This window comes from Chrysemys picta, chromosome 4 (genome assembly GCF_011386835.1).
Source record: "Chrysemys picta bellii isolate R12L10 chromosome 4, ASM1138683v2, whole genome shotgun sequence".
NCBI lineage: Eukaryota > Metazoa > Chordata > Testudines > Emydidae > Chrysemys > Chrysemys picta.
This window is the reverse complement of record NC_088794.1, coordinates 21,464,736-21,535,234: the sequence shown is the minus strand read 5'-3', so window position 1 is coordinate 21,535,234 and position 70,499 is coordinate 21,464,736. Positions and strand designations below refer to the sequence as shown.

Here is a 70,499-nt window from a genome sequence, read left to right as displayed (position 1 = left end):
AATGAATGGTGCTGTACTGTGTCAAACAGGTGAGAGAGGAGAATGAGATCCAGCCATGTACAAAGGACACCTCTCCTTTCCAAATGTGCCTGACACCTGGGTCATTTGAGAAACAGACATCTTTTTGAACATGCATCCCTTTCCCTTTGAAAAGGGACTGGGACCGATTCTTCACTGCCCTGCATTTGAGTCGTCACTTTCACCTGTACAAGAGGGTGCACTGTTGGTTTCCAAGTTACAATTCATTCCCAGCTCCCATTTCACCCTTAGCAACATCACCAGCATGGAATCCCTCTATAACATCTGACTTATCTAAATATCCTGTATGTCAAGAACTCTCCAGTAAAACCCACAACAGTTCCAAACCCTAGTTCACCCTCACCAGACTTACCAGTCCAAACGAAGGTGTGACCCATGCTGGTTGCAATTGTTCTGCTTGTGGTGGCCCAGAGAATGGATCTGGGTTCTTCGACGTTCCTTTTATGGATCTGGCTGTTACACCCACCCCAATTTACAGGAACTCAGCAGCCATGAAATAAAATAGGAGAGACAAGTTCTTCCTCTTTGCCGTGAAGGGATTTTCCGATCTGGGAATGACAGCGCAATCTCCTTTCAGGATGGGCGGAGGTGTTGCCATCCTGTTTTGTTTCCATTCTCCACGTGCCTTTTGGGAAGTCACTCCCATAGGGAAAACCTGAAACAGAACATTGGTTACCTTGCAGATCAGCACCTTGCCTTGAGGTCACATTGTTAATCAGTAGCAGAGCTACAAACAGAAGCCAGGAGTGCTGATTCCACAGTCCCTTGCTGTAACCACTACACAATATTCCCTGCACAGGATGCATTTGTTCACTGTTATCGTCAACACTTTTCACTGTATATAATATTACACGCAAAAAAATACATCAAAAGAATCCGAAGGTTGCAAAGGCAAGCACTCAAAAGTTAGGAAATGTCAGAATTAAGGTGGACCTGGCAACCTTAACTCTGCCCTCTTGTGTGTATGCATTACATATAGTCCTCAATGACACGCTCACATACTGTTTTTCCCCGTGCCTCATTGACTGCACAGGATGAATGGTGCTCACTGAATGCCCAGCTATTCAATATTTTGTTTTCTCCTCCTTACTCAGCGTGCGGCCTGAAGCCTTATTTACTTACCTTGCTCTGAATAGAGAATTATTAATTTCCTCACGGCCTTTTCTATGGTGTTCATCACGATAATAGCTGAGAATGTCACAAACATTAACTGATTGATTTTCACAATACCCTGTGCAATGAGGTGATACTATTATCCCTGTTTTATAGGTCTGGAAATGAGGCACAGAGAAATTAAGGTCAAAAGTGGCCACTAATTTTGGATGACCTACTTGAGGCATGTCACATCTCATACGTCAGAGTACTTAGCATTAAAAAGCACGGTGCATGCTCAAAGCACAGCTCCCAGTGACTTCAGTGGCAGCTGGGAATGCTCGCTCCCAGGGTCTCGAGTTGGGCATCTAGAACACATCGTTAACGGAGGTGTGAAAAGTTCAGTTTAAGGGAGTTGCCCAGCAACATATGGGAACTCTGTGGCAGAAGCAGGGATAGAGCCCAATTCTGCAGGGCAGCATACAGTTGCCTTCCTCAAGAGACTGTCTTTTTCTCATCCTGCAGTCCCCTGCCTCATTCACACACACCTTCCGACTTCTACAACAAATGAGGCAGGGTTTCTCCAGGCATCAGCCCCCTTCACGACACCCCCCAGAGCAGATCCATCCTGTGCACTGAATGAGGCAGAGGTCCTGTGGAAAATATAGTAGGTGATCATCAGGGCCGGCTCTAGGATTTTTGCCGCCCCAAGCAAAAACAATGTTGGCCGCCCTCCCCCCCTTTTTTTCTTACTCCACCCCCGGCCCCACCTCAACTCCGCCCCTTCCCCAAATTCCCAGCCCTGCCTCCTCCTCCAGGCTCTCAAACCTGGGAGGGAGGGGGAGAAGCGGCGCGTGCGCCGCGGCCACTCAGAGTCTCCCCCTCCCTCCCAGGCTCTCAAACCTGGGAGGGAGGGTGAGCAGCGGTGCGCGAATCAGCTGTTTCACGCGCCGTGGCTGCTCGGGATCTCCCCCTCCCTTCCAGGTTTGAGAACCTGGGAGGGAGGGGGAGCAGCGGCGCGCGAGCAGCAGCAGTAGTGGAGGTGAGCTAGGGCGGCCGGGGCAGCATTCTGGCGCCAGCCATGCCGCCCCTAAAAATGTGCCGCCCCAAGCACCAGCTTGTTTTGCTGGTGCCTAGAGCCGGCCCTGGTGATCATGTCATTAAAGACTTATCATACATACAAGGGGGCCAAATTAAGGTCGCAATGGCTGCCTCTGACCATGAAGAAGTAGAACGGAGCCTTGAAAATCCCAGGGGTCCTCACTGTTAAGTAATTTAGACTGTAACATCTTTGGAGTAGGAACTAGAGCTGAGCAGGAACCAGAATTTCTGTACCATGGACGAATCAAAGAAGGTTTGCCCAGAACTGTAACAAAATATCAGATATGCAAAAATTTTCACTGAAAGGATATTTAAAAAAAAATTCTGTCTGGCCAGCCAGCTTCCGGACTCTCCTTGTGACCAGCTGCTGGGGAGCCAGTGCTCAGTAGACCCCAGATGTCCTACATCCCTGGGCCAGCTGTAGTAGGGACCATGTCTATGTCTCCTGTAGTACAGCTCCTAGCACAATACCATAACATAGATATTTATTAATGTCACCCTAAAAGAGTCCCCTGTTAGGACCTTTGCAAATCCAGACTGCTGTCAGCGAATGCCAAAAGCACTGATGGTCTTCACATGGTATTTCCTTTACCCCAAACCATATGGGGCATATTAGTAAAATCCCTTGGGAAAATGAAGTTAGAGCCTGTTTCCATGTTAAATCTGTTGTGGATTATTTACCAAGGGGAATCTTTACTGCGGAGATCTTAGGGTACGATCCTGAACTCAGGAGCTGCTGCCCTCTCAAGTCACAGTGCCAGCTGGCAGATGTTAAAACACTGCAATCATTCCAGTTCTCCTGGAATAATGAAACAACAAAACTAGATTTTGTTCAGATCATTTCCTCTGCTGGTGTAAATGGACACAGCTACATTGAAGTCAATGGAGCACCGCCGCTGTTTGCCAGCTGAGAATCTGGCCCTTCTCATCTAACTGGCTATTTGTACGCATAAATAACCACGCTGGGAGTGTAGTCATGGCAATGACATATGCAAATTAGGTGTACACACTCACACACACTTCAGCTAGTGCAATTATGCACCAACTTTTCTGGAAATCTGGCCCAGAATTTCATATGTCTATGCAACGTGACTAGACTGCAGAGCACGCAATCTAAAATATCAGACAATAATCATCACTGAGTGGTTTGGTTCATTTGAAGACGCAGCTTGTTTCTTGAGAGAAAGGATTGGAAATTTCTTCTCACCATCCTACACTGCCAACCCGTGGAACCAGGAATTTTGTCTGCAAGTCCTTTAGGGGATCCAATATTAGACAGAAAGTCACAGCTCCAAGGGGTGGGTGCTTAGAAAGAGAAATCTTTTATCTGCAGCTTTTAGGATGAGACTGAGAATGCTGGTTTTGTTACCTTCTCAAAGAACAGCTTCAGCTTGCAGATTTCAACAAGTTACAGTAATTCTAGTTCTCTTGTATTCAGGAGTCCATGGAGACCTTCAGCAGCTAAATCAAATCTATTGTTCTCAGACCTTTAATTACTAACTAAAGAGCTGTGCTTGTTTACTTAGCTTGCAAACTCATCTGGAGAGGAAACTGAACAGAGCACTATACTAGATTTCATACAGGGTCCTGCAAATGACAGGGCAAGACACCCGTAAGAAATTACAGAGGAAAGTAGGCCTGGAATCCCATATCTGTCCACCCCGTCACACCCTACTGATAGCAGTTATAATTTCTCTGCGAGTATCTGCTTGTTGACTGTTGATCCCCTGACCTGATCTTGGAGGATTTATAGTTTTGGGTAACATATAATTTCTTTGCTAAGCTAGGGTTACCATATTCAAACATTTAAAAAAGAGGACACTCCACGGGGTCCCAGTCCTGCCCCAACTCTGCCCCTTCCGCGCCCCTGGCCCTGCCCCCGGCCCCGCCCCAACCCCATCCTTTCCCTGCCCCCATTCCAACCCCTTCCCCAAAGTCCCTGCCCCAACTCTGACCCCTCCTCTGAGCACCCTGCATTCCCCCTCCTCCCTCCCGCTCTGATCTTGGTTGGGGGTTGCTAAGTGCTTCCCTGCTCCCCACTCGCCTTGCAGCCTCTGTGCCCCCTGCTCCCCACTGGCCCTGCAGCCCCTGCACCCCCCCACCCCTGCAGCCTCTGCGCCCCCTGCCTGCCCTGCCCCTGCACCCTCTTGCCCCTGCACCCTCTATGCCCCTGCCTGCCCTGCTCCTCCTCGCCCTGCAGCCTCTGCACCCCACCACCTGCCCTGCCCCTGCGCCCCCCTGCTCCTCCTCGCCCTGCAGCCCCTGCACCCCCCCACCCCTGCAGCCTCTGCGCCCCCCGCCTGCCCTGCCCCTGCACCCCCCTGCCCCTGCCTGCCCTGCTCCTCCTCGCCCTGCAGCCTCTGCACCCCCCCGCCTGCCCTGCTCCCCCGCTCCCCTGGCAGCCTCTGCCTGGCGGGGGCTTCGGATGCTCAGCGGCGACCAGGGCAGCGCGGGTCCCTGCAGCCCCGGCACACGCCGCACTCCCTGCCCCGCTCTGCAGCCTCCTTCCTGCCGTGCGGGGTGACGGGGCCGCAGGAAGGGTCCCCCAGTGGCCGGGGAGTCCCTGCCCGCAAGGGAAGCCTGAGCTGCTGGCTGGGCCCGGCTTCCCCATGGTCCTGCGGGCTTGGCTGGGGTGTGCAGTCCGCCCGGCCTCCAGGGGCAGCAGCGGCCCCTTCACCGCCTTCTGCGGCTGCGCCCCTTCCCCCGCCCGAGCTCGCTACAATGTAGCCGGGTGGCTGGGCTGCACTGCGGACCCGACAGGTTGTGCTGGGGCCGGGCGGACCCTGGCTTATGCTGCCTCCCTATTTCCCCGGACATGTCCGGCTTTTTGGCAATTCCCCCCGGACGGGGATTTGAGCACCAAAAAACCGGACATGTCCGGGGAAATCCGGACGTATGGTAACCCTAGCTAAGCATGCTTAGCATGTTATGAAGTCTGTGACAGCAAGTAGGAGAACACACATAATTGGGTTTTTAGGCTTTTCTATGGTTAAAGGCTTGGTTTTTTTAGTGGGAGGACTTGTGGGAGTAGTCATACCAAAGGCTGAATCTTAGCTAAAAGCTGGTAGGCCCAAGAAGATAAACCGAGATCACCAATTCTGAACTTTCATTACGAGACACAAACAAGTAACCACGAAAAATACAGTACACCACAGAATTCTGCAAGAAAGGAGTATTGGGGGAGGCCTTTAGCAATCTGGTAACAAGGCAGTAACTAGGTAGTTAGACCACAATAACATATAGGAGTTATTAAGAAATGTGTGATGTAGTTTATCAATATTCACAATTAAAGGCATAGCTATGGAAAGCCAGAATGCCACATGTGAATAATGGACAGGTATTAATCTTGTTATGGTCATGGAAATTGATCAGCTGTGGTTGTGTATCTGATAATGTACATAAAGGAGTATGGTATTTTCTGTATTATTAGAGCTAGTGGCTTGAGTCTATAGCAGGGGTCAGCAACTTTTCAGAAGTGGTGTGCCAAGTCTTCATTTATTCACTCTGATTTAAGGTTTCGCGTGCCAGTAATACATTTTAACGTTTTTAGAAGATCTCTTTCTATAAGTCTATAATATATAACTAAACTATTGTTGTATGTAAAGTAAATAAGGTTTTTTAAATGTTTAAGAAGCTTCATTTAAAATTAAATTAAAATGCAGAGCCCCCCGGACCGGTGGCCAGGACCCGGGCAGTGTGAGTGCCACTGAAAACCAGCTCGCGTGCCGCCTTTGGCACACGTGCCATACGTTGCCTACCCCTGGTCTATAGAATAGTTATCAAAAAGTGAAAGGCCACCAAGGCTATGTCTACACTGCAGTTAGACACCCGTGACTGGCTCATGCCAGCTGACTTGGGTTCACGGGGCTCAGGCTAAGGGGCTGTTCAATTGCCGTGTAGACTTCCGGGCTCGGGCTGGAGCTTTGGCTGCTGGACCCTGTGAGGTGGGAGGGTCCCAGAGTTTAGGCTGCAGCCCAAACACTGCGAACCAGAGTCAGCTGGTGTGGGCCAATGGCAGGTTTCTAATTGCAATGTAGATATACCCTAAGTGTTCTAACTCCCATAAATCAGGAACAGGTTGCTTGTCTGATTAACCTCATGCATTCCCAAAGAGATTCTCTTCTGTCCTAAGACAATCAAAGTGTGAAAAATGTCAAGGCAAAATTTTTTTGTTTGGGGTGTGTGTGTGTGTGTGTGTGTGGGTGGGTGAAATATAAAAGAGGCAGGATGCTCTATGTAGCTGAAATGAATGTTTCCTTTACTTAATGGAAATGAGTTTAAGGTTCATTGGTACTCCAGTATTTTATGAGCAGCATAGATGTTTTGACCCCATCTATCGCAGCCAAAATCCCACATGTCCCACATCCTGCTCAGGTCTCACAGCACCTTACAAAGGAAGTCATTAGCATCAGTACCCCAATTTTCAGATGGGGAAACTGAGGCACAGACCAGCTAAGTGACTTGCCCAGCCTCACCCAGCAGCCCAGTGGCAGGGCAGGGAATAGAACCAAGCCACTGTCTGTGCTTCATTGGGGCATTACGGGGATTAAACTCGGTGATGTAGATTGAGGTCTGCTGATATACAGGAGAATGGGCATCAGCTTGCTGATACAATCCTGTGCGGGAATCTGCCCTCTGAATGGGAGACAGATCTGAACCAGATCATTTGATCCAATACTCTCCCCTCGGAAATTCACATCTGACCCCACATTGTGGCTCTGGCCCAAATCTACTCTCATCGGTCACTTAGAACAGTGGTTCTCAACCAGGGATACATGTACCCCTGGGGGTACGCAGAGGTCTTCCAGGGGGTACATCAACTCATCTAGATATTTGCTTAGTTTTACAACAGGCTACATAAAAAGCACAAGTGAAGTCAGCCAAGCTAAAATTTCATACAGATAATGACTTATTTATTCTGCTCTATATACTATACACTGAAATGTAAGTACAATATTTATATTCCAAATTATTTATTTTTTAATTATATGGTAAAAATCCAAAAGTCAGCAATTTTTCAGTACTAGTGGCTGTGGCACTTTTGTATCTTTATGTCTGATTTTGTAAGCAAGTAGGTTTTAATTGAGGTGAAACTTGGAGGTATACAAGACAAATCAGACTCCTGAAGGCGGTACAGAAGTCTGGAAAAGTTGAGAGCCACTGACTTAGAAAATACTATTTCTCTAATTTACTTTTCACTTGTGTGTGTGCACCCAGGCTTGAAGTGAGTGCCAGAGACCCTAATGGAAGTCACCTGGGGTAAGTCTCATGACCTTCCCCAGCTGCAAAGGGATGGGTGAGGAAGCAGCTTGCAAGCAGTGATTGGTGGAGAAGGTGGGTGTGTGAAATCATGGGCCCTTAATCACTGCATGTGGGGTGGGTGTGTCTTTTCTTCCTCCTTCCTGCACATAGGTAGCCTGTTAGGGAAGCTTAGGGCAAGAGGTTGAAGCTGTGTTGCCCACAGCAAAATGGAATGTAGTTTAATGTTGGAGAAAACAGGCTGAGTTTTATTCTCTGCATTGCCAACAGGCATTTTCTTTCTAAATGTTATGGACTGATTTGTAAGTCTAGATGCTTACTCAGTATTTGGTTGGCTAGAAGCCTTTTTCCTCTTATTTCTTAAGTCAGGAGGTGGGGAACTATAGGCAAAACTCAGAATCCTATAAAATCACTGGAACCAATACACATAAAGCTTCTAAGAATGAGAACAAGGATGGCGGGGGGCTAATACTCAGGGCAGAGAGACAGAATCTAGGTCTATTTAGGGTCATTGAAAAAATAAGGGGATAACAGAGAGTAGCTGTGAGGCTTGATTCATCTGTGGATAGTACTTTGATTTCATCAAATAGAGGAGTCCACTCAGATGGCAAAATATGACCCTCTTTCTCTTTAAATTATTGTTCTGTACTCTGTCACGGGGGGATGTTTCAGATGCTGGAGGCAACTTGACAGTTACTTATTGATTCAAAGATTTTCCTATCTCCATTCACAGGGGAAGTTTGTGAGGGAAAACCAGCTATACAAAACTAATCTCATTTGTAGCCAGAGGTGTATTGAGTGTTCTGAAAACCCAGCATGATCCATCATCTGATCTAAAACCCAGGTTTGTCTGGGTTGGTGGTCTACACAAACAAAACAAGTATCCAGCTTTACTCTATTTTATCAGTCCGCTTGCAAGATAGGCTCAGCATTACTGCAAATAACAATCTCAGGGTCCACCCAACCTAATTCTAAGGGGGAAAGGGAAAGTTCCTTTGGCTGTGTGCTTCCTGGGTTTGCATTTGAAATGCTTGCTGATCTATCACCACAGGAGACAAAATGAAAGCACAAATGCAGTTTGAATCTGGAGGGGGTGGTGGTATGTGTGGGGGAGGAGGATGGCGGCTTTGAAGTTGTTGAGTATGGAGATGAACAATCTGACTCTCAAAATATGAGCAATCCATAAAACACTCTTGCAGAATGTGATTCTACTCTTGAGGGACATCCCCAGAATCTGGGACAAGGGACCCCACATTTTCCTAAATTACACAGGTTTCAGAGTAGCAGCCGTGTTAGTCTGTATCCTCAAAAAGAACAGGAGTACTTGTGGCACCTTAGAGACTAACAAATTTATTAGAGCATAAGCTTTCGTGGGCTACAACCCACTTCTTCAGATGAATCCGAAGAAGTGGGTTGTAGCCCACGAAAGCGTATGCTCTAATAAATTTGTTAGTCTCTAAGGTGCCACAAGTACTCCTGTTCTAAATTACACAAACACTTTTAAATTGACTTTAAAAAAAAATTGGGTCTCTTTTAAAAGCTAGGGAAGGGGGGGGGAAATAACTGGATAAAACAGGGAGGACTCACTGCCAGGAGGAGGATTTAAGACTCCTGTGAACACTTGGAGAAAGAAGCAAGGAAAAGGAATGTTTCTATGTGCATAGGGGAAGTAAACTATCTACCAACAAGCCGGTGAAAAGGTTGATGTTGCCACAATGATGAAGAATCATAAAGCCACTTTTTTATAACCCTAAACAGACACACTTACTGGGATAAGGAAAACAGTATTATTCCTAGAGACTTATTTTTCTTTTTCTCTCACTTAACTGTAAAGTTTCTGCCTTCAACCCTCCCCAGTCCCCCGCCTGCCTGGCTTTTGCTACAGATCGAAAGAAATGGGAAACAGATGGGTCTATCCATGCAATTCAAGTCACCAACCAGTAGGTGTCAGTGTTGCTTGCTCTTCTATATTAATGTGGCAAAGAGGTGCTTCCCTAGCAGGTAGAAGAAATGTTCTGTAATATACTAGAAACAGTGGTTCAAGTCCCAGGTTTGGCTCCCTGGAAGCTGCACCTCTAGAGGTTGCTAACTATTCATTGTTCCAAAGCAAATCAAGATCCTGAAGTTGTCCAGGGCCCTCTGTAGATTTACAAATGCCAAGTTGTGTATATTAGTCTTTATAAAAGATCAGTGGGACAAGACAAATGCAAGTCACATCTAGGCAATGACTAGAATGCAGTGTCAGTAGACAGCTATAGTACCATGTGATCTTTATCCATAGTTGATATAAGGAAAACGAAGAGCTACCAAATGGACCTTATCTCCCAGCCAGATCCTGAGTTTTGGCTCCTTCAGAAATACAGTCATGATATGAGGCCCCTAATGTTTATACTTGACTTAATTTCTCTCATAAAATGGCCTGCAGAATGAAAACTCTGGAAAATAGCTATGCTAAGCCATTGACTAGAGATGAGACATAAATCTTGAAATATTAAGCTGTTAGTTTTAGCAGTCATGATAAGGGCCGGACTTCTTTGTAATCCGGGAAAGTTTCTCTTTCTAGGCTAGATCCTCAAAATGTGTTTGAGGAAATGCAGGTACAGACAGGAAACCTACATGGCCTAATAAACTTATCATTGGCACAACCGACTGTATTCACGGCCAATTGCACCAGTTAGGAATGAAAAGGTTTTCCTTTGGACAATCACTCCTTTGATATACTGGACAAAGTTTGTGATGGGGAGAGTGTCAATTGCAATAGCATCAGATTATTACAAACACTGACATCTGTGTCATGTTTCCTGTGAGCCATAAAAAAAAGTGTCTTTTGTGGCATATCTCTGTACGTCCCGCCTCTTAATCTACCAATGTTTGTAAAGTACCTATCATCCTATCTGTGCAATACGAAGGAGCAGTGAAAGTCAGTCAGAAGGGACAGTCAGTTTTCTCTTTATCCTGCTTTGTGACATAGTCACTGGCTTCTACCTAGAGTGCATTGCAAGATATTCTGTTTCATGGAAGAATGGTTTGATGAAGAGAGGTGTGTGTGTGTGTGTGTGTGTGTGTGTGTGTGTCTCATTCTTGTAACCTTCAGTTCAAAGTGCAAGGGTCACCTTGCAAGTGTGCAAGGATCATCCTATTTCCTATTAGTGAGTTCAGCGCCTAGGGCTTGCTACTGAGAAGGCTCCTCTGGCTTGGTTAAATCTTTGACAGCTGCATCCATCATGAGTTAGATTTTTAATCCCCCAAAGGAAATTTTGTCCTATGGGAAATTGTGCTCAGTTGATCAGATCGGATAAGAGGCAAAGTCTCTGTCTCTGATCCCATTTTGTGGGTGTGGCCTTCAGATGCTGATTTTTACTCAAGTGGTTCTGTGTTAAGCAAGTATAGATCTTTGGGCTTCTTAGCATATAGTTTATTAATCTATATAAGTAGGAAAATTTAAACCCAGATTCAGTGTTTGTGGTCCCCACCTTTCTCTTTATGGTGGACAGTTTTAGCTGTAAAGCAACCCCTTAACACTTAAAAATATGAAAATAAGCAGCCACTCGTACACATATTTAATAACAAATGTTACTGTCTCTGGTTAACAGGGTTTTTTTCTCATGTCCCGAGGAGACTGCTGCTGCCATTCGAGTTTTATACAATTGTTATCTTAAAGACACCCAAGCAAAGTTAACTCAGATCTACTGTCAAAGTAAATCAATATGCTTCCAAAACTACAGTGATCACTTCCCTTGTATATATTGGAAACTTTTGCCCTTCAATGCAATAACTCATTGTCTACCAGCGTTCAGCTCAGTCTTCAGTGTCTGTGTGAGAGGGTAAGCTCCTTGATGGCAGAAAGAGCCGCTGAAATCATCCAGATCGAGGGACCAAACCATGGCCCCTCCCAAAGCACCACGCTTCAAATATTTAACCTAAACGAGGGAAAGGGAAAAAACAGATGGCGTGAAATGAGGCACAGACATTTAAATGCCCCTGTGCTATTTGAGCTCCGTCAGTGGGCATCTCCTTTCAACATGTTACTAAAGTGAGAAATAGCCCCGAAGAGGCAAGAGGGGTGAACGGGACAGCTTCTCTCCAAACTTTTTCTAAGATCTTGAACTCTCTTTCTATTTGGGCAACAGGCTTTCTTGTGAATCGTATTTAACACTTGTTCCCTGCTTGACCTTCCTCTGGGACCTAAGGGAGGGATTTCATTGTGTTAGGGCAGGGAGTCTCAAACTTGACTGCACCCCTTCTGACAAAAATTACCACATGACCCCAGGATGGGGGACCTAAGCCCAAGCCCCACCGCCCCAAGTGTGTGTATGTGCGGGGGGGAGGGGGAGGCAAGCCCAAGGGCCTCAGCCCCAGCCAGGGGGCCTGTAACCTGAGCCCCGCCACCTAGGGCTGAAACCCAAGGGTTTCAGCTTCGGCCCCCGGGGAATGGGGCTCAGGCTTTGGCTTCAGCTCTGGGCCGCAGCAAATCTAAGCCTTGGCAACCCCATTAAAACAGGGTCATGACCCACTTTGGGGTCCCGACCCACAGTTTGAGAACCCCTGTGTTAGTGAGTACTCAGCATAAGAACGGCCATACTGGGTCAGACCAATGGTCCATCCAGCCCGGTATCCTGTCTTCTGAGAGCAGCCAGTGGCAGATGCTTCCGAGAGAATGAACAGAACAGGGAAATTATCGAGTGATCCCCCTGTTGTTCAGTCCCAGCCTCTGGCAGTCAGAGACTTAGGGACACCCAGAGCATGGGGTTGCATCCCCGACCATCTTGGCTGGGTCCTGTCTGGTACCCACATGTTGCGGGGGGTATTGGGAGCTCTCTCCAGCACCTGCTTTTTACGCTTAAACACCGGCTCTGAGAGCTGCATTATTTCCCTGGGCAATTTATCTTGTAAAATAGGGCTTCCGATCCCAGATGCCAGTGTGGTGGTGGGGCCTGGCTACAGCACAACGTCCCTTGGCAAAACACAATGGAGAGCTCCAAAGTGCAGTCTGGAGTGTGATCCCGGTTTAATTGACTGGGAAAAAGAATATTCCCCCTAAACGTAATGGGTGGAAATACATAGCTCAGTCTGACACTGATCCTAAGCAGTCACTGCTGCACTGTGTGTGTGTGTGTGTGTGTGTGTGTGTGGTGGGAGACTAACTCCTCATTCAGTGGAGAGTTGCCTTCTCTCAAGACAGCAAGAAAAGCATGACCCTTCCTCCCCGCATGGCTCTCAGCTGACCTATCTGTGATAGGTGTATCCTACTTTTCATCAAGCTAGGCTGTTTTTTGTTGCCTGTCCTTAGGGAGCCGTGTGGCCATATACTTGATACTGACAGTCCTCCTCATGTTGCACTGAGTGTGTCATGCACACAGCCACCCCCGCCGTTCCCCTGCCCCAGATGCTTAGAACTTGTTTCCTCAGTTCTGATTTGAATACTCGATCCAAAGCAAGTTGGAAGATTTAGAAGTATTCATGCCTGCGAGCACCTGCACAATTTTTTACGATATGTTTTGCGGAGGAGGGTGCTGACAATTCTTTCTCCCCCCTGCAGAATTCAAACAGGTAAACTCTTGATTTCTGTTCGTTTTTATGCTGCCTTTTGGGCTGAGAACACAAGAAGCTGTAGCCCAGAAGAACAATATTTTCCCTGAAATGCGTTGTAAGCACATGAAAGCTTAGAATGGAAAAGTGGGAATGGGCAGCTTCCACCACCCCAATGGTGTTTGCTTGTCGTAGCAATAGAGCTATGATAATACAGCTGTTCAAATAGTCACATTCCTCCAGCTACTGTTGTTTAATATTCCCATATGGAATTGGCTGGGAGAACCTCAGCCTGAGTGGTGATGGGAGCCAGATACGGTGGATGAAACCCCATGCATGTTTCCCAAAATGAAGCTGTTACTCTTGCCATATGACTTGGGCGAGTGGCCATACCTCTCAGCGGAAAGTAGGTGTCATGCTTATTGGCGCCAGACGTTGGGTCGTTCTCGGCCCAAAGCAAATGGTTGAGACCCTTCTTACCTTGGCTTTAATGCTCTCCGTGTCATCGTACCCTACCCACTGGTTCCCTTTATAGGAGTAAGGAACCTTCTGCTCCTCGATCAGCTCCGTGGTGGCACCTTGTTTAAAGGTGCAGATCTAAAACAAAACACATTGGAGGTAGGATGAGGCTATGGGTATTGGTCGGAGCCAGTGTGATCGGGATGAAATGAAAAGTAGCCTTTTTCTCCTTGGCATGCAGACTGAAACCATTTTCATGTTAGAAAACTGAGCACGGCTTCCCTTTGATTATGCAAAATCACAGATTATTCTTACGGCTGCTTCCCCCAGAGTAAGCCCAGATGGAACAAATATGCTCCTTACCTCATAATAGGCTAAAAATCCTGCTTCTGAAGTGAAAGGGCCTGGCAGTCCTGCCTTGGAAGCCTGGGCCCCGACGCCTGTATCCAGCGTGTCAAGGGTGAAGCTCCGCCCATAGGTTGGGATTCCCATGATGATCTTCTCCCCTGGGGCGCCCTTTCGCTTCCAGTGTCTCACGGCGTTGTCCTGTTCGAAGGAAATATTAAATGTGTGTTTGGCAGCTTAAACGGAGACCTGGTTTTTATACCGCCCTGCAGTGCTTTGGTACAAATTCTAAGGCTTCCCAAGATATGGCTGCCTACATGTCTCCATTTTTCCAGCAACCTGCTTCTGGACATTGAACATCTCTATGCAAAGGATCCGGGTCAGTTCCAGCCTGCTCCATGGCTACAGGGGACTCCGTTCCTGGGGCCAGGAAACCATCCTGCAGATAGTATGATAGCCAGTGAGAGGGCACAAGGAACCCCAATTTTCCAAGTGATCGGACACTTCACGAGCTATTGGGCTGGCCCTAGAGTGGGCCAGAAATGGGTGACAGCTGTTGAAGTGTGTAGGAAATATGGGGCTCTTCACCATCAGGCTAAGACGCATCCGTTTCCCCCGTTATTTCTGTCGTTAGGGTGACAAACCTAAGCCTGAACTTCTGAAAGGGGAGACAAAGACATGGGCTCAGTTCTATTGGTTAGTGTCTTCGTGCTCAGGGCACTGATAAAAACTAACCAGAGCCCCCCAAAAGATGCAAGCCGGAGCTGTGTCAGCTGGAGTGACACCGCTCTGCTGAAAGCAACAGAGGGTCCTGTGGCACCTTTAAGACTAACAGAATCTGCTGAAGAATCAGCCATTGGGGTCCTAGATCTTGCCTAAGAGAGTTCTACATTAGTTTACATTCAGTAATGGAGTTACTCCTGGATCTTATTAATGGGAGATGAGAATGTTCTTTCTTGCCACCCTGTCATCTCCTCTTTCTGGCCTCACCATTTGGACTGCTACATTGTGTATTAGAACAGTGGTTCTCAAACTTTAGCAACCTGAGGATCCCCATTTTGATTTAAAAATTTTCTTGGACCTAGAGTTACCAACCATCCCGGTTTTGCCGGAAGTCTCCTGGAATCAGGCCCTATCTCCTGGAGGCTACTGAAGCCAAAGTGGGAGATTTTAGGCACTGAAACTCTGGCAGCACAGTGGGGCTAAGGCAGGCTCCCTGCCTGCCCTGACCCCGTGCTGCTCCTGGAAGCAGCTGGCACATTCCTGTGGCCCCTAGGGGAGGGCCGGGGGCGCCGTGTGCTGCCCCCGTCCCCAGCGCTGACGCCGCATCTCCCATTGGCCAGGAACTGCAGCCAATGGGAACTCTGGGGGCGGTGTTTGCGGGCGCGGGCAGTGCACAGAGCCCCCTAACCCTTCCCTCAGGGGCTGCAGGAATGTGCCAGCTGCTTCCAGGAGTGGCGCGGGCCAGGGCAGGCAGGGAGCCTGCCTTAGCCCCACTCCGCCACCGCCTGGGAGCTGCCCAAGGTAAGTGCCTCCTGGCCATAACCTGCACCCCCCCAACCTCCTTCCCCAGCCATGAGCCCTCTTCTGCACCCAAACTTCCTCCCAGAGCCTGCACCTCACCCCCTCCCGCACCCAATCCCCTTCCCCAGCCCTGAGCCTCCTCCCGCACCCAAACTCCTTCCCAGAGCCTGCACCCCTCACCTCTCCAACACCCCAGCTCTCTGCCCCAGCCCTGAGCCCCCTCCCGCACCCAAACTCCTTCCCAAAGCCTGCCCCCCTCACCTCCTCCAGTACCCCAACCCCCTGTCCCAGCCCGGTGAAAGTGAGTGAGGGTGGGGGAAAGCGAGCGATGGAGGGAGGGGGGATGGAGTGAGGGGGGGGGGCTTGGAGAAGGGGCAGGGCAGGGGGAGCCTTGGGGGAAGGGGCGGGGCAGGGGCCGGGCAAGGGTATTTGGGTTTGTGTGATTAGACAGTTGGCAACCCTACTTGGTTCCCCAAGCTTCCTGCTCAGCCCCAGGCCCTGCCCCCACTCCACCTCTTCCCATCCCTGCTCCACCCCTGCCCCTCCTCTTCCCCGCCTCTTTCCACTCCCTCCCCTGAGCGCACCCAGTCCCCGCTCCTCTCCCTCCTTCCCTCCCAGTGCCTCTTGGACGCTGTGGAACAGCTGTTCCCCGGCGTGCAGGAGGCGCTGGGAGGGAGGGGGAAGAGTTGATCAGCGGGGCCTGGGGACCCCCTGGAATACCCTCATGGACCCCAGTTTGAGAAACACTGTATTAGAACAAAGGGGCCAGATTTCTTCTCTTGCTTAAAGCTGTTTTGACACAACTGCAACTCTGGGGCTTCAACGGAGTTACTCGTGACTTTCAGCTCGCATCTATGCTGGGACTGCCAAACTCCTCTCTGGTGTGATCCAAGCCAGACTTAAATCCCAGACCACACCGGACTTACCTGGAGATACTAAATACAGTTTTTAAAAAAGACACATTGCTGTCCTACACTATCTGCCATCACGTAACTTTGGGCAGCAGGTTTTAGCCCAACACCAGCATCTGAATGTCTTCAGGAGAGCTGGAAGGATATGGTCGTACTGTTGATGAACCTCATCCCATGTGCCCCGTCATCTGTCAGCACTGAAAATACCCCTTGACCTGCCTTACTGTGTTGTAGGAATGTTGGCAAAGTACAAGGCTGTTTGTACTGAGGCATGTGGAGGAGTCGGGGGGGGGTGTCTGTCAAGCATCGCTCACAATCATGAGTTTCTCTAACTGCTTGGTAGCTAGCTCAGTTACTGTGGAAACAGTTCCAAAGCAAGTCACTTCCTCACTTTCAGAACTTGTGTTGCTTGTAAAACTTTAGGTGGCTGAGGGGAGGAGAGACACAAGGATCTTTGTCACTTACAACATTGTTGTATGCAGCAGTTCTAAGGTCTTTCTTTCCCTTGTGAAGAGGACTGACGTGTCCTGTAGTCTTCTCCCAGGAGGCCCCATGGAAGTCATAGGACATGAGGTTAATAAAATCCACAATCCTGCAGGAAAAGAAAAAGAGAATGAGATAAATTACATAACCCAAAATAAACATCCCAAAAATGGCACACAGGAATAATATGTGGAGAGGGATCGACAACCTAATATTTACATTTGGATCTGGATTAGGTTTAATAGTCATAGTCATAGAATATCAGGGTTGGAAGGGACCTCAGGAGGTCATCTAGTCCAACCCCCTACTTAAAGCAGGTGTAATCTCTTGCAAACTGTCCTCATAAGATATCAGCCCAACATGTCTCATCTAACAAGATCTGCTGACTTTCTCTGTTGGTGAGACTTCTGCTATCTTGAGAGGTAGAAATAGTGTGAGGTCATTCTGCCACGAACTCAGCTGTACCCAAAAGAAAAAAAGAACATGGACCATTTTTGGTTCTGGCTTGAAACATAAGAACATAAGAACGGCCGTACTGGGTCAGACCAAAGGTCCATCCAGCCCAGTATCCTGTCTACTGACAGTGGCCAATGCCAGGTGCCCCGGAGGGAGTGAACCTAACAGGTAATGATCAAGCGATCTCTCTCCTGCCATCCATCTCCACCCTCTGATGAACAGAGGCTAGGGACACCATTCCTTAGCCATCCTGGCTAATAGCCATTAATGGACTTCACCACCATGAATTTATCCAGTTCTCTTTTAAACCCTGTTATAGTCCTAGCCTTCACAACCTCCTCAGGCCAGGAGTTCCAAAGGTTGACTGTGCGCTGTGTGAAGAAGAACTTCCTTTTATTTGTTTTAAACCTGCTGCCCATTAATTTCATTTGGTGGCCCCTAGTTCTTATATTATGGGAACAAGTAAATAACTTTTCCTTATTCACTTTCTCCACACTACTCATGATTTTATATAACTCTATCATATTCCCTCTTAGTTTCCTCTTTTTCAAGCTGAAAAGTCCTAGCCTCTTTAATCTCTCCTCATATGGGACCCATTCCAAACCCCTAATCATTTTAGTTGCCCTTTTCTGAACTTTTTCTAATGCCAGTATATCTTTTTTGAGATGAGGAGACCACATCTGTACACAGTATTCAAGATGTGGGCATATCATGGATTTACATAAGGGCAATAAGATATTCTCTATCCCTTTTTTAATGATTCCTAACATCCTGTTCGCTTTTTTGACTGCTGCTGCACACTGTGTGGACGTCTTCAGAGAACTATCCACGATGACTCCAAGATCTCTTTCCTGATTCGTTGTAGCTAAATTAGCCCCCATCATATTGTATGTATAGTTGGGGTTATTTTTTCCAATGTGCATTACTTTACATTTATCCACATTAAATTTCATTTGCCATTTTGTTGCCCAATCACTTAGTTTTGTGAGATCTTTTTGAAGTTCTTCACAGTCTGCTTTGGTCTTAACTATCTTGAGCAGTTTAGTATCATCTGCAAACTTTGTCACCTAGCTGTTTACCCCATTCTCCAGATCATTTATGAGTAAGTTGAATAGGATCAGTCCGAGGACTGACCCTTGGGGGTCCGTTCCATGTTCCATTGAACATGGAAACAAAACTCTTGTGGCAGGAGCATTCCTAATATGTGATTGAGTTTCAGAATCCAGGTTCTAGTTTTAGCGCCTCTAACAGCAGACAATGATATGAAACATTCTGGGTAACTGTACATGGCCAAGTATGTTGATTATGTACCTTAAGAACTGTCATATTGAATCAGACTCAGGATCCATCTAGTCACTATCCTGTCTGATAGCGGTCAGCACCAGATATTTTAAGGAAAATCCATTGGGGACATTTGTGGAATGAATCTGCTCTAAGGGAAGTTTCTGTCTAACCTTGTCAACTGATGACTGGCTGATGGCCTGAGCTATGAAGATTTATAGCTCTTAAAATAAAAAGCTAAACTAATGTAGTCTAATCCTTGTCCTTTATCTTGTGGCAATGAGTTCCACCGGCTAATCTCTATTGTAAAATTTCCAGCGGCATTCATGTGATTTCATGTTCCCCTCCTGTTGCATGATGAGATGGTAAATAGGAGCTGGCAATTTCACCTTTTCTATACCATTCACTATTTTATTTCTCTTTCATAACCCATTACTCATCTCTCTAAGCCAGTCTCCAATGTCTCTTTATGGAACTCTCCAGGTGTCTAGTTTTTTGTTGCCTATCTCTTTATATATAAATATTTGTATGCGTATGTATCCATAGATCTCAAAGCACTTTCCAAAGCAGGTCAATATTGTTATATGCCCATTTTACCCATTGGGAAACTGAGGCATAAGAAGGAAGTGACTTGCCCAAGGTCACCCAGCAAACCAGTGGCAGTGCTGGGAATTGACCCAAGCTCTCCTGAGTCCCCGTCCAGTGCCCTACCCTCTAGGCAATACTACCTGCCAGAACCCCTGCTGTTTCTGCTGTATCCTTTTTTGAAAGAAGGTGACCTGCATTGAACACAGTAGTGTGGATGAGGATGTACCACTGAATTGTATAACATCACTGGAGCAGTTTCAGGATGATTCTCTTCCTCATTCGTCCTAACTTTGTTTTCCTTTTTTTGACAGCTGCTACCCGAGCAGATATTTTCATTGAGCTGTTCACAATGATGCTCAGGTATTTTTCCTGATTGGTTACAGCTTCTCTAGAAGCCTTTGTAAAATAGTGTCTCTGGATACACTTACTTGGAGATTTTGTCGACTTCATAGCCTGTGTCAATATTTATCCTTCCAGAGGACACTGCAGTACTAAGTAGAAGTTTCTCTTTTCCGGTTTTCTGAGCTTCCTTCTCAAATGCCGTTGCTAGATCCTAGAGGGTATAAGAAAGCAGTTCACCTGAATATCTGAATTAACATAGGAACTTCCCACGTTGGATTACACCGGGGGAACATCTAGCCCAGCATCCTGTCTGACACTGGTCAGTACCAGCTGCTGCAGAGGAAGGTGCAAGGAACCCTGCAGTGACAGTTCCATGGGTGTTCCTATCTAGCCTCTCTGAGGTTAGCTTCTGATTTGAAGTTAGGAGTGTTTAGATCCTTTCTGAAACTCCTGGTGGGTTCTTTTAAAGCTGATTAGTTTACTTCTGGATGTTCTTAGGATCAGGATCAGCGTGCCAACACTTTTGTACTAAGCCCATGTTTTTCCATCTCCCCAGGCTGAAGCACATGGGTTGTAGTGAAAATGAGACACGGGAGGATCCCCGCACCAGTGTGCCTGGAGGAAAAGGAACTGAGCTATGTTCCTCATGGGGATTGACCTTCCAAAGTCTGACACAGCATGACTGTGTTGTTGTTCTTCCTAAATGTTCATGTGCCTCTGAATTCCCCTTATGTCCAAACTCTTTCTGAAAGTGGTTCCATCTCTATGAAAGACGGACAAAATTCACCTCCCCAGAGATCTAGCTCCACTGGGTGTGTGATGTGCTGTGCTGGGTGCAGTAGGCTGTGAGCTTGACATGTATGTTCTGCCATTGTTGGGTAGCCCTTTTTCAGATGGTGACCGCACCCCCTGGTTTTATTGTACCTGAATCAGAGAAGTGAAATGTCTCTTATCCTTCCTCCCTGGGTAAATCCAGGCTACGTCTAATCCGTCAAACTCATGCGTCCGGAGGAACTGTACCACAGAGCGGACAAATGTCCAGCGATTAGCAGCCGAAGAAGCCATGTTGGAGAAGCTAGAATGAAAGTGACATGCCTCCTGTATTCATGTATATCACAGTATAGATTCCCAGTACTGTTTGAACTGGCTACACTCAATATGCACACTTCACAGCTGCAAACTGTCCATTACAGGGACAATAATAACGCAGCAGCGAAGCACACTAGACATACCCATACTCCTTTACATCTGCTCTTGGGGGAACCCATTTCCCCCTTCCTCCACCTCCATGTTTATAAGCTAAAACATTCCCAGAGCTGGAGGTGGTGGTTTCGAGCCCGTCGCTGTTCTGAGCAGGTGTGTTACGAGGGTATATTAACTTCCACACTCAGAAGTGGAACAGTACTGCAGATCCCAGTATTACCGTTCGGTTCCCATGCTTGATCCTCCAATGGACAACAGGGTCTTCAGGTTCTGATTCCTGAGGGGTGAAAAGTGCATTTAAACGATGGACGCTTGGCTTGGCTGTCCTATGGGGAATCTTTCACTCGACAGACTTAGTTCCCTTCCCACCTACTCCCCCCGTCTGCATGGAGGTGGGTGTCGGGGGGAAGGAAGGGAGAGCACGGCATTCGGATCCAGCTAGCACAGCGGGCCCTGTGTGACTGCCATAGCTAATGTAGTTTGGAGAGCTTTGGATGATCTAAACTAGGCCTGCGGAGGTTTCAGGCCCGGCCTACCCAGGATGAGTGGAACGCTGGCTGACTTGCTTGCTCAGGCTCTGCTTAGCTGTGAATCCAGCTCCGAACCAGCTGCTGGCGAGACGTGTGGAGCAGCTGCACCCCTCATCCTCTGTCACGGAACTGGGTTTGACGTGAATGCTCAGCAGTGGAGCTTTGTTTAATTCCCCGCCCCTGGATGCTTCCTGTTGCTTTCTGGCTACATGCACTAGCCCCTCTTTTCCCCCGAGGATGACACGATGCTCCCTGGGAAAACTCTCACCCTTCAAACTGAGGGTGAGCCTTCCCTCCCACAGCTGGGGCGCGCTCCCCGTGTTACTCACTTGGCTTTAAGGCCATTGAAAGCCTCGTAAAGTGTCACATCGTTCCACTCCACGGTGGTGATCTCGTGGTCGCTCATGCTGGCAAAGGCATAAATGAGGTGGGTGCAGAGATGGGGGTCGATGTCATCGGGGAGGAAGCTCCCCTCCCCAGGCCTGTACTGGGCCCAGTTGGTGAAGTAACAAACCAGCTTAGAGGCAGAACCTGGGGAGACAGCGAGAGGACTGGGTCCCATGTAAACCTGAGATCGCTGTGCTATCTCTGCCACCTCCCGGGGATCTCCCAACAAGACAAAAGCCAATGGGCCTGAATGGTCTCTTAGTCCTCTAATATCAATACAACTTTGTGAGTCGATTGCGGTTTCTGTTGCGTTTACTTTGGGGTCTCGGGTAGACTGTGCTCTATTATGAGAGGCCGTAACATGGCATGACCCTTACAGGGCAGTGCCATGATAAAATCTTCCTGGGGGCGCCCAGGCCCCACCTGATAAAATAACCAAGCTGTGATCCGCAGGATGAATCAAAATGTACTAAGCCTTATCGTGCCTACGGCAGCTTGCGATGCTAGAAGGTGCATCTCCTGTAATGCGAGAGCCAGGTAAAGGAAAGCCAAAGGAGGAGGAATCTTGACTTGAGTTCTGAAGGATGAAAGCAGCTCTGTGATCCATTCCCCCCTTCCGTGACTCAGCATCATGGTGCACCTTTGTGCAATTCTAACAGACAGGACTGTAGCCTGCAGAGATCGGGGATTTATATCTGAAAGCCATAGATGGAGCAGTCGATATTAACCACAGAGCACTGAAGTGGGGACGCTAGACTGCCCATGCTCTACAGTAAAACACTTAATCACTGGAAGAAGTGGGTTGCCTCTGTCTCTCTGCCATGGGAGTAGCTGGGATTGAAGGGGAGGCAGAGAAGGGGCAGTTTTGGCTGGTGGTGGTCTCAGGCAGAGAGGCAGTGGACATGCAGCCAGAATGACCCCTGCAGTTCCTCCTAACCTTGCAACTTCCCTCCTTCCTTTTCAAATGATTCTATGCCTTTGCAGGATGCGAATAGGTCTGGCACAGTTGTTTGGGAGCTGTTTTGAAGGAGAAGGACTTTCTTCTTCCGCTTTTGAATTCCAGGGCCCAGTACAAGCATCAAAAATCCCACCCACACTGGAGCACTTACTAAAACCCAGCAACTTTTCTTCCCCATCCCCTGTGATCAATCACGTTTCTATTGGCCTCTGTAAAACCAGGTGATAATGTAAGTTGGCTACTTACCGCATTGTAGCGACAGCAAGAGAGTGAAACCTAGAGAAATACAAGAACAAGGGTAAAGTGTACTATTGACCTATCTTTGAGATCCTGTGGACTGTATGAGAATAAAGTAATATTGGTGCTTTGGATGATAAATCCCCCACCTCCCTACTCCCAAAGAGGCATATGCACATGTCTAAGAAATCTTCACAAAGGCCTTAACCACACCTCGTTTTGCACCTGCAGTTTGGTGCCTACAATTATTTGTGGGTGCAATTTAGGCCACTTAAATGTTGAAGCACCTGATTGCAAGCACAAATTGAAAGCCAGAATTTGGAAATCTCTCTTTTTAAAATCTCTTCTGAATGTTTAAGAACTCTTCTGCTTGACCCTTCACAAAATTTTAGATTTTTTTTTTAAGCATCTTCAATTACTGTCTTGCTTTAAAATTTGCTTTGTGGTGACCCTTGTCACAAGCCATTAACAAATGAGTCTCCAAAATACATCCACCCCAAGTGCCTGTTTCATTGAGATTTCCCCAGCCGGGAATCCCATTGCGTCCATTTCACCAAACTGCTGTACAACTTAGGAGCTATTCAATGACACCCGTCACAAGAGTTAAACTAGCCCCAGTCTTACCAGCCCAAATGATTGCCTGTCCCATGCTGGGTCATACAGCTGTGCTCTGGATTCTGTCACTGGAGTGTGGAGGAAACAGTATCTGACTGCCAAATGGTTGGTCTCTGCTTTTCATTGTCACTTTTTATACCTGTCTTTCACAATAACCCTGATTTACAAGAACTCAGCATGTTCTTTTTCACAAAGGAACAGTCTTATTTACTCTGTCTCTCTGAGAACTCAACTGGCTATTTTTAGTGAAGGAATTCTTGTGCAATTTTAGCATGCGCTGTGTGTGCGCTTGTGTAGGTTTTGCAATACCTACCATCAGCCTGGCTCTGGCCTGATGTGCAAACACAAATGGTGCCGAGGCAAGGAGCCGGAGACCTTGGGTACACATTTCTGGGATTTATTACTGTTCTTGAAGATGTAGAGCAAAGACTCTTTAAATAGTGTCATTGTACTGGAGAGACTTGCGTAATCTCCAAGCCTCATTCTCTTATCATTGCCTGCAAGCTCCCACTGCAGCGAGATTGGCCCCAAAGGGGCTCAGACCCTGATAAGCCTTGTTGTTTTTTTCACTTCTGCTATTGTGGTTACTTGGCCAAGGGGTGGGTGTTACGAGAAACTGTTTGGCTCGCTTTGATTCCCAGCGTGACCTGGGTCAAATCACTTCCTCTGTGCTGCTGAGGTCCCAGCAGTAAAATGGGGATCATGCTTCACAGAGCAGTGAGAATGTTTTAATGCATTTATATTTGTCTACCCATAGCACCTTCGGGGCCAGGCTCTCCAAGGATGGAGGAATGGCCGCTCCGGACCAGACCATGGGTCCATCTAGCTCAGTGTCCTGTCTCCAGCAATGGTCAACATCTGCTCCTTCAGAGGAAGGTGTGAGAAACCCTGCAGTTATGGGATAACCTGTCCCTGGGGGAAGTTGTTTTATCTTTTCCCCATAACTCTCCATTCAAGGTCAGCTTGTTCCTTGAAGCAGGAAGGTTTATGTTCCTTCCAAAATTCCTGTTTGGTTTTTAAGATGAGCAGCAACTGGGCCAAGTCTGTCTCTAGGGTAACTCTGTTTGCTTGAATGGTCTTAGGCCAGGAATGAATTTACTCCATGGATGAATCCTCACAAGAGCAGTGGAGACCAAATGCATTTGGAGTCACTTACTCCAGCACTTGCTGACAGTTGCTGCCTGCATTTCTAATCATTCAGAAAGATCCCTGCCCCACTAATGTGACCACCTTAGCATGTAGATAAGGCCTAAACTTCAGTTCATCTGGGTCAGTCCACGTGGGCAATGATGGATGACCTGTGTTGGATTCTGCAGGCTGGTCTGTTTGTGCCTCTCTGTTCTCTTCAGGAAGTGAATTTGTGAAGGCTTCGTGATTAGATACCAAGTTACATGCCTCCGAAATATCAAAGACAAATAAAAACCACAGCCCTTGGACTACTTGGAGAGGAAGAAATCGGATGCTTTTTATGTATTAGGAGTCCCAGGCAGTTAAAGTCATTCCCATAACAGATGTAAGGCCACCTTTATTATCTGGTGTTGGAAATATTGTGAATCTATCCCTAAGTTTAATGGCCCAGAGATCTGCACTTGTGTCAGGATTTCTGCTTTTTGAGAGGGTCACTGGCCCAGTGGGAACAGCAAAGTCCTGGCCAATGGAAGACCTAGGTTGGGGGGGGGGGGCGGGCTGGGTCTCTGGTATCAGAAAGATCACTTGACCTTCCTGTGCATAATTTGAAAATCATATAACCAGGGCCGGTGCAAGGAAGTTTCACGCCCTAGGCGAAACTTCCACCTTGCACCCCACCCCTCAGCCCTGCGGCAGCTTCCTGCCCCCCCCCACTGCCCTGAGACGCCCCCCCCCCCCCCGCAGCAGCTCTCCCCCCCCCCCAGGGAGCTGTGTGGCAGCTCCCCAGCTCACCTGTGCTCCGCCTCCTCCCCGAGCACGCCGCCCCCGCTCTAATTCTCCTCCCAGGCTTGTGGCGCCAAACAGCTGATTGGCGCTGCAAACCTGGGAGGCGGGAAAAGTGGAGCAGCAACGGTGTTCTCGGGGAGAAACGCTGTAAAAAAAAAATGGGGGCACCGCTTTTTGGCGCCCCCAAATCTTGGCGCCCTAGGCAACCGCCTAGTTCGCCTTAATGGTAGCACCGGCCCTGAGTGTCTGAGTCGAACCTTCCTGGGTAAGCATGCAAGATAAAGAAACAGCTTTGACACCTGTGGCAGACTGGACTAATAGCAGATGGCGTTCTCCTACAGACACTCCAGTACATCTTGAATTTATCTTGCTGAGCTCTCCAAGAGGGATAATATGGAGCTGAGATAATGCATGATGCTTCTGTACTGTCTAGTGAACCACACATCAAACTCTAGGATACTATATTGATGTAAGGATGTAAAGAGGCCATAAATCTCCTCATTCCTTCCTGCCTCCCTGCCCCATTTTTCAGTAGCTTATAGGGCCTGACACTTCTACCCAATAGAAGAAAAGTACAACTTCATTTACAAATGAAAGCTTTATTTTCTTGGAGCAAACAAACATGAAATAAGGACAGAGGATGAAGCCAGACTCTAAAAGAGACCAATGCAAAATGAAGAAATAAATGCACGACAGTTTGAAAATCCATCAGCCCTGCTTGTCAGTGCCAATATTCTGCTTCCGCTCACTCTCCTCCCTAACTCTGACCTGTATTACTGCGATGGGTTGTTGCCCCTGAAAGTAACTCACCCAGGACAGAGAAGAAGGTTGCTGGAGACACTTGCAATATAGACCATCTCCTAAGCTCGGATTTGATGGCAGAGGAAACTAAACTATCTGAGCTGATACGAATCAATCTCTTATTTCATTCTCCTTGAAGGTGATTTGAGGCTCTTTGCTTTTAAGGCCAGTTGCAACATTTGCATAAGTAGTCGAAAATCAACCCTTCCGGGCAGGACATTCGGAAGGTGCGCCTGTTGGCACATATGTAGAACATGGCGTGGGCCTCGGGGACCGGGTAGATCCCATTGGCCTTATGGAGGCAAAACCTGCTGGTCGTGGAGTTGGTACTTGTCGCAGGGATGGATGGTAGTGTAGTGAAGCTGAGGGTTGAGGATGAAACAGTTGGCGGTGATGTAGTGGTGCTGATGGTGGTTTCTGGAACAGGCGTCGTCTGAACCAGCCCTGCGGAGGCATTAGCAGAAGGAACAATGTTATCGGCATCTACTAGTCAGAAAGAAAATGGAACAAAGGGAGACATTTTGTGGTCAATCCCTTAGACAGCTTGGTGGTGGTTTAAATGGTTGTTAGGTGACACAGGGCTTTTTATTGTGAAATATGAACGAGCGATGATGTAAAGGGGCCAATAGCTAGATCAGTGGCTCTCTAGGGCAGAACAAACCAACAGTAGGACAACCTCTTGATACGCAGCAGTTGTAGTGGACTTGGCATAAAGTCCACAAGGATTCTAACTCTGAATCGAATGCCATAGAAAGGCAATCTGGTAAATTACTGTTTGGTGCGATAAATATGGACTATGTTATGCTACACTATTTAGAGACTTTTGGGTAGAGACACCTGTAAAACTAAAGGTGACTTAATGTTGAAGCGTAAATACATGGTGGCTGGATAGACTGTTGGTAGCACTCCAAAGTCTCCTAGGACCTTGCTCTGAAGAGTTTGCCCATGACATAGGGGAGGGAAACAAGGGAGGGGAATGGGATAAGTGAGGACAAATGTTACAGCAACGCAATGTGGCTATTTACTTTAGAGATGCACAAACCATGGCAGTATTTCTGGTTGATCTTTTTTATAATGTATCTAAATAGGGTGGGGTTGAAAGTGGATTGGTTTATTGGGAGGATTGTATGAGAAATGTGTTTCCAAGAGGGATACAAACGTGTGACGGTGGTGGTCTGGCAGAGCAGAGAGAACAGGGCAGATGGGGAATAACATGGAAACAGGCCTGGGGGGAGAAACAAATAATGCACAAGAGGCGTGGCTTTAAACTAAATCAGCTTTGGGCTAATCAGATACAAGCTATGATGCTGGGGAGGGGACTCTGATGTGTAATTTCCCAGCCTGCTTTTGGTAGGTTTGGTGGCTCAGCTCATGAGCGTTAGATGCAAACTCTTCCAATTCTCTATATTTCCCTAGTTACGTGGCTTTTTCCCCCAGTATTCCCAATGGGCTTGCATGAGTGAATTTTTAGGAGGCATAACAACGTGGCTTAATGCAAAGATTTCAGACAACGTTCATCAGGGTGTTTTGTGTCCCAGGCTCCCCTCTTTAGTCTGGGCACTGATGCCGCTCCAGCCTTTGCGCTCTGAACCAAAAGCTGGCCGTGGGCGTTTCAAAGAAAAATGGTGTATTACATAAATGTTTTTGCCATTAGGGCTTTCCCTGGAGACTCTGAGAGTGTTCAGAGGAGGCGGAGGCTGTGGTGCAAGTTTGCAATTCATTCTCTCTCCCTGCCCCCAAAAAATCTCTTGCCCAATAATAAAAAAATACATGTGTCAAGAAGATATTGCATTATGTGTATGGGGCAGACCCTTAACTCATGCTTTACCGCATCTCAGCTCTTTCTTCAGAGTTTGCAGAAGAGGGTACTTCCCCTGGCCGCAGAATGAGTCGCTGAAATCATCCAGATCAATGGCCCAGACCATGGCCCCTCCCAGACTTTTCTTCTTCAGATACTGAACCTGGGAGAGGAAAAATCTCTGAAACTGTGACATTGGGTGCCGGTGGGAGACGGAAGTTAAAACATCTCGCCTCTGTTAGAACTCCAGCAACTGTTACTCATCTAAGGAGCCTCTTGCAAGTCCAAAACAACCTGCCATGAGGTTGAGAGGTGGATGGGAGAAGGGGCGAGTGCATGCTAAAAGCTTGCCTATGCTTGAACCAATGAATCTCCATGTAGGCAGGAATCCCGTTTGGGTTAAGGGTGCTCATGTCTGGGATGTTTACAGCCCTGTTCTGCTTCCTGCTTGGTCTGAAATCTCATATGACCTTAAGAATCTGTTGCCAGGGTGGAGCAGATTGCAAGTCATGAAACTTCCCTGTCCCAGAATATTGTCTGGATCCTCTCTCCTACACTTTACACTCAAGGAAAAGATTGTGTGGGTTTGTGGGGGGCCTGTTTGCTGAATTCACCTGCTGATGGGCCAATGTTTCCGCTCACAGCACACCACATAAGTCATCTTCTAGTCTCATCTTTTGCTGTGACTTCAAGCGAGTCACATTCTCCTTCTGTAGGGTAACCAGATGTCCCGATTTTATAGGGACAGTCCCGATTTTGGGGTCTTTTTCTTATATAGGCTCCTATTACCTCCCATCTCCTGTCTTGATTTTTCACACTTGCTGTCTGGTCACCCTACCTTTCTGTGCCTTGATTTCCCCATCTGTAAAATGGGATAACACTAGCCTTCCCAGAAGGTAGGCAGGACTGGAGGCTTAACAGGTTAACTTTGGTGAAGTGCATTGAGATTCTCAGATGCACAGTCTAGGGACATACAAAGCATTGTCTGCCGATACGCACAATGATACAAAGTGGAGCCCATCTCTCTGGGCTACGGGAAGGTTCCGATAGCCCCCCCTCCAGCCTTCCACAATGTGTGGCGAGAAGAATGCATAGGAACTGCTTACTTTGGTTTTAATGCTCTGCTGGTCGTCATACCCCACCCACTGGTTCTCCTTGAAGGAATACGGGACTTTCTGTTCCTCGATCCTTTTGGTGGTGCCACCTTTCTGGAAAGTACAAATCTGAAAAAAATACAGAAATGGAGAGATGGGAAGAGACCATTGAGATTGGCTGCCTCTCTGAATTAATTAATAATCTTACAAATATTAGCATGTTTGCCAATAGAAGGATCAAAGGGGCAGTTTCAAGGCACCATATTTAAATCACAGTAGACCCAGGAGCATTTAATGAGCTGCTTGCAGGAAAAGTGAATTCTTTCCTACCTCGTAATAGGCCCAGAATCCTGCCTCTCGAGTGAAAGGGCCGAGTGATCCAGGCCCAAAGGCAGGGGCACCAACCTCTGTCTCGGAGGAAGAGAGGGTGAAAGACCGTCCATAGATGGGGATTCCCATGATGATCTTCTCAGCTGGAGCACCCTTGTTCCTCCAGTACGTCACAGCATAGTCCTGTACGAGGGGATCAGACATGAAGTCTCTCCATGTAACAGGGGTGCTGGAACAGTTTTTGGAGTTTGCCACCAAACTGTGATACAGCCACTGAATGTCTGTTGTCTGGGGCTTGTGACGCAAGTTCTGATACTTGCACCGGGGTAAGGATGATACATGCAGGTTTGTTGGAAATGTGACTTTTCAACCATTTCCTGCAGCTGAGCTCTATTTATTTGTCAGAAGGAGGGGTCACCTACAAAGTTCTTTGACACTTACAGTGTTACTGTACACAGCAGATCCAGTGTCGGTTTTCCCTTTGTAGAGAGGACTGACGTGTCCTGTGATCTTTTCCCAGGAACCGTGGAAGTCATACGTCATGAGGTTAATGAAGTCTAAGGCCCTACAAAGGGAGAATAAGGAATCAAGATGACATTGATTTTCCCTCTGCAAGAGAAGTGTTGCAAAGCATCCTGGGTAATAGAATTTGGTCCTGTAGCTTGACTGTCCTCTGCAAAACTGTGTGGCTGGATAGACTCACTTTGAGATGTTCTCGACTTCATAGGCTCCATCGATGTTTTCCTTCCCAGCTGCCACAGCAGCAGTCAACAGCAGCCGCTCTTTCCCTGTCCTCTTGGCTTCCTCCTTGAATTCTTCAGCCATTTCCTGAGGGGGAATAATAGAAAGCCCCAAACAACCATCAATTATCCCCTTTTTAATTATGCCTTCCATCTTTTTTTTCTTTCAAAAAAAGCAAATCTAAACTAAAGGAGAGACTGCACACATGTCTGACAAACACAGTTAGAGTAGGGTCCTGAGCTTTCTAGTAGCTGTGGGTCATGCCAATTAGATCACATATTTGATCAATTTATTAACGTATTCAGGGCTGATGCTGTGAATGATTTGACTCTGGGAAGGCACAGGACTTGATGGTAGATTCCAGGAAGTAAATAATCGAAGTGGCTGATCAGTATCTTCTGACATTGGGGGCATTATGTGTCTGCTCATCTGGTGGGGATTCCTTGAGCCAGGCGCCAGCAGGCTAGGAAGTCCAATCCCTGACTTTACCTGTATGCCCCTTGGATACACTCTTCCCCCACTCTTTGGAGATCTGAGCTAGAGATGAGCCCAAAGCTCGGATCCAAAAAACATAGTTCAGATGCTCGAACAGTCTGGTGACTTGATTCCATCACTTGTTTGATCCTTTCAGATGTTAGCTGTCTCTACCTTAGAGAACGCCCCAGCTTTGACTTTGACTTTGCAGACTGTGTAGTGTTTGCAGGTGAAATATGAGGACAAAACACATGTCCTGCATCCTTATAATCTCTACCTTGGCAAGGGAAGGAGGGGGCTGTACTCCTAGGTCTTACTGTACCTGGACCAGAGCAGTGAAACGCTGTTTATCCTCAGGTGGGCTTCCCCTTGCACCTGGATATTCCCAGTCTAGGTCCAGACCATCAAATTCATACTTGCGCAGGAACTCAACCACAGAGAGGATGAATGTCCGCCGATTACCAGGCGTGGACACCATGCTGGAGAACCTAGCATGGAAGTGACATGTTAACTACCCTGTCTGTGCTGCTAACCACCTGCTGCAGATTTGGGGGCTAGTTTACAGTTGCTGTGTCCAGAAGATAAACTCAGCAGCACAGAGGGCTACACAGGGCTGGTGCTACCATTAAGACGAACTAGGCGGTTGCCTAGGGCGCCAAGATTTGGGGGCGCCAAAAAGCGGTGCCCCCAATTTTTTTTACAGCGTTCCTCCCGGAGCACGCGGTCACCGCTCCACTTCTCCTGTCTCCCAGGCTTGCAGTGCCAATCAGCTATTTGGCACCGCAAGCCTGGGAGGAGAATTAGAGCAGGGGGTGGTGTGCTCGGGGAGGAGGCGGAGCAGAGGTGAGCTGGGGTGGGGAGCTGCCGCACAGCTCCCCGGGGGAGGAAGCTGCCACAGGGGTGCCTCAGGGCGGGGGGGGGAGCTACCGCAGGGCCCCCTCCCTGAGCACGCTGTCGCTGCTCCACTTCTCCCGCCTCCCAGGCTTGCGGCGCCAATCAGCTGTTTGGCACCACAAGCCTGGGAGGGGAGGAGAATTAGAGCGGGGGCGGCGTGCTCGGGGAGGAGGCAGAGCAGAGGTGAGCTGGGGTGGGGAGCTGCTGCATGGCTCCCGGGGGTGGGGGGAAGCTGCTGTGGGGGGGCGCCTCAGGGCAGGGGTGGGGGAGCTGCCGCAGGGCTGGGGGAGGGGGGCACGCGCAAGGTGGAAGTTTCGCCTAGGGCGTGAAACTTTCTTGCACCAGCCCTGGGGTTACATACAGCTGGGAGGAAAGGCCACTGGTCCTCGCAGGGTCATATTCAGCCCCAGTTCACTTTAAATTCCAGCCCACGTCACATCCAGAGCATGAAGGAGACTCTGTCTGCAAATCACTAGTCTGAATATTGTTTGCTTTGGAGACAGCTTTCAGGGAGAGCTTCAGGTTTAACGCTTTACAAATGAATATAAAAAAATCTAAGTTGCTAAGCACTGATGAGATGAATTGTCAATACCAAAGACTTCACAGCTGCTAGTAATTCTATTGCTGTCAAAGAGCACGAGAGATTTGGAAACTTCCCAAAATGTTACCACACAAATCTCAGTACCAAACACAATATTTGAGCTTCTGCCTTCCAAGACCACCTCTTCATGACAAAAAGCCCAGAATGAAAATTCTGGGGCAACCTCCTCAGTGACAAATTTTAGTCAAAAAAGGGCATAATGACCCACAGGCGAGAACTTGTTCTTAAACCAGTGTCAAGCTGAAGTGACTCCACTAACTCCAGGTTGTACTGAACATTGATGTGGGCATCACGAGGCAGTGTACACCTGATACTGATTGTCTTTGGAGACTGAGCTCTGAAATATACTACTAATGGGCTGGGCACTAGTCTAGGAATGAGGAAACCCAGATTCAGTTCCTGCTCTGTCACAGACTGGGTGCGCCTTGGGAAAGTCATGTAGTGTCTGTCTCGGTTCCCCATCTGTACAATGGGGAAAACAGCCATGCCCTACCTTACAGAGGTGTTGAGGCTAACTACGGGTGTATTATGAGGCACTCATACGACCACCATTGCCATAGTATCTAAGTGCCTAATGTAGGTAGATAGAATGCACAGTCTCCTTCCTACATGCTACTGTTCTGACTCTCCTGGACATCACAGGATTTTGAGGTTTAGCATAATCCACTCCCCCCCGCCTCACGCTTTTCATGCAGAAAACAAACATCCTCTCATCTTACTTTTCAGAGCCAAAATTCCAACCACCAATGGCCAAGAGGGTCTTCAGCCCAGGATTCCTGGGTGGGAGAAAAGGTGGCATTAAAAGCAGCTGAAAAAGCTCACTTTCATTGTGTCCCTCACACTTGGACTTGCAAGCGTTCTCCGATCTTAATAAACACAGCCATAATCTGGATCAGGGGTCGGCAACCTTTCAGAAGTGGGGTGCCGAGTCTTCATTGATTCACTCTAATTTATGGTTTCGTGTGCCAGTAATACATTTTAACATTTTTAGAAGGTCTCTTTCTATGTGTATAATATATAACTAATCTACTGTTGTATGTAAAGTAAATAAGGTTTTTAAAATGTTTAAGGAGCTTCATTTAAAATTAAATTAAAAGGCAGAGTCCCCCCGCCCCCGGACTGGTGGCCAGGATCTAGGCAGTGTGAGTGCCACTGAAAATCAGCTTGTGTGCCGCCTTCGGCACGCGTGCCATAGGTTGCCTACCCCTGATCTGGACGCTTAATCTGGGGGAAAGCTTCCATACTTCTGCAATGTAAACGCCCTCAAACCTTCCTATAGATAAACGGGAGGAAGGAGAAGTTGGGACCTCCCTAAAGTTTAAGGCACTGTCCCCAGATTATGCTGAGATACTGAGTGGTGGGGTTCCCCCCCCTCTAGTTTAGCTCGTGCCCCAACGCTTGATAATACATTCTATTTTGCTATAACCCTACTGAAAACCCATTCGTGTACATTCTGTGTCTGAGTGGATCTTTCAGAGAAGAATCCCTCTCAGATGCAAGAAGTTGGGCTTTTTAACATTTATGGTGATGTCAACATGAGTCTTCAAACTGTCACATCCACTCTTCTCATGGAGAGGATAGGTTAAACTCTAAAGTCCTTGGGCCAGGGACTGACTTGGTCTTGTACACTGCTGAGCACATGATAAATAATGATTCCAAAGGAGTTTTCTCTCTCGGTGAAACTAGAAACAGCCTTAGCTTAAATCCCAGGTCTGCCTCCTCCTTCAGGATAAACCCAGAGCCCCATTCCCTAGGGGTGAGACCCCAGCGCTGGGAGATAGGCCCCTCTCCCCTTTGACTCACTTGCTTTTGAGTCCGTTGAAAGTCTTGTAATGCTGCTCATCGTTCCACTCCACAGTGGTGATCCGGTTGTCGTCCATGCCAGCAAAGGCATAAATGAGATGAGTGCATAGGTTGGGGTCAATGTCCTCAGGAAGGAAGCTCCCCTGGGCTGGTCTGTACTGGGACCAGTTGGTAAAGTAACAGACCAGTTTGCAAGCAGAGCCTGTAGAAATAGGAGAGAGATGTCAAGGTGCGATGAGGACTGAGGCAAGGAATCAAAATGCGATGCACCCCTTCAGTTGGCTGATAGCATAGGGCCTCACAGACTCCCTCGATTTCATTGTACAGTATTCAAGCTCTTGAGTCCATGTGGGCCATAACCGTGCTCCTTTTAGCATGGTTCCCCAAACCCAGAAGGACTTGGAATGCCCTTCCAATTCCTTTCCAGTCTCTGGGGAATGGGACTGGTCGTGCTTTGGTACTGACATGACGAAAGCTTTTGAGAATAGGTGGGTTGCACACCTGGGTGTAGAAATGGCTATGCTAGGCCTCACTGTTGTTTTGCTTTGTACTTTGTCCCACAGCGGTGGCCCCTGGATGCCCCACTGAGAATTGTAGTACAGCAGTGATACAGGGCTTTGAACATCTAAACCATGCTCCAGAAGTGGGTCTGTTACGCCCGATCTTTGAATGGAGACAGGACAAGAGTCAGCTAAGTAGGAACAACCTCCGTTGCCTCTGTTCTCAAAGTGAATGTGTCCCACGGGCTATGGGCCACTTGTGCTCATATGGGACAGTATGGGAGGGCAGCTGTTTGTTTGCCACTGCTCGGCAAGCAGCATTGCATCTGAACGTAGCTAAGTTACACACACGCAGGCTGTGGATGGGCTCACAGAGCTGTCATACAGATAACTGACTCGAGCTTATTAGTAGCATCTAAACCCCACTGAAGTTAATGAAACTTCAGGAGGCTTTGGATCAGGCTCACAGAGACCACTTCCAAAATTAAACCTCTGACCAAGGAAACGGCTTACTGAATCCCAGCTAAACACTGGACCTTATTCTGTTATCCAAAGGGATTTCTTTTCTACTACCCATGCCTCTTTTAAGAAATGGATGGTCATGGAAAAGGTGACTTACTGCATTGGAGAAACAGCAGGACAGCTAAACCTACAGCAAAATAAAAACAGAAGAGAAGATTGTTATTTAAAAATCCCTCCCCCAGGCCTAGAATATCATAGAATATCAGGGTTGGAAGGGACCTCAGGAGGTCATCTAGTCCAACCCCCTGCTCAAAGCAGGGCCAATCCCCAACTAAATCATCCCAGCCAGGGCTTTGTCAAGCCTGACCTTAAAAACCTCTAAGGAAGGAGATTCCACCACCTCCCTAGGTAACCCATTCCAGTGCTTCACCACCCTCCTAGTGAAAAAGTTTTTCCTAATATCCAACCTAAACCTCCCCCCCCTGCAACTTGAGACCATTACTCCTTGTTCTGTCATCTGCCACCACTGAGAACAGTCTAGATCCAGCCATGCAGAAATCAGAAATTCTCCTACTAGAAATAAGTTTAAAGTCCATTGCATAACTAATGACCACACATATTCTTGTGGACCCATTATTACTGAGACCATTGTGACTATCGAACATATGCCACTGCCCCTCTGTTCTGCTTCCTAGTTCCCCACCTGGGGAAGGGGTTGTGCTTTGCCTTACTTGTTATCATGGGACCTTGGCTCCTGACTGGGGTACTTAAGCGCTACTGCAATACAAATAAAGTCAAAACCAGAGAGAACCACATGCTGCAAAGTCAGTTCCAAAGACAAAGTCACTCTCAGTCTCCAGTCTTGGCACGTGGCAGTAAAGACTGTTGCATGTTATAGCTGAGCAGAGCTTAGGTTCTGCTCAAGAATCTTACCCAGGAGAACTACCTTGAAAAGTAAATCAACTAATGTGCAGGGAGAGGTGGATTAAGAGCTCAGAACTGAGAGCTAGGAACTCCTGAGTTCTAATGCTAGCTCTAACCATCGGCCTCTACGGCTTTCAGAAAGTCCCTTAAAGTTTTCCCAGCTGCAAGATGGAGGATAATACTACGTTGCCTTAGGGGGTGATATTGTTCCTCTTTTCCACCAACACCACTGAAGTTAAGTATCCCAGCATTGGTTAACCCGAGAAATGTTGGGTTTCAGTTTAGACAGTTGCAACTTTTCTCTCACCCTCTTTTTAGTAGTGGGCGTTTTGCAGGATGCAATTGGCCTAACCCAATGCCTTCCATTATCCATATCATGGGTGAAGAATACATTATACAGTCTCACATCCAAATCCCATAAAACTCAACAGTCCTATTCAGTAACATCCCACATAAATTCATTTCCAGTTGCAAACTTACCAACCCAAACGAACGCCCGGCCCATGGTGGCTGCAGATGGTCTGGGCTGGGTTCTGTAGACCTGGGTTGTGCGTCTGGCTGTAGATTGATGCTCAGCATTGACCTGGGCTCAATCTTTCTCTTTATACCTGACCACACCCATGCAGGACAGCTGTGTTGAACTGAGAGGAGTGCATGCCGCCAGTCTGTGCAGTTAAAGGATTTCGCCACATGCAGGAATTTTGCTCAATCTCCTAAATTTTCAAGGGCAGGTTTTGCAATTGAACTGGTGATCACAGAATCACAAGATTCTGAGTATCTAAAGTCATTGCTTGAGGCACATGTTCTGTTTGACTAATTATACTTTTAATTCACTGATCCTTGGCAGGAGCCCTGCTGGAGTTAAGAGCAGCCTGTAAAGAACTGCAGAATATGATGCACAACAAAAAGAAGTTGGTTAGCCCTATAACACCCAGAAATGATGCTACATAATCTTGCGTGCCACCTACTGGCATGTTATCTAGTAATTATTTGCATACATACAGACATCTCTCTTGTACAGAGCACTCCTGTAACACTAGTAGATGATGTGGCTTTTAACGAGTTCCTACAGTACATTCTCTGAGGGAACTCACCCTTGTGTCGGATAAAGACAAAATGATCAGTGCCCCTCGGCTCCCTGCAATTAAGTCAAGCGCTCCCAAAATATGGGAAACCATGTAAAGACTTGGCTAAAAGCCAGGACCTATTGATCCCATAGCTCTTTTCATAAAGGGGGATAGAAGTCTGCCACAGTGTTCCAAGCTGAAATGTGTAGCACTATGGGCCAGCTGCTGCCGTTCACCCCAGAGGTGGCTGCATTTCAGTGGTGGGCTGTGCACCCTTAGTTCTAGCATGTATGCTCCCACCTGTAAAATGACACCATGAGGTCATCTATTTATTGTGCCTCAATCACTCCCAGATCAAACTTGCTCAGTTTACAAGTGAAAAGATACTTTTACTGACTGCTGGGGTCACAAACTCACTCTTGAATCTAGAAATCCGGCCGGGTTCCTGCTGTCTGACATCACAGGGAATAAGGATTCTGCAGGCGGAACTTAGCTGACCATTCTGTTGAATGATGCACAAGACAGAATAAAATCTGGATCACCCTCCTGTGGCTGCAACAGTTCTGTGGGAGGAGAGACCAAACACCTGTCAGTAAGGCCAGCAGATGTGACTTTTAAGACCCACAAGGAGCAGCTATGGGTTAAGACAGTGGCCTTTTCAGTCACTTTCCTGTTATTACACTAGTGACTCTGCTAAAGGTGGGTCTGTAACCAGCTTGTGAAAGAAAATAAAGCCCTAAAATAAGTCTGGAAAGTGGAAATCTGTTTAGGACAAAAGATAATTACCATATCTTTGCTCAAAGGCAAGAAACCAGTTGACTTTATGTGAGGCTGGAGACCTTGTCACTGGATGCATCAAAATAACCCTTTATGCACCGTTATAGCACCAGGAATGTATACGAACCTAGGAAAAAACCCAGTCAATGGAGAACAGTGATTTGGATTGTCTTGGATATAACTAAGCAATGAGTATCTTGCAGCCTGCCAGGGGAAAAGAGAACTTAATTTTTGATGAAAGCAAAGTATCAGATTTATCGATGGCCTCCTTTATTGTAGAATCTGAGTATCTGTGATTTTTCTTCCTAGATATTGGCCCATAGCAAACCAAAGCCCCAGGGACTACTGCCATGTGATCAGCCTGCCTGGACTCAAGGGCAGAAGCCTCTGTAGGCTCTGGACTGTAGCTTCAGTATAAGTCCATATCCACAAGATGTTCGCTTTTCCTTGGATTTTGAATTTGCAGGAAAACTTGCATAAATTCAGAACTCACTGAGAACCCACAGGTCTGTGACTTCGACATTCATAACTCAAAAATCATTATAGATGAGCCACAAAACATAGCTCCTGACCACACATGGTCATTAAGTATTCCATTGCTCTTTCCACCAGACTGAGTACTAACTCCAGTGTCTTGACCTAACTCCAGTTCTGATGCCTTCCATTTTGCCTTCCTAAACTTCCTCTGCAGGTTCAGTGGGAGACAGTATCTTTACACACTTCGTTCTGTAGTGTTGCTGTTTGCTATTAAACAGCTGCTGTCAACTGGCAGTGGCTGATTTTCAGTGAAAGGTGGAGCAGTCTGATCCTCTTTGTATAATTTGTATGTCAACTTTTGTCTAAAGCATTTCTGGATTAAAAAATAGAGTTAGCAGCAGTGGTAGCATTAAGGGAGAAGGGAATTCAAATACTACTTGGAGAAAACAAACCGCTGTTGTCGAAAAAATCTGTACTAAAGCTGGTCAGAGAAGGGGAACCTAATTTCACCAAAAAACCCTTGAAATTGGTTTCTGCAGGGTTCAAAATCGACCGATTTTTCATTACTTGGAATTTTTTGTGATTAAAAAATTTTTTTTTTTAACAAAATGAGAGGACTGGAAAATAAAACTTCAGCCATTTTTGAAAGAAAAAGAAGGGAAAAGGGCAGAAAGGAAAAGGGTAAAAACAAGAAAAGGAAGGGAAAAAAGATTCCGATTTTTGTCAAAACTGTTCACGTTTGAAAGCAAAGTTCTTAAATATTTAATTGGATAAAAAAGACCATTTGTTGACCCAATTTTTTAATGCCAAGTTCTAAGATGTATAAATAACAGAGGATTTGCACTTGATTATAGATTTTTGTTTAATATTTATAACATTGACTTGATCATAGCAGATGTATTTTCTAATCTGCTATCTTCAGTGTTTAATTATATAATTACAAAATAGAATAAGATGTAACGATAGGACCCTGTGCGTGAAATGAATGCAAATAAATAACACAACATTGGATTCTTCAGAAGATTTTAGTTCATATGTGCAAAATGCCTTGAAGCGGAGGAGCACTGTGTGGTGGATGACTTATCACTGTTTGCAGTCTCTTGCTATTTGCAATACCATACTCTTAGGCCTAGTCTTCACTTACCGGCTGGTCCGGCGGCACGCCATCGATGTTCTGGGATCGATTTATCGCGTCTGGTTAAGACGCGATAAATCGATCCCGGATCGATCCCGGAAGTGCTCACAGTCGGCGCCGGTACTCCAGCTCGCCGAGAGGAGTACGCGGCATCGACGGGGGGAGACTTCCTGCCACGTCTGGACCCGCGGTAAGTTCGGACTAAGGTACTTCGAATTCAGCTACGTTATTAACGTAGCTGAATTTGCGTACCTTAGTCCGAAGTCCGGACTAAGTGGGGACCAGGCCTTAGTTAATGCGAGGTGTCTATGAATCAGTGTTCCAAAATAGGAAAAGGCTAGTGCCTACCTTAATCTGTGTGATAAAATAAATGAATCAAGGGACTGCTCTAAAAAAAAAAAAAGTTGCAGTTCACAGCCTCTGCTATCCAGTCTTCTATCTCGGGGACCGTGTATGAATTACTACAACGGGATATTTAAATTGGAATAAGTGACAGCTCTGTCCAACGCTATATGTTGTAGCCGAGACAAGGTGGGTGAAGTAATATCTTTTTCTCACCAATGGAAGTTGGTCCAACAAAAGATATGATCTCACCTTAGCTCAGTCCGGTGCAATCATCCAGTTTGCCAGTTGGAACTATGTATGAGAAGCACTCTGCCTTTTTCCCCTATAGCAATAGTGCCATCTATTGGGTGTTTAGGTTAGTCACAGTGAATAAAATAATCCACGATTTAAACATTGGTCAGCCATGTGTATTTACCCAGGAGAGCGCAGCTCCGGTATAGGGTCCGTTTTCCACGGCGTTTTCTGCTTGATGCCCAGGCTTCCTGATGGACAAAGTGAGGCACAAACAAGTGATATTTTTTCAAGTCTCACTGAATGAGAAAGTGGCTCAATCTGGATTAAGAATTTTTGGAGGTTCTGTGCTGTCGCCATTTTAGGATAGATGAGCTGGTCTATAAAGCAGTGCTTGCTGCTAGCGGATCCTGTAGAACAGCCTCCTCTGGTAGTTACATTTCATCCGTCTTTCTGTTTGCAAATTCTCTGAACAGGCTTTCTCCAGAGGGGGCTGCATTTCAGTGATACCAGGGTAAAGACGGCCTACCTGTGTGTGTGTGTGTGTGTGTGTGTGTGTGTGTGTGTGTGTGGCAGTGGTACTTGAGCTTGTGCACTCTTTTTGCTCTTGTGTAAAGAAGTCTGAAACGATTCTCTCCTCCTCCCTACCCCTTCCCTCATTCTGCCCCCCGCCACCCCCTGGTTTATTTTGTTAGAAATTCAGGCCTGTCCAGGAGGGCAGGACCCAAGGGATAACTGGAGAGCTAATGTAATTGGTCACAAGAGAGTGAAAGTTGAGCAATCATGAGGAGAAGGGATTATTAGTCACTGTCGCTTTGTTAGTGTAATTCGCTGGTGAGTGTTACAGTTACTCCTCTGTGCCAATGAGCAGATGATGAGAGTTGTTGCCAGCCCATCGTTACAAAGCCTTGGCTCTTTAGTTTAAGACCATGCTGTTACCTCTGGGGGTCCTTGGTTCAATCCCTCAAGTTGACCAAAAGGGTGGCTGTCCATTAGCACCTCCTTAATGTCAACAATGAACATTTTGGATAAAAGGCTTCTCTGTTAAAACTTCAACACCCTTCAACTAAGCGGGTAAGCGCCCCCTAAGTCTCCTTTGAGGTGCCCAACAAATCCTCCAGCAATAATAAGGAAGGTCCCCGCAGGACATTCCTGATACTTCCAAACAGCTACAACTTCAGCTAGAAGGGGTGTCTCTCTCTCCCGCACACTCGGTGCAATCATGACCTTGCTAAATCAGAATAAAATCCAAAGTGGGGAACTCTCCAAACCAATGCTTTGCCAGGACTTTTGCAGCGTACAGTCAATACTTAGTTTCTTTTGGATGACCCAGAAAAGGGTATGCGAGATTCTGCTTTTACTCTGAGTTTTCAGTGTAAAATTACAATAAAAAAGGGCTTAAGGGCCAGTGGCATTCAGATCAACCTGTTATTCATAGCTAGTCATATGGCGTTACTTTCACTCCTGTCTGCTTGCTATAGTGACTCATTAAACTCCCCGAGTTAAGTCTTGCTGATGAGTGACCTGGGCGCTCCTGACTCGGAGTTTGCGCACTGGGGTGCCATGTCTGAGTAGCGCAAGGGGACGAGCATCAGAAACGCTGATCCTACTTCGAGACCACATTGGCGATTTATTTTTTGTGTCCCTCTGTAGCTGGGCACTGTTGTCCTCCCCTCTGCTTTGCCCATATCTGGCCTGAGCTGCGCTCTCCTGGGAAATGACTTTGATGCAATCCTTCCTGGTACAGATAAACAGTGATCCTGTTTCCCGCAAAGCTTTTTCTGATCCCTGCATTAATTACCCTTATTGAATTTCAGAAGAGTAGGCTAGTTAAGACAAGCCTGTCCTGGGCATTCATGCAAACACATTGCATTAATTTCATTTGCTAATGTCATGACTTAAAGCGAGTAACTACCTAGGCCTCCTTTAGGTTTTCACTTGGCAAATATCAATAGCAGCACTAGCAGTGGTTAAGTTGCTAGCAAAGTATCAGAGAGGCCCCTGGACTTGGCTCTCATCACAGCGAACCTGATGTCTGCTTTTACTCAGCCACCAACTCGGCATAGTGTCCTCACTGATTATGGCTTTGCGTTTATATTGCATCTTTCATGCGTGGATCTCAAAGCTTTTCATGTAGACCAGGGGTCGGCAACCTTTCAGAAGTGGCGTGCCGAGTCTTCATTTACTCACTCTAATTTAAGGTTTCGCGTGCCAGTAATACATTTTAATGTTTTTAGAAGGTCTCTTACTATAAGTCTATAATATATAACAAAACTATTGTTGTATGTAAAGGAAATAAGGTTTTTAAAATGTTTAAAAAGCTTCATTTAAAATTAAATTAAAATGCAGAGACCCCTGTACCGGTGGCCAGGACCCAGGCAGTGTGAGTGCCACTGAAAATCAGCTCGCGAGCCGCGTGCCATAGGTTGCCTACCCCTGATGTAGACTAATGACTTAAGTCTTACAATGTTGGCGTGGGTAAATATCTGCCATTCCCCTTCTAATGATTAGGAAACTACATCTCTACCTTGATATAACGCTGTCCTCGGGAGCCAAAAAATCTTACCGCGTTATAGGTGAAACCGCGTTATATCGAACTTGCTTTGATCCACTGGAGTGCGCGGCCCCGCCCCCCCGGAGCACTGCTTTACCACGTTATATCCGAATTTGTGTTATATTGGGTCGCGTTATATCGAGGTAGAGGTGTACTGCAGAATAGCAACTTCCCCCGGGGCCGCATTGTGAGTTGGTAGCAAAACCAGGGATAGAATCCGAACGCGGATGGATATGTTAGAGATGCACTGAGCATGCTCACAGAGAACTGCATGAGCCTTCTTCCAAGATTTGTGTGGCCAGCTTGTCAAAGCCTCTCAGCCTCCGTTCTGAACATTAGCTGCTGAGCTCCTCTGAAAAGCTAGTCCCAGTAGTGTGTGCCGGTCCCTTGAAAATCAGGCCCTAGATGCAATTTTTTTGTACTTGGTTCAGTTTTACTGGGGCTATAACAACTTGATGTGTAAACACAACTGGGGAGAATGATTTTCCCCCAGTCACATGACCCATCAGGCATTCTTCACGCTGCATGTGCCACAGAGATGATGGCATCTGGTGTAATGTTACTCATTGTGTGAGTAAGGAGATAGCTGAAATACCCAGGGATCTGGCATCAGCTCAGCTGCCCAGCAGCAAACTTGAGAGCAGTTAAGGGGCAGTGGTATTCAGTCTCTGGCTCTCCTTTCATGATGCAAATCATTTAGGGCTGGGGGAATGATTCAAATGGTGGGGCTTCTGGTGCGGCGATGGCAACTCCATTTCTACAGGCCAGCCGAGAAGAGCCAGCGGACCGGGCACCTGTTGTAGGTGTGATAGGAAGAAGGCTGGCCCCAAATGTGCTGAAAAAATAACTGCTTGTTGGGGGAAAAAAATCCCTGGATCAAGGAGAGAGTGCCTGCAAATTTTACAGCCTGGTGAGTCCCCGTCCACGCACCACAGGGAGAAAAGAGTGTGGTGATACTGCCAACCCATGAGACTACTACAGGGGGAGCCCAAACCCGGCTGATCCAAAACCAGCCAGGCACAACAGCAGCCCACGCACAGAGCTCCACAACAGCCGCAAGGAGACATGGCCCATCCAGGAGCACCCAGCGCTCCAGGAGCAGAGGATGGAGGTGGAGGACTCAGTTCTGTTTCAGATCAACGGAGGGGAACCCAAAGCTTAAACACGTCAGGGTTTGCTCACCCGGAAGATAACCACGCTGAGTCTCTTCAGAGCACTTTGCCTATATAAGGCAGTCAGGAGGAAGCCCTATTTCTTTTTTATTAATGTCATATGACACCTGTTGATTTGTTTAAAGGACTCTATTTTTAAGCCCAGCTTCCGCAGCAGTAGCCCTTCGTGATGTGGGTTGGGGCTGTTCTGCTTCATGCCCATCTACCCCAGATGCTCGGTCCCTCTTCTCTGTAGATCAGAGTCGAATGAAATAGCTGCTAACTTCTTAAGATGCCAACCATTCCTGCCTTCAAAGCACACGCTCCCATAGACATCACCTGAAATTCACCGCTCGCTACTGCACATGACTTACAAAATTCTGTGGCCATATCAGCTGCCTCCAATGGAGCTACATCTACATACACCAGCCCTGGATCTGGCCCTGTGTGCATTTTATCAGACCATTGGGAAAAGAATGTTATTGAAGAATCAAAGAAGCAGCATAATCCCATGTCCATTTATACCCGCCCTCTGGGGCATCATTCACCTCTCCCATTCCCTGCTGGCACCAAACAGCTATCATTAGGCTATGAAAACATATCTCCAGCTTCCTCTGAGGTCGTGGAAGGCTTTGACTCAAATTGTGACCAACCCGTTCCTCAAATAAGCCTTCGCTCTGCACTGCAGGCATCGTAAGGACATTCCGCAGCGATCAGGATTGAGGTAATGTGCCCTCTTGCTCTTTGTGACAGCGGTGACCCCAGTATCATGGTCTTCAGTGAACTGGATGCCGTCTGCATCTAAGAATGTATTCCAGTGCCAGGGTCCTCCATCTGTCTCTGTATTTCTAATGGACCTATCACGTAGTATCTAGGTGCCATGTACAAACATGATACTCCTGTGGATTCTGCCTGCCCTGTCTATAGCTAAAAGCAGACCCTAGAATCAATGGCTTTGTGTCTGAGGGCTGGTCTTCACTACCCGCTCGGATCGGCGAGTAGAAATCGATCTCTCGGGGATCGATATATCGTGTCTCATTGGGACGCGATAATCGATCCCCGAATCAATGCGCGTTCTCCACCAGCCCAGGTAGGAGTAAGCGCCGTCGACGGGGGAGCTGCGGCGGTCGATTTGCCGCTGTCCTCACAGCGGGGTAAGTCGGATCAGATACGTCGAATTCAGCTACGCTATTCCCGTAGCTGAATTTGCGTATCTGAAATCGATCCCCCCCGTAGTGTAGACGTAGCCTGAGACTTCCCTTTAGAACCAAGAATATTTTCCTTATGTGACATCAGGTAAGGGACACCTTTTGAAAGCTGTATGCAAGCCCGGGATGAGTATGCAGACTTACACATATTTCCATATAGGTGCATGCACAAAAGTGCAGATGTTGCACAACTGTGCTTATATACATATGCACACAGATGCATAAAAGCTCAGGTACGGCTGCACCTGCGTGCCCAACAACACAAACGTGTACACAAACAAGCGTGTGTACACAATCAAACAAAATGTGTGCATGCCCAACGGGAAAACCAGAAGCGCGTGCACATACACTGCAGAACATGCATGTGTTCTCTTAAGCAAAGGGGATGCCTGATGAAGAAGGTTTTGTGTTTCCACTTGCTCAGCAGCAAACGTCTAGATTTCTCTCTTCCTGCTCTTGGCTAATGTGAGCAGTCATCAGTGGGACCTGATCCCAAGATCTCTGGACTGGGAGCTCTTAGGCCGCATGTTTAAAGATCCCTAGTCTGTTCACTGGAGGCACCGAGGGGGACTCAGACATTAGCTGGCCATTGTGTTATGCTTGGATCCATTTCTCTCCGATCCAAATGAGACAGTCCTTGGGTTAGCTGTAGCTCCAACTTTAAGTAAGATACACCAGGGCTTAACCAAAGAGGACCTTTCTAGGGTTCTTGGCTACCGACCCACCCTTTCTCCACTGGATACTGTAGAGGTAGCTCTGGCCCCACCACTATCCCACCTCATCTAATTACTTATTTAAGCCCTTTTTCTGCCTGGCACTTTTGCTTAGCTGACATCTGCCACTTTCCAATTAGTCCTTGTTCACAAGCTCAGTAACCTAAACCATCTGCCTAGGTAACAGAGGTAACAACTGTCTCCTATTAAACATTTACAGGACATAACAAGAAGAGTGGATCGAAGCAACAGGTGTTGAGATGTACCCGCCCGGCAGGTTAGAAGAACCGAGAGAAGTGTGCTACTTGTGGCCAAATTAGAATTGAACGTGAACAACCCGTTTCTGCCATTATTCCCCTGGCCCGATAATCCTCAATCTGCAATCTGTGGGCCATCGGACTGCAAGCAAAAGGGCAGTGGTTTCTGTTCCCTGCACTTAAAAGTGTATTGTTACCTTTGGGTCCCAGTGTGTTGAATTTCAAACAATTAAACAACACTTGGATCATAGAAGCTTGGAAAAGGAAGCCCCTTTTACTAAAATAATTAATATTAAAAGACAAACAATGCTTGATGCTAACTAGCCTGAAAAGCATTTAAATATAAAAAATAAACGTTCAACTTGAATCCTTTCCTTGAATTTTCTTGACACTAGAGAAATGTGCACTCAATTCTAGCAAAATTTACATTAGCTTCCACTCTCTATTTCACCACAAATATTACCATCCTTTTTTGTAAGTGAGTTTTGTTTCATAGGTCCCTTTTGAAAACACTAGCTAAGGTGATTTTCTTGCAGTGCCTCTTTACGTCTTACGGTGCTAATTGTTAGTTGGGATGGAAACAATGACTTGAAATGCTGAGGAAAATAGTCTTCTGATGGAGTACTTATCTATAGAAGGAAAAGAGTTTAATGGGGTGTAGGAAAATTTTAATCAACCAGCATGTGAGGTGGAATGTACACAAAATTAAAACTGAGCTCCACACAGTAAGCTACTAATGAAATGCACTTTACTAAACAATAAGCCAGTACTGCCAAGGATCCTAAAAACAAACATTTGTGGCTGTAATGAACAGTTCCATCATTGGATGATGCATGATGATCCATCCTTGGCTGTTACTGGGACATCAGGATAATGCAATGATAGTCAGTGATCTCGAAAGCAAGTTAGGGTAGAGAGGTTGTTTTGTAAGTAGTGGAGGAGGGCAATCGTATTTTGGTACACGCTTAACGGCTCTACAGTACCTTTTCCCCTTGTCTTTGACCATCTTTCTTGATTTAGTATCCTTTTGTTGGACAATGTCCTCATCTGAAAATTCCTGTTCCTGTTTAGAAAACAAAAAATGTCAAAAAATTATTCAATCTCATTGACTTTGGAAAATAAAGTCCTAGGTCAATTTCATTGTGTGGGATCAAGTCTTCTTCGAAACTTCCATGTACTTGGATAGCTGCCCAGGAGAAGGGAAAAGGTTGAAAGATCTGGAAGACAATACACCTTTGCTTTTACTGGGGAAGGATACTGTAATCTGAAAAGCAACTTTGAAGGGGGGGTTCCTTTGATTGTTTGTTTTTGTCTCTTGTAAAGTTGATATACAAGGTTCTTCAGCCAATAAACTTAGAATGGAGATGTTTTGGGAGCCTTCTCCCTTCTCTATCACCAGTTTTATATGGGGTTTGGGGTTTTTTTTTTTTTTTGGTTTTTGGTGTCTTTTCCCTTCTTGACTGGGCAGCTCTCAAAGTGTCATTCTTATGGTGGAAAGGCTTCTTCGAAGACTTCTGGACGAGATAGGACAAAGCCAGAGTCTGACCATCTTCAAGAAATGCAGCAAAACTTTTCACCTCAGACCACCTTCTTCGAAAAAGCCTTTCCACCATTAGAATGACACTCTCAACACTGATCCACCCCGTCTACCCAATGAACAGAAGCCAAAATTAATAAAATGTAAACAATCAAAAACACAACCCCGGGAAAGTTTATTTTTTAACCCCCAAAAGGGAGAAGAATCAGAGACTCCATGAAGTCCACTAGGGATTCTGCTATCAGTTTTACATGGAAAGTGCCCAGATGGTGGTGGGTGGCAGTATAAAATCCTAACATAGGTTACCAGCTCCCTGAGCCATCCAGTCACGGCCCTCCTCCCCCATTCAGAGGGTGATTGGAGTCAGCGTAGATGACAGTCGATTCTCCATTGGTCATATTAGGAAAAACCCAAAGTCTTGTGTGTCTTCTCCCCAATCCTTGGCCCTTTTTATCCCATAATCTCTCTGCAGAATCTGGATCTGCAGTATATTAAGGGGGCAGGAGGAGGGAGTTGGCTCTGTGTGCTGTTCAGGGCAAAGGGGGAGTCTGAGATCTGTCTTAGAATTCTAGAATTGTTCTTGTTCTTATGACCTGAACAGGGAGCTGGATAATGGCAGAGATTAGCAAAGTTACTGTTCGGGTTGTCTGCGTAGGAAACACGATGGCTCCCATGGCACAGGGAAGGAGAAGCGGCAGGGGTTGGATAAACAGCACACAGTAGGCATAATAATAAAACTGCAGCTCCACAGTTCTAGCTGACGGGAAGTAGGCTTGTGCTTTCAGAATGCCTCCCACCCTGGCCACAAGGGGGAGCGGAGAACTATGGCTCATGCACTCACTTCAGTCCCCACATTTGTGCTCCATCCTCCCACTGTCTCTATCTGAAAATCTCCTGTAACGGAGGAGGCTGCTAAGAATTAATACCCCCGGGGGGAACAGCATCTAGACTCATACAGTTGAAGGCCAGAAGGGTCCACCCCATCCTCTGGTCTGACCTCTTGTATATTACAGGCCACCACCACCACCCAGCACCCGCACGCTAAATCCAACCACTGAAATGATACTGAAGTATTACAGCCCACAGGAGACGATTATCTGCAACCTCTCTGAGGGTATCTGAAATCTGAAGCCTGGAATCGGATCCATGTTTTGCGAATGGCTCCTGTCTTCAAAAGGGGCTGAACTGAAATCCCAGACCTGGATTTTGAGGCATTTGAAATCCTAGATCTGGATCTAAATGTCTGTGGTTTGAGGCCCTTCCATCAACAACCTCGCTTGCTGACAATCCACACATATATAGAGCTGTCTGGATCAAGACTGGAAGAGAGAAAAGAGACCTTTGTACCTGAACTGTTGGTTCCAAGCAGGGATATATAAACCTGAGATGTTCTGCACCAAAAACACAGGCCTATATCCCAGAGTTAAAGAGTATCTCCATTAGCTGATAGCAGTAGGGAGGCTCTTATCCCTCGGTAGACCAGCCGAGAGAGGGAGACATTGCATGCTTACTTAGAAAATGTTAAATTTTCAAACAGGGGTAGGCCCACAGTAAGCCTGATTGTAAGGATGCATTTTACTCTTGAGTTAAGTTGAGGGATGTACCCTTGAGTTACTTTAGCCTATCATGATGGAGAGTAGCTGTAAAGCCCTGCATTTTTACTGGTGCTCAAATACCTCCTGGTGCTTATCACTCATGGTGCTAAGACTTCTGGGGATACATCCCATGGCTCACAGCATCACGGCAATCTCTGCTGGTCTATGAATGCGTTCACCATGTATTTAATTGTGGGAGAATTTCTGTCCCTCAGGAGACCCTGGTGGTATGAACCTATCAGTTCTTTAAAGTAAATCAGCTTCAACTTGGCAGGTTCCAGATTTCTGTTGGTGGCCTATATTATGCTTCTCCAATCAGGGAACTGAAACAATACCATGTGACTTACAATGCGTGTCCACTCAGAACTAAACACAGCTTAGATTTCAAATGCTTGTGAACTGTTTGTAGACCAGAATTATTCATAGAAATTACTCAGCAAATAACTTCAAATACCACAGACATTCATGAAATCCTATTAAACTCGTAAAGGTTTACGGCCAATTTGGAAATAGTAAAAGAGGTGAAATTCATTAAAGAAACTACTGATTATTTTCTCTGTCAAGAGATATGCTCCAGGGGGCAAAGAGCTGGGTTAATAAAGAGAAACATTAACAAGTTTAGAGTTTGCAATGTTGTCATAGCTGTTTTAGTCCCAGAATTCTAGGCAGAGAAGGTGGGTGAGGTAATCTCTTTTATTAGACTAACTTCTGTTGGTGACAGACAGACAAGCTTTGGAGATTACACAGAACTCTTCAAAAGATGAACCTGGGAGCTTAAATTCATAACTTTGCTAGACACTAAGGCTATGTCTACCCTAGCACTTTTGCTGGTAAAACTTTTGTCAGTCATGAGTGTTCAAAGAAAACCCACACACCCCCGACCAACAAAAGTGCCGGTGTGGACAGCGCTATGTTGATGGGAGATGCTCTCCTGCTGTCAGAGCTGCCACTGTAAGGTCTGTAGCGTAGACATATAAAAATCATGGATTTAATAAAGACACTGGATTTATGACTCATTACAAGAAGCTGTAACCCGCTAGACCCCTTTGTCTACTGTCTGCAGGGGTGTTTTAACTGCCCACTTCACCTTGTGTAGTTCTTGCAACTGTGTTAACTCCTGCTAACCAATCTCTTCCAATTTGTCTCACTTTGGGTACCTTTCCCAGACCTGAAGATGCGTTCTATGCAAGCGCAAAAGCTTGTCTCTTCCAGTAGAAGTTGGTCCAATACATTATATTACCTCATGTACCTTGTCTTGCTAAGTTCCTAATTAACAATTGCTTGCTGGATGGCTTGTTTACCAGGTACATGGAAGTTGGAAAGCAGGAACTGGGTGATGGGGACTATCTTAAGGCTGCTCCTGTTTTTCAGAACAGTTTGAAAAGCTACCCACTGTCAGATCTGGGTTGGGCACATCAGAGGAGAATCTGTCAGGAATTCATTGAGCAGGGGTTGAGTGTCTTGCTCACCTACCTTCAAGGTTTCAGCCCTTGAGTGCCATGGGGCAGTGGGGGAAATGGACCAGATTCACCTCCCTCCTTCACCAAGTCTACAGAAAAGATACAATAACATGCCTGGAGAGACCCCAACAGGGACTTTTATCCTCTGCCCATTTGTAGCATAACTGCATGTTCTCTCCTGACTCCTGCAGATTGACCTCCCCCCCCACCCCCATACACACACACACACACACACACACACACACACACACACACTGTAGTGCACTGCAGGGAGTGTGTGTGTGGGGGGGTATTATAGCAGTGTTGCCAACTTACGATTTCACGATGAGCCTTACAATTTTTAGTGCTTATATTAAAGTCCCAGCTGTTGGAATCATGAAATTGCAAGACAAATGAAAGCTTTTACTTCTAAAAGGAAATGTGTAACCCTCATCACGGTTGCAGAGAAAGGCTTTAAAATATGAAGCGAGTGCGATCTAAAGGCTCAAAACCCACAGAACAAATAAACAGAACCCAGTGTTTTTTCCCCTCATGATTTTAAAGCCAATCAGTGTCATTTTTGGAGCAGGGGGACTCATGATTTTTGAATGCTTGGAGTTAGCAATATGTACGTGTGAGTGTGTGTGTTGGAGTGGGGTGATTCATGATTTTTGAATGCTTGGGGTTAGCAGTGTGTGTGTGTGTGAGTGTGTGTGTGTGTGTTACTGCGAGCCGGAACTTATTTTGGCTTCGCTTGATGGCATTTCTGACCCTTCAGCTCTGGCCCTCCCCCAGAGCCAGCTCTGGAATTGGAGGGGTTAACAGCTTTGTGTGTGTCTGTTTGTCTCCTACGTCACATGTTTATAAGCAGCTTTCACCAGCCTCCTCGTGGGGAGCCGATCCTGCTGACGTGTGCAAGTCCGGCCACGTCAGACGCCACACAGGCAGGAAGGGAAATGCATTCCTTTTTTGGGCTCAGAGCGAAGCAAAATGCCTTGGCAGGGATGGAGGGGAGGGGCGAGATTCGGGGAACAGCTGGTCTCTGTCAGTAATCTAGTACTAATCTCTTAAACAATACTCCCCATAAACACATCCCAGGATTGGCAAATCTCTCTCCTGAGCTCAGCACAATTTTGTCCTTCTGTTATTGCTGAGAACTGCTTCGGGCAGAACGTTCTTCCTTGGGGTATTTTTAGTAGACTTCTGATTTCTCTCCAGTTTTGCTCACTGGTCTAGCTTCTCCAAAGTGGCTACAGCACGATACTTTTTGAAACAGAGCGACACCAGCTGTGCTTAGGGCATGAATCTTCCGATACCCTGAAGCAAGATCCTTTTGGAACTCAAGAGTTTATGTCTCGTAACTAGAGAAAGGGCTAGAACCTAAGCCCCAGATCTGAACACCACATAAATCCAGCTAGGGTCTTGGCTTTAAAACAGGCCAGACAAAATAACCCTGGATCAGAGCACCCCTAAACTGTCATATGGGTCTGAACTTGTCTAGAGAAGCCAGTTCAGAGCCTGGCCTCTGTCACTAAGATGGGCTGGACCCAAACCTCAGAACCAATGGCCCCCTTAGTTTCAGGGAAATGCAGATGTGGACCCAAAATTAATGGTAAATGCCAATCTCTGAAACTCTCTCTTTCTTTTCTTTTCTTTTCTTTTCTTTTCTTTTCTTTTCTTTAATAAAAGGTCTCTCAGGGTATCTCTACACTGCAATGTAAGACAAAGGTTGGTAGAATTTGAGTGAGCAGATTGTTGCTTTGTTAACCTACAACTTGAGCATCTACACCCATTTGTAACCCCAGGTTAGCAACTGTTGAACACTAGGTCCCAAGCTGGGACTCCAGTGTCTACACTGCATTATCCGGGCCCATGTTCGACCACTCATAGCCCAGACTTCCTAGCGCCCTCCCAAAAGGTGGCCGCTCTAGCTGTTTGCTCCTGGTGCAGTGTGGGAAAACGTGACTGTCCACCAAACTGGACGGTCCAGAGGACAAAGAAAGTTGATCCTTGGGATTGTGTGATATTTTTGGAGGACTCCCAGAGCATGAGTTCAGTGGGGCTGTATCTACACTGCAAAGCAATAGGCAGGGCCGGCTCCAGCTTTTTTGCTGCCCCAAGCGGCGGGGAAAAAAAAGAAAAAGAAAAAAGAAAAACCCGATTGAGCTGCTGCCAAAGTGCCGCCGAAGACTGAAGCGGAGCGATTGAGCTGCCACCAAAGTGCCGATGAAGAGGAAGAGAAGGACTGAAGGACCCGCCGTTGAATTGCTGCTGCAGACCTGGACGTGCTGCCCCAATAACGGACGGAGTGCCGCCCCTTTCTATTGGCCACCCCAGGCACCTGCTTCCTTCACTGGTGCCCGGAGCCGGCCCTGGCAATAGGGCTTGAACCCTGGGTCCCGGCTTGACTCAGGCTCAGACCCTCCACCCCTGTGGGATCCTGGAAGCCTGAGTCTGAGCCTTGGGTTAGCGCAATTTGTGTGTTTGATCCTAAATCCAGATCCTTGCCTTACATTGCAGTGTAGACATACCCTTATTCACTACCTTCCCGATAGGTCTGACTGTGCTGTGAGCAGTGTTAAGTTCCCCCTTTAATGTGGCTTTGCAGTGAGTTAGCCTGTCTTGCACCCACCTACATAAATTTTTAAACTGCTTTGAAGGTAGCTGCTTTGAGAGCCATGTTCAAATCCTGCTGGGGGAGAGGGTAGTTAATCTTGTAAATAGTTCTCTGCCCCTCCATGCACCACATTAATTAAACCATGCTCTAAGCCAAGCCAGTTTAGTACTACCATGGGCAAACACAATGCTTACAGATTGGCACAGTGGAAAGTACCTTTATTTTCCCTAAATATGATCCTGAGACCACTGAGAAATTTGGTCTGACTTGATTTTAAGGAGTGTTTTGCCATAAAGGAGGGTCACGCCCAGGTCTCTAATCTCATAGGCGCAGACTGATTAGAAACCACCACTCCAGCTAGGTTACATGGCCAGGCCCATGAAGGCTGCACTAGAAATGTTTTTCCATTGGTCGAGCCTCGATCAGAAGGTATGACCCTGTGTCCTATGCATTTATTTATAGAATTAATCATAGTGTCGTTAGGCAGCCCTGTGAAATTATAGAGCAATCATGTAGGGTAGGTACTAAGCAGTGTAATTGTGGGTGATTTTAGCATGCTCCAGGGACTGCTAAGGCCCAAGGTGTCTGATAAGTCACTTACCACCAAAATGTTGTTCTATGATGCATGGCTTAGGTGCTATTTAAAATGAGGAGTTTGCCTTAATGCTAGGAGCTGTCATAAGGGAAAACCAGAATCCATTCCACCTTAGGGCCTCTCAGCCTGTTGGCCGGCAGGGACTGAGCATGAGGAAAAGAGGAGCATCTCCTGTCGAGAGACAAGCTCGTGTCCTGAAACTGGAATCAAGATCTGAGTTTCTCCAGAGTTTGGGGTTTTTGGACCAGGGGTCTTTAGTCCAGCCCCATTCGATAATGGGCTAGCTACCAAGTCTGGCTCTGGATCTAAATTCTCCAAAGTGTGTGGGCTGGGGTGATTAGATCCAGAGGTTTTGTTTGGGCCCAGCTCTACTTTTATGTCACACAACAGCAGGCCCCTTCAGCCAATTAAGAAGTGACAACAAGCACCAAAAGGCGTCTGCCCTCTGTCAGATGGCGGCAGGGAGGCGGTGTGAGTCAGGGAAGGGGAAGAAGCCAGGACCATCAGGGCTGTGATCATGCCGATGACCTTGCTATACATGAAGAATCAAGGAAAATGATCCAACTCCTACACTTCTTACGGTGGTGGTGATGGTGCTACCACTAGCTGTTAGCAGTGTTGTACCCAGCGGAAAGCTCTGTTCCTGCCCAGCACTCGGTCTAAGCCCCCTTTAGCACATGATGTTTTGATGCCCGGCCCCATTCCAACGGATCATCTCTTTGAGCCTCTGCCAAACTTGCACAATGCATCAGTGGCCTTTAGACTAATCTGCCGAATGTGTCTAGTCTGTTCCAAAGATCGTTCTTCCTCCCGCTGGCTTCAGGGGCTGGTAACCAAGATATGGGATCATCGGCTCCCTTTCACCCCTATATAACCCACGTGTGGGGCAGAACAAGCTGGTTCTTTGACCTCTCTATTCTGGGTGTGCACTGGACTCCTTAAGGCCTGTTTATCCCTTCCCTGCTGCTGCTTGGTAGTGATTTATCTGGGACACAAGCAGCAAAGTGGCTGGACTCCTCTGGGGCAAGCTGGCTTCTGCTTTGTTACGCAGCCATAAAACTGGAGTAACCCCATGGTAGCCAAGGGAAATAATGTCCAGTATCTCCGATGGCACCTGAATACTAGTGAGAGCCCTGACAATGGCCTGATGGGGAGGGACATATTTGTATTTGTTACACGGATGCCCACGAAGTACTGAAGCAGGAAGGCTTAGCTGAGCATGTGTATTCCAGAGGCGATAGGCAAGAACACGGCAGCCTTGGAGCCATCTGGTTCTTTGACCAATTTCGTTGCTTTTCGAGAGCAGCAGGGGAAAGGTGTATATCTACCCAGCCACTCACTTTGTATTCGCCATCCGTGACAACGTCCAGATGCTGTGTGCAAAAACCCTCTCCAGGGCAGCATAGGACATTCCCAAGAGGAAGAAGCAGGTCTGATGGCCTGTGCGCCCACTCCTGCTTCGACAGTGACGGCCATTTTAGCTGGGCATTCAGACAAGGATGAGCAGGATTTGGAAGAGGGGTGCCATAGACAGATCACAGAGGGCCGTTGATGGTGCCGTGCACTGGAATCAGTGCAGTTGCACCAGGAATGCATTTGAACCAATTACCGAGCTGCTGGCCTATCTGAGTCCTGGGAAAGGTGGATGGAGCCCATCAGAATGAAAGCTCTGCCCAGTTCCCTCCAATGAAGGAGGGATCACAGAGCCCAGAAGTCAAAGTACAGGGACAAAAATGTAAACACAGGGATGGGCATAGGTATGGAAGGGAATCAGAAGAGGACACTGAGCAAAGAGCCCCAGACAGCCACTGCTCCAAGAACTGACAGCGGCAGAGGAAATCTTCCATGCACACATCCAGGCAAAATGGAAAACACCTGTCATAGGGACGCTGCCCCGCCATCCCAGTCGAGCTTCGACCTCTTGGGGCTGATGAACAGCTGCCTTGGCCACTGCCGGGAGGAGGCTGACATGGAGGTCTCGGATGGGGAAAAGTGCAGCCAGAGCCTCAGCTAGAGGTTCTGGAGGAGATGGAAGAGGGGCTGCAGGCAGGTTTGCACCCGCGTCTCCCTCTCACCATAGATGGGGCAGGCCCTGGCGGTGTCTGTGAACAGTTCCAGTCTTGAATCTGGGCTCATGGCTCGTGCCAAGCATATCACACAGGAGAGAACGTGGCCCACTGGTTAGGGTTACCATTCGTCCGGATTTACCCGGACATGTCCTCCTTTTGTGTGCTAAAAATAGCGTCCGGGGGGAATTTGTAAAGCACTCACAATGTCCGGGATTTCCCCCCAGGCAGAGCGAGCGGCTGGGAGGGCTGCAGGAAAGTCCCGGGCTGGATTTCGGAGCAGCTTCCTCCTCCCACCCCCCCCCTCCCTGCATTCTGAGCTCCTCCTCCTGCAGCCCGCTCCGGCAACCCTGTGCAGGGCCAGGGACCGGGTTTTGTGTTGTGCAGGGGAGCTCAGCCATGTGTCCGGCTGGCACAGAGCCCAACACCCTGTTCTGAGCAGCAGGGTAAGGGGGGGCAGGGGGCAGGAGTGGGGAGAGGGATCGGAGCAGTCAGGGGACAGGGAGCAGAGGGGTTTAGATGGGCTGGGAGTTCTGGGGGGGAGCTGTCAGGGGGCAGGAGTGGGGAGAGGGATCGGAGCAGTCAGGGGACAGGGAGCAGAGGGGTTTAGATGGGCTGGGAGTTCTGGGGGGGGAGCTGTCAGGGGGCAGGAGTGGGGAGAGGGATCGGAGCAGTCAGGGGACAGGGAGCAGAGGGGTTTAGATGGATCGGGAGTTCTGGGGGGGGCTGTCAGGGGGCAGGAGTGGGGAGAGGGATCGGAGCAGTCAGGGGACAGGGAGCAGAGGGGTTTAGATGGGTTGGGAGTTCTGGGGGGGGCTGTCAGGGGGCAGGAGTGCGGAGAGGGATCGGAGCAGTCAGGGGACAGGGAGCAGAGAGGTTTAGATGGATCGGGAGTTCTGGGGGGGGCTGTCAGGGGGCAGGAGTGGGGAGAGGGATCGGAGCAGTCAGGGGACAGGGAGCAGAGGGGTTTAGATGGGTTGGGAGTTCTGGGGGGGGCTGTCAGGGGGCAGGAGTGCGGAGAGGGATCGGAGCAGTCAGGGGACAGGGAGCAGAGGGGTTTAGATGGGTTGGGAGTTCTGGGGGGGGCTGTCAGGGGGCAGGAGTGCGGAGAGGGATCGGAGCAGTCAGGGGACAGGGAGCAGAGAGGTTTAGATGGATCGGGAGTTCTGGGGGGGGCTGTCAGGGGGCAGGAGTGGGGAGAGGGATCGGAGCAGTCAGGGGACAGGGAGCAGAGGGGTTTAGATGGATCGGGAGTTCTGGGGGGGCTGTCAGGGGGCAGGAGTGGGGAGATGGATCGGAGCAGTCAGGGGACAGGGAGCAGAGGGGTTTAGATGGGTTGGGAGTTCTGGGGGGGGGCTGTCGGGGGCAGGAGTGCGGAGAGGGATCGGAGCAGTCAGGGGACAGGGAGCAGAGGGGTTTAGATGGGTTGGGAGTTCTGGGGGGGGGCTGTCAGGGGGTGGGAGTGGTTGGATGGGGCGTGGGAGTCCCAGGGGTCTGTCTGGGGGTGGGGGTGTGGATAAGGGTTGGGGCAGTCAGGGGACAAGAGGCAAGGAGGCTTAGATACGGAGTGGAGTCCCGGGGGGCAGTTAGGGGCAGGGGTCCCAGGAGGGGGCAGTCAGGGGACAAGGAACGGGGGGAGGGTTGGGGGTTCTGGGGGGGCGGGAAGTGGGAGGGGCAGGGGCGGGGCTAGGGCGGGGCTCCTCCCGTCCTCTTTTTTGCTTGTTGAAATATGGTAACCCTACCACTGGTGTCTTCAGATCCTGCAGGAAGAGGGGAGTAGGCCTGCAGGCTCTGACACAATAATTATATTACCTGCCTTTCCGTTGCTGGGGTGCTCAGATGGGCACAATACTGTTCAGTGGAGGACGTTTAAACTTCTCCTTGGGCAAAATTATAGTCCACCTCAAAAAGGAACACGTCCACTTGTCCAGCAAAAACCCCCTACATCGGAGACTGCAGCCAGTTCCTTGCCTGGTTTGGGTGGCACATATGTTGGGGTTTTGTTTTTAAACATACAAGCTCCCATCTGCTCAGAGAGACTTTTCCAGGCCCCCCATCCAGATTCTAAAGCTGAGCTGCTCAGTGTCGATGAAATCCTACCAGAATGGGGGAAGGAGGGAGTGGAGGAGAAGGGCCTGGGATAGGCACTGAGAGCTTGAATGCTGTAGTTGTATGAAGTGAGCCCATCCTCTCCATCTCGCTGTCCAGAGATAGAAAAAACACTAGGCTGCATCATGTTCTGTTACACTGGTGTAAATCCGAAGTAGCTCCAGGGAAATTGGTGGAGTTATAAGTATTTCCAGCTCCTCAAGAGTTCAAAAATCACATCAACCCCCTCGCCAAAATTATGAGATTTCTTAAAACAACACATTTTGGGTTCTTTTTATTGGCCACTTGGATTTTTTGAATGTTGGGATGCGCTTGGTTCACATTGTCAAGGTTTTGTCCACAACTATGGGGGTCTAGAAATGTGTTTTAAATGAGTGCTGAGAGACTCATGTAATAACTTGACTCCAGGAGCTGGGGCTTTAAGAAAAACATCAAATATTGTGAGGCTTGTGATGAGATCATGAGCTGGCGATACTGAATTTCTCTGCCTTTCTACGGGTGTAACTGAGAGCAGAATCTAAGTCCCCATGTCTAGCTAGCCTTGAGAGGGAGGGAAAAACCAGCCATTTATGGCAGATAAAAATGTGCCAGGCAATGTTTCCTCTGAGCTCTGGAGTGGCTAGGATAAAATACGTGGGCTATTATTAGTTCCTCTTCACCATGGAGAGCACCTGCAGTAGCCCACTTCCTGCGAAAGCTGCTCAGACCAAGAGTGCTCTTGAGAAGCGGGGGGGGAACGGCAAACAGACATTTCAGACCCTTTTATGGTTTGTTTACTCCCCCAGTGCCAAACTCCTCCAGCCTCTGCAGATTTCAAGGACCCGTACGTGAGGCAACTCAAAAATGTTGGTTATCCTGGCAGGAGCTGCAGGCCCGAAGCTGAGAACAAAGCAGCCGGGAGTGCTGTCTGTCAGAAACATCTAATGAAACCAGAGTCGACACAGATCACAGAAGTTCAATATGGAAAAGGCCTCACTCAGGGAAACTATCTCCCTTTAATGTGTCAGACACTACACTCATACTTTGCTCAATACTAGCTAAATTCTTTGCTATTTTCAGGTGTGTAGGGCTAAATCCAATGGAGCATGGCTGATTTACACCGCCTGAGGACCTGGTGTTTTACTGACCCAAACAATAATACTTTGTATTTGTCCAGCACCTTCTAACCAAGGATCTTCATAATGTTTTACAAAGCTGGCTAAGCACTACTAGACTCCATTTAAGAAGGTAATGGCCAGGTGAATGACGTACTGAGGTGTCACACTGAGTTGGTGGCAGTCAGGAATAGCTCCCAATGTCTCCTGGCTCCCTGTCTGCTGCTCTAACGCTGCCTCACGATGAATTGGTCGGAGTTGGAGAGGTTTATTTTAAAATGTAATCTCTGGCCCCATAGGTTCTACCCTGCATTCACTTTTGATCATCTAAGCCAAACTCTCATGGATAATTTTCCTGCTATGTATTAAACCTATAGAAATAGCAGGCAAATTGTACGAGCACCTAATTACACATAACTGGAGAGGCGAGTCCACAGAGAAACATGTGCATGGCCCTGCAAAGGAAACTCCCCCACAGGAGAGAACATAACAAAGCAATCCTCTACCTCTCACTTCCATTTCAGCCTCTGAACTACAGGGATGTGGGATGAAAACCCCCACCCCATGCCCGGTGCGCGCACTTTTTGGTTCAGCTGCTGTGACCAGCATGCCGGGTCACCTCACTAGGGACACTCTTGCAGCTGTGTTCCCAGTCTCTACCTCTGCTGACCGGCTACATAGTTCAAAACGTCCCAATGTTCATAGATCTCAGAGCACTTTACCCAAAGAAAGCCACTGTCATTATTGCTGTTTTATCAGGAGAAACTGAGGCATCGATGGAGGACATGACTTGCCTGTGGTCAGACACAGGTAGACGGCAGAGTCAGGAATAGAATCTAGGTTTCATTAATGCAGTTTAATGCCCTACCCACTGGACTGTTCCACTTGGTCTTGTAACCTAGGAGACAGTTGCCTAAGAGCTGGACTGCATTCTTTGGTACCCACCATCTTCCACTCAGCTACACCTACTCTTCCAGTGGTGGTTAGGCTAGTCCAAATGCTAGGCCTGTGGAGCCTCGGCCCCAGATGTGACTCAAAGTAGAGAGAAGGAGACACAGACTGATAGCAACACAAACCTGAAGTATCCAAACAGACACGCAAACAACAGCATTCTTCCTTCCTGTGTGAAATACGTCCTCTGCTACAATCTTAGGGTGCAGGCTCGCACAACTAGTTGGCAGATGTCAACCCCCTCAAAAGGTCTGAGCAAAGAGAGAATCTGCCCTGAGGGTCAATGGGCTTAGACTATACTAGGCCCATGGCGGGGAATGAATTCCCAGAGTTGAGGGTCCCGTCCCCATAAGATCCCCTGCCCCTCGCCAGAGGTCCCAGCTGACTTCACCTGTTATGAAGGCAGACAGGGAGAGAGGCAGCTTTAGCGATCCAGGCCAATGTTTGTACGGCACCTACAAGCAACTGCCTCAGGAAGCCACCTTTGTGTCGAGAGCCCCATGGGGGAGATCCAGTGACGGATGTCCCGAGCTGCTGGTATGAAGTGGCCTTCTGTTTGTTGAGCAGGATGGGGTGGGGAATCGGCGTTGCCAAGGCTCACGGGCACCCACAACTTGCATGGCTGTCACTAGAACGGCTGAGCAATTAGCTGCATTGTTGGGAGCTGCCACCTGGCATGGCACTGTCCCTTTAAAATTTACGGCTGGTCAAACAGCACCGATGCATTTCTCCAGCGGGTGCTGCGACATTAGCAATAAGGGCTGCGTCAGGCCAGCAGGCAGAGTTGTAGGAAAGATCTTAAGTATGCTGAGAGGCCAGCGTTACATGCTGTGGCTGTAGTTTGCGATGTAGCAGCCTGGCCCCAGCTTGCATTCTTGAGCCCCTGGTCACACCAAGCAGGGGAAGAATGGGTTAGTGGTTAGAGCATCAGCCTGAGCTCTGGGACACTCGGAGTTCAATTGCTGCTCTTCCCCAATCACACTGTGTGACCGTTGGGCAAGTCCCACGGTCTGTCTGTACTCAGTTCCCCATCAGTGCAATGGGGATAATAGCCTGGCCCTGCTTCACAGGGGTATGTGAAGATACATTGTAGATGGTGATGTGCTCAGATGCTGTGGTGATGGGGCTCATAAAAGTACCTCAGATCAATCCCTCCAGAAACCCAGCCCCTGTGGTTCTGGTTCTCATCATACGGGTGCAATTCACTTGTTTTCCCACTCTCATTCGGTCTCATTCAGCAAGGCCAAGTGGCGTGCCCTGGGCAAATCACTCCTTAGTCAGAAGAACGCAAATATGCCTGGTTCCCAGTCCTGGGCTCAGAGGACTAGACCACGCCCCTTTGGTGAGCATGCGTAAGGGCCTCCTAATCCTTATAAATGAAGTGCTTAGTCAGAGGGGTTCATGGTGCAAAATCAGGGCAGGGCTGGCGGTGCCTGGAAACAGGGTGGGTTCTGGTCCAGCACAGGAGGTCTCTCAGTCTGTGCCCCGGCACCTCCATTTTCTCCCTGAGGCCACAACTGACATCTCAGATTCGGCAACCTGGACTCCTCTTTCCCAGCTGCGATGAGGGCTTCCTGACAAAGCAGCTGAGCGGTAACAGCCTCCGAGCAGCCTCAGCCAAGCCCCGTCACAGGAAGGGGAAAGTTTCTCCAAAACATCCGTTCTTTTCTAAAGAGAAAGTGCAGCAGAGCCAGTGGCTGCCAAAGGCTTTTGGACCAAGCCTGGCTCTTCCCAGATTCCTGCCTCGGAATTTAAGAGCGTGTCCTCGCATTCCTCCGGAACAGTCACGTCCAGCTTGGGGAACGTGAGTCACGGGGAGGCTTGTCAGGAACAACACGAATGTCACCGCAGCCAAACAAACGCAAAGGAGCCACATACCCACGTGCAACCAGCTCTTGGGAGCTGTTGTATCGATTGTAACAACCTCCCTCCCAGCTGCTGTTACCTGCTCCCCATCTTCTTAGTGTTGCCTTTGCCTTCAGCCCAGATAGGGTTCCTCTTGCACCTCAGAAAAAAACGCACCCCTAGTCTGGGTTCCTTAGCTCTCTCCCCAGAGCTCATGAGCCAGGGTATTGTTCATTGTCTGCTCACCAGTAGTGGCATGTTTCATAGAGTTTAAGGCCAGAAAGGACCACCAGATCATCTAGTCCAACCTGTATATCATGGGCCCTAAACACAACCCAGCCACTTCCACACCATGCCCAGCAACCAGAATTAGAGCCAAATATTGCAGCTCAGAAGGTTTTGCTCACCCCTTATTGTCACTGGGACAGTTTTTGGAGTGGGGGTGCTGAGCTGCACCCCTTGTGCCCCGGTCCGTACTCCTCACCGCCCCCTAGAGCTGGGGCCGGGAGCAGGGCTGTGGCTCTGGGAAGGGGGGATGCGGACAGGGGTAAGGCGGTCGAGGCTGAGACCATAGCTGGGGCAGGTGCAGAGCCCCAGGTGTGGGGCAAGCGGCCGGGACCCCGTATGTGGGGCTGGCGGTGCAGCCCTCGAGCCGGGGCTGGCAGCCTGGCAGAACTCCGGGGCCAGCAGCAGATCTTCCGGGACCAGCAGTCAAACGGGACCCCAGGCCTGGGGCTGAGCAGGACCCAGGGCCAGCAGCAGAGCCAGCGGGCCAGTGGCAGGGGTGCAGGGCCGGCGGCAGGGACACTGGGCACAAAACCTGGGGGTGCTGCAGCACCCCCACACCCAGGGGATGCGCCAGGCGCTAGCGCAGCAAGCGAGTGGCTGGGGCCGCAAGCCGCGGGGGGTGGCCTCTTGGTCGCTGTGAGGCGGCAGTGAGGCCGCCTTCGGCAGCATGCCTGCGGGAGGTCCGCCGGTCCTGCAGATTTGGTGGCAATTCAGCAGTGGGGACGCCGATGGCACGGCACTGGTGGACCTCCCGCAGGCATGCCGCCGAATCAGCGTGACCAGCAGACCGACCGCAGGGCGTGCCGTCTGACTGCCGTGCTTGGGGGGGGGGGGCAAAATACATAGAGCCACCCCAGCTCACACCCCTATTCCCGTGCCTCTGTGGGCTTGGGAGCTTTGCAGATGACACTGAGGGACTCGCAGATAGCATCAGATACACAAGCTGAACAACATAAAGACAACTTTTATATTCATCACTTGAGCTCTGCACTGGGAGGGTGTTCACGGTTGTTGAGGAAGACCTGTGGGGGTGGGGAGGAAAAAAGGGTGTAGACGCATGCCAAATTGTTCCCTTTCTTCCCCTGCAAGACTCGAAACTATCTGGAGGATTCTGGGTTCTGTATTTTTCAGGGAGTTCATCTTGTTCCCTCAAATCAATTCCCCCCTAACATAAACTAAACTGACCGTGTTAGTAAGGAAGCCTCTCAAACAGATTTCTTCAGCTGGAGGATGAGGCTTTGATCCTGCTGTCCTTACTCATGTGAGCCATCTCTACCCTCACGAGTAATTCTATCGACTCCTTCAAAGGGCTGCAGAATTGGGCGCTGAGATATAGCAAACAAATCAAATGCCTTCCTCAAACATTCCTGAGCAAGCTGTGTCCATTTTAACCTGCTCTCCTAGGAGGTACAAATTTTCTCTGTTCAGAGGGGAGACGTTTAACCCCTTCTCTGGCAAAGTATCATCTGTTTATGGGAACATATTGTCCCGCAGCAAGCTACAGGGGAGTGGGGGTAGGGACGAAACACAGGGAAAGGTCTGGAGCAGGCTGTTCTGCTCCTGTGTATGATCCAGCAGCTGGCAGGGCAAGCCGTGTTTAACTTGAACATGTTTCACTTCCAAACTTGCCCTTTCCCTGATAACTCCTGTAACAAGCTCCTGGGCTTCAGTTAAGTGAGACTGGAGCAACGTGCAGAATTGAGCAATAGAACAAGTCCTTGGAGATGTCCCAAGGTTTTGAAAATTGAAAATGGTTCAAAGTTCCCCCTCTCTCCCCTCCCACCTCCATCCCGCCCCGCACACACTCTGAGATGACAGACTAAACACTCTTCTCACTCCACTTCTAACATGGATAATATAATGCCCTCAGAAACAACACTGATGTACTAGCTTGTGCTGAAATGCACGTTCAGTCCCTAATGATGAAGCTGGTTTGAGGTGCTTTGTTAGTAATAGAGAGGGGTCCGAACTGAAAGCCTGAATCCAAACTCTGTGCAGATTCAGAACCCAAATCCAGACGTTTTTGCCAATAGCCCCTACCTTTACAGTGAGCCAATCATAGCCCATGTTCCAAATACCCTGCACTCGGGGTTGAGTTCTGAATCCAAAGCTGTATGTTTTTTTCACCCTGGCCTGTCTCTGATTTATACAGTGCCCCAACTGTTTGTGGGGCTCTGCCATGGGTAGAATCTGCTAAAAGTGGACAAAAACCGCCATTGCTTTCCCTCCAAGAGCTTCCAATCCAACGGTGCGAATGGCGTCAGTGAGGAAAACCAGGGGGATGTGTCACACGCTAGGGCTGTTAGGTTTAATGGTTCTGTTCTTCCCCACTGCTGGGTTGCTGTGGGTCAGCCCACACAAGCCATTTTGCTAAGAGAGCAGTTGCTGCTAGAGGGGTTTAGTCTGATTGATCCCCCAGGCCTTCCTGCGTCGCTCCTGGCTGGCTAATAAAACACCAGCTCTGTGTCTGCTGCTGCCTTCCAGCTGTATTTTTGTGTTCGCTATTAATGAGGCGGGAGCGAATGCAGAGTATTGGCTGGACCGAAGTTCACATACAGTAGAAGGCGCCGATTGCAGGGCAGGAGGAATCCAAGCAGCAACCCTTGCCCCACCCTCCTCACCCAGGTGCAAAGAATTCCAGGGCAGTGCCTGGCAGGGTGAGGAGCACTTGGGAATAGTCTCAGGGCCTCTTTCCAAGTCCACCCGCCCCCTCTGGTACTAGAAGAATCAGTTTCTAAATTTGGGATTAACCCTCTGGTCACACCCAGGTTTGGATGCCGGAGTGTTGTTCCGTCTGTTTGGTGATTCACTCTCCGCAGGGTGTTGGGAGGTTCATCCTGCACTCTCAGCGGTGAGGGGCAGAGCCCGTTTGTTCTTGGGACTCTCGTCTCCTCTCCCTGACGTCTGTCCATCTGTCACCATGGTCTCTGATCTAGGGGTAGATTCTCCCCCCACGCATACACTGCTCCAGTAGCATACGGGGGGCAAGTAAAGCCCCCACAATGGGTGGGGGAAGACCTCTGACAGCATAGGAACAGCATAACAGCCATTGCATCCATCGCAAGCCCTGACATCAGGGGCAGGACAAGATGGGGATGGGTTAGGGGAGGAGACCCACAGCATATGGTGCTATTAGGATTCTGGCCTGGGCCAAGCTGTCATAAATTAAACCAGCCGTGGGTGGTTTCAAGCTCTGGAGCAGCCCAGAACTCGGAGGATTTAAGGCCTCTTCTGCTCTCGTCTTCCCTGGGCTGCCCCTTGTGCATTGAATCTCCTGGAGGTGCAGCACAGGCTCGGACTCTCAGACAGCAGCTGATCCCATGATCCTGCATTAAATATCCCACTTGCCCTTTTTTCCATGCATGGTGTCCCCTCCCCGTAAGTATCAGATTTCGTACGGCTCCAAGAGCCAGGTCCTCTAGAATCCAATATGAAGAGCTCTACTCGCTGGCTCTTTGGGTGTGCAGGTCTCAGTGGACCCTATGGATTGTTCATCTTCTACTCGAAGCAATTCGTCGCAGGCCTTAAAGAAAAGATGGCATTAAAATGTGTCCCGCTCAGGAGCCCCCCTATGCCAATCAGGGTGTCAGACAGTTCTGAGCTGGTTGGTAAATTCGCTCAACTGCGCTACAGTGACTCCTGCTATTCTATTCTTCACTGACAATTGAGTTGCTATGGTGCTGAGCGACATGTTATTCCACATTAATACTCTGAATCCTGCAGCAATGTTTATTGCTGGTGTTCTGCTTTGGCAGCTTCTGTCGCGCTGGTGTCCTCTGGCCACGTTCCAGTTCAGGGGAGGTAGTTACGTTCTAACCACCTACAAATTCCCCTCCTGTAGTTTCAGTTGGAGGTGTTCTTCTTCTTCTTCTTCTTTTTTTTTCTTTTTTTTTTCTCTTAACTTCTCTTTTTCTAAGAAAAGAACAACCTTTAGGTAGCCTGGCTTTGTTTCAGGGAAGTGTGAAGTGGTTCCTATATATAGCATTCGGCCATCCCTTAGAAGGAAAGGTGACATCAGTCAGTATATAGACAAGAGATGGACCTGAGTGGGAAGGTTTGGATTCAGACTCTGAACTCTTACAAAATTGAAGGGCGTTCTGCTTCAGCCCATTTTAAAGCTGGGTTGAAATAATGGGGCAGTGTTAGTCCGTGGATAGGGACCTGTCCTACGAGTCAGGAGATCTAGGTTCTGTTCCTAGTGCTGCTGTGAGACTTTGGACAAGCCATTTCACTGCTGTGTGCCTCAGTTTCCCCTCCCACCTGTTCGCTGCCTTTTCTATTGAGACTGTAAACTCTTTAGGACAGGGACTGCCTTTATAGTGCCTAGCACAATGGGACCCTGATCCTGGCACCGCTGTCATACGGATAATGACAAAGTTGGGTACTGGATCCAAATGTCCCCCAATTTTTTGTGTGGGGGTGGGTAGGTAGGGGAAATCGGAGCTTGTGCTCTAGTTGGAGTTGCCACTAATATTTATTTATTAGGGGACTTTTCTACAGAAAGAGGAAAGGAGCAGGCCAGCTGACGTGGCAAGCCTCAGTATGACTATAATAAGGTAGAGTTGCCTGGGGGACTGCTGGCCTTCTGCATGTGTCTGTGTTTCGAAACGCGCTGTTTATCTTGCTTGCAGGTGTCTGGGACCATGGGAAGATGTTTTTGAGAGCAAGATATTGATTTGCAGAGATTGTCAAGCATGATGGTGAACTAGTGTTGAGGAGCATGTCTTGTTGAATTGCTCTCTGCTTCACCTATCTCCCCAGCGCTTCCTTTCTCTCTCTGCTCCCCTGGCCCTCCCTCTGTTCCAACCAGTGCTACATCCACCTCTCTCCTGCTAATTCTTGCTTGCTTCTCTTCTGTTAGAGAAAGGCCTCCACCAGGACTCTGGATCTGAACACCCCTCATCTCCTGAGTCATTAATCTAGGTCCAGGCTTTGCAGCTAGCTGCTTTCTCTATAATGGGCTGAACTAAAACCCCACATCTGAAAAACCCCAAACTCAGGGACGTTTGGTTCTGGATCCAAATTTTGCTGCTTAGGCTGATCTCTGGTTTGTTTCTGCCCATGCCATGGGTTTTGCTCTGCAATGCGAATCACTGACACAAGCAAGCTGGGGTCAGGGGAGCTGCATTCTATAAAGAGGATGTGGAAAAACTTTAACCAGATGCGAGGAACAGGAAACCAGCTCCGAAATAGATAGTGAGATCACCAGCTCACCTTCTCTGGCAAGATTTCTGCATGGGGGTGTTTCTGCCTGGGCTTGTTCTCCTACTGGCAGTGTCACTCTTTGAACACCCAGCTTTTTCTAAAAGATAAGTTACTGTAAAGAGGTGAGGGAGAGCACCATCAGCACATGGGACCTGATTTTTCACCCACAATTCTTTCTCCCTGAAGTTAGCTGGAGTTGTGGGTAGGGTGACCAGATGTCCCAATTTTATAGGGACAGTCCCGATTTTTGGGTCTTTTTCTTATATAGGCTCCTATTACCCCCCACCCCCGTCCCGATTTTTCACATTTGCTGTCTGGTCACCCTAGTTGTGGGATGCTCAACATCTTTGAAAATCAGGCCAGAAGTCTTAAGGAAATTAGAAGAAAATTCATTCAGTTCCCCATCACCACCACTGTTCCACTGAGTACAGTAAGAAGGCGATGTCAATCGCTTAAAGTATTTCCGCATAGACCCTCATTCACGAAAAGTCAGGTATGTTTTACAAAGGGAAAAATTCCCTGTGCTAAGAAAAGTGGAGTTCAGAGGGGCAACCCTGGGAAGTTGCTCCCCTGGGAATGTTGTTTGCACTACAAAAACAACCGTGTCCAAACACAGTTGTGAAATATGGCTGTCACCCAAATGTATATAAATGCATTCTTGCCTGGGTGGTGTAATCCTGTTTTAAGGGCCTGTATTCCAAGTCTAACTGTGCCGGTGCTGTGCCTAGAAATACATGTTCTCAAATGTCTTATCCGCACCACAAACTCTGTGATGGAATCATGTTCCGAAATCATTGCAGCCTAAGTAAATCAACAGCACAAAGGTCCCGCTTTTCAGAAAGAGCTTCTATTTAGATCTTCAGAGGAGCTCAGCACATTGGATGCATGGTGCATTCTGAACTCTTGGAAAACGTGGCCACAAGGGTCACAGTGGGAGCTACGGGGGGGGCGAGTACTTGAAAATCTGGCCCTAGCTGCTAGATAACGATATGCTTTGTTTTCCATCCCCACTACTTTCCTTGCCTTTATCACAGTTAGGTGACAGCTATGATGTTTCACAACCATGTGTTTTTAAAAGAGGTTTTATGTTTGCGGCATAGGCAGAGCTTTGTTGTGACCTCTGTCTCTGGTGTTCAGAATCTCAACTGGCTCATTACCTACAGCTGTGTTTAAACATAGTGGTCTTGCCCACCTAGGTCCTCCCCACCCAGAAATGTGCATTGATTTGTCCTTATCGTTGGCAGCTAACAAGTTGCTGCTGGTATTATAACCATCATGGACAGACCAGGCCTAAACACTAGGGCTTGAAGTAGGCCAGATTGTCTGGGGTAGATAAAAATGAGATAAAGTTTGTTTCCAAGCAACAATAGTACAGAAGATTATGTGCGGATACAAAGTGACAACATAATGCATGGTGGTTTGCTGTCCCTTTAAAGAACTATGAAAAAGTTGATTTGATTTCCTTTACATGTAGGTGGTCAGCCTGTGTAGGTACCTTGGCCTGTTGAGGCTGGGCTTTGACTGTGGTTTGAAAACCAATTGTTAATCTTTATTTAAACATGGTTCCAGCAAAACTGGTTTGAAATCTGGTTTGACTGGCTGGGATAAGCAGAGCCACACACTGTCTGAAAACACAAGTCTGAACTTGTTTCCTGCCAGACTGGTTTTAAATCTAGTTTGACTCATTGGTGTGTACAAACCCCGTTTTTAAAAATGTATTTATTAAATAACCTAACCCATTTTCCAGCCAAACCCACATCTGAAACTGGTTTAGCTGGAATGGTTTTGAAACCAAATTAAAACTGCTGATTTCAATTATTATTTTAAAATAATGACATTTTTGCTGTACGTTTGGCAAACATGTAGGACACTGCCCTGAACAGGTTACAATCTAAGGTGAGCATCCTGAAACTGGGTCAGAGGGGGGGCCAGACTCCTGTTCCCACACAGATTCCCATTGGTATCAGTGGGAATTTGCTTGGTGTTAGGGTTCGTGTGCCACTGGAGTATAGACTCTTCCTAAATCAATGGAAGGAGTTTCTCTGCTGATTGTAGGTAATTCACCTGGCGGTAGCTAGGTCAACAGAAGAATCCTTCCAGCAATTTAGCGGCGGCTCGACTGGAGAAAAAAGTTGACCTAACTATGGTATTGAGGGTGCAAAATATTTCACTGCCCTGAGTGATGCAGCTAGAGTGACCTATATTTTAGGTGTTGATCAGGTCTTAGTTAGATAAGGTCAACCCACAAGGTGACAACTGGACAATAGCATGTACCTGAGACGGTGCAGGAGTATTGCTGATGAGAGAGGCAGGAAGGTTGCTGGAAGAGCTGAGGATTAAGGAGGGATATAGCAGAGAAGGTTTAGCAGGTCTGAACTGAGAAACGGTGTCATCACATAGTTTGGCTAGTTGGTGAGGAAGCGGGAGGACAAAAACCAAAACTTGTCCACCATGATCAGGGAAACAGTTGTAAGACCACTGTTAGCATCAACTTTATTAAAACATACATTTGTCGCTAGCACAGTTCTGATCCCACGGTGGGTTGAGTTTTGAGTGCAAGACCTATTGCTCTTCCCATGGTAAAGAGCAACAGAGCCCAGCACTGAAGACAGCTAATGGTGAAGACACCATCAAGATGGCTTTCAATGATTTTGAACACCACAAATACTACAGAGAAAAGTCCTTATCTAAAATGTGGGTTTTAAATATTTCCTTTCTCCCAACCTTTGTCTTTTTTTTGTCTAGGGCCTTGGCTACACTTACCGGCAAGTTCGACGGCTGGAAATCGAACTTCTGGGTTCGACTTATCGCGTCTAGTCTGGACGCAATAAGTCGAACCCGGAAGTGCTCGCCGTCGACTGCGGTACTCCAGCTCGCCGAGAGGAGTACCGCGGAGTCGACGGGGGAGCCTGCCTGCCGAGTGTGGACCAAGGTAAGTTTGAACTAATTCGAAATAAGGTACTTCGAACTTCAGCTACGTTATTCACGTAGCTGAAGTTGCGTACCTTAGTTCGAATTAGGGGGGGTAGTGTAGACCAAGCCTAGTTAGTTTGTAAACTGTGCAGCAGGAACTGTCTTGCAGGGCTGGTCTACACTAGAAAAGTTACATTAGTAAAATGATGCCAGTTAGGAATATGATTTTTTTATCCAATATATTTATACCAGTATAAGCCCTAGTGGGATTGCCGTTATATTGGTATAAAAGTGCCTTTTACTGGTATAGCATATTTTGCTTTCCAAACTGGAATAAACTTTAGGCACTTTTTATATTGATATAACTACGTCCACTTGGGGGATAGGAGGGAGGGAGGGAGGAGAGAGGATGTTGCTGCTTTAACTACACCAATATAGTTAAAGCAGCAAAACTCTCTAGTATAGGTGTGCCCGTACATTGTGTGGGCGTTAGGCTATACAATCACAAAGGGGGTCCTGAACCTGATCCTCGTGGGGGCCTCTAGGCATTGCAGTAATATAAATAACCTCATCCCGCGCTATCCTTACTCCTATCTCACTTGCATCCATGTGCTTCTCTAAGCGTCACTGATTAAAAAAAATAGTCCTTTAAATG

General features: G+C 47.8%; 2 protein-coding genes across 6 annotated transcripts; both read right to left on the bottom strand.

The window, feature by feature from the left end:
- Positions 1-11,034: 11,034 nt before the first annotated feature.
- LOC101939598 (chitotriosidase-1-like) lies at positions 11,035-23,553 on the bottom strand. The gene is made up of 10 exons (XM_005308276.5): positions 23,349-23,553; positions 22,734-22,763; positions 21,472-21,673; positions 20,833-20,889; positions 20,334-20,484; positions 19,496-19,620; positions 16,725-16,851; positions 13,843-14,025; positions 13,501-13,617; positions 11,035-11,411 (listed from the first exon to the last, which is right to left on the bottom strand). Exons 1-10 carry the CDS (start codon positions 23,371-23,373, stop codon positions 11,268-11,270), a joined length of 1,161 nt encoding a protein of 386 aa, XP_005308333.2. The 5' UTR covers positions 23,374-23,553; the 3' UTR covers positions 11,035-11,267.
- Positions 23,554-25,836: 2,283 nt separating this feature from the next.
- LOC101939147 (chitotriosidase-1) lies at positions 25,837-39,186 on the bottom strand. Of its 5 annotated transcripts, XM_065591572.1 has the most exons (13): positions 39,141-39,186; positions 37,160-37,305; positions 36,156-36,388; positions 34,909-34,938; positions 33,790-33,991; positions 32,706-32,762; positions 30,814-30,979; positions 29,980-30,104; positions 29,718-29,841; positions 29,277-29,459; positions 28,959-29,075; positions 27,883-28,015; positions 25,837-26,498 (listed from the first exon to the last, which is right to left on the bottom strand). In XM_065591572.1, the coding sequence occupies exons 3-13, from the start codon at positions 36,178-36,180 to the stop codon at positions 26,215-26,217; spliced, it is 1,446 nt and encodes a 481-aa protein (XP_065447644.1). In that variant the 5' UTR covers positions 36,181-36,388; positions 37,160-37,305; positions 39,141-39,186; the 3' UTR covers positions 25,837-26,214. The 5 variants fall into 5 exon arrangements, with proteins under 5 accessions (XP_065447644.1, XP_065447646.1, XP_005308331.1 ...); XM_065591574.1 differs by lacking the exons at positions 36,156-36,388; positions 39,141-39,186 and adding an exon at positions 37,529-37,647; XM_005308274.5 differs by lacking the exon at positions 39,141-39,186 and having other exon boundaries at positions 36,156-36,340; positions 37,130-37,262.
- Positions 39,187-70,499: the final 31,313 nt, after the last annotated feature.

Excerpts from the sequence above, each read along its gene's own strand:
- LOC101939598 (XM_005308276.5), bottom strand. The coding sequence starts at position 23,373 with ATGGGACAGGCAATCATTTGGGCTG. Across the intron at positions 21,674-22,733 it reads CTTGCTGTCGCTACAATGCG|GTTCTGCCTCTAAGCTGGTT; the intron begins GTAAGTAGCCAA and ends CTGTCTCCCCAG. Across the intron at positions 16,852-19,495 it reads GAAGTCGACAAAATCTCCAA|GATTGTGGATTTTATTAACC; the intron begins GTAAGTGTATCC and ends CTTTTCCTGCAG.
- LOC101939147 (XM_065591572.1), bottom strand. The coding sequence starts at position 36,180 with ATGGGCCGGGCGTTCGTTTGGGTTG. Across the intron at positions 29,460-29,717 it reads CTGCTGTGTACAGTAACACT|GACTATGCTGTGACGTACTG; the intron begins GTAAGTGTCAAA and ends CCCCTCGTACAG. Across the intron at positions 26,499-27,882 it reads GAAGAAAGAGCTGAGATGCG|GGCTGGTTCAGACGACGCCT; the intron begins GTAAAGCATGAG and ends ATGCCTCCGCAG.